The sequence below is a fragment of the Medicago truncatula genome, chromosome 3 (assembly GCF_003473485.1).
Source record: "Medicago truncatula cultivar Jemalong A17 chromosome 3, MtrunA17r5.0-ANR, whole genome shotgun sequence".
NCBI classification, from domain to species: Eukaryota; Viridiplantae; Streptophyta; class Magnoliopsida; order Fabales; family Fabaceae; genus Medicago; species Medicago truncatula.
Window position 1 is genome coordinate 19,076,231 of NC_053044.1, and position 72,089 is coordinate 19,148,319.

At 32.6% G+C, this 72,089-nt stretch overlaps 4 protein-coding genes across 6 annotated transcripts; all 4 read right to left on the reverse strand.

Annotated features, from left to right (window-relative positions):
- Positions 1-10,414: 10,414 nt before the first annotated feature.
- LOC112420135 (zinc finger MYM-type protein 1-like) lies at positions 10,415-12,898 on the reverse strand. The gene has a single exon (XM_039831957.1). It carries the CDS (start codon positions 12,896-12,898, stop codon positions 10,415-10,417), a length of 2,484 nt encoding a protein of 827 aa, XP_039687891.1.
- A 14,219-nt stretch (positions 12,899-27,117) lies between these two features.
- On the reverse strand, positions 27,118-33,439 carry LOC25490575 (TLC domain-containing protein 4-B). The gene is made up of 9 exons (XM_013604181.3): positions 33,259-33,439; positions 31,530-31,736; positions 31,335-31,423; positions 31,098-31,236; positions 28,931-29,005; positions 28,665-28,786; positions 28,510-28,585; positions 28,295-28,354; positions 27,118-27,450 (listed from the first exon to the last, which is right to left on the reverse strand). The coding sequence occupies exons 2-9, from the start codon at positions 31,662-31,664 to the stop codon at positions 27,322-27,324; spliced, it is 825 nt and encodes a 274-aa protein (XP_013459635.1). The 5' UTR covers positions 31,665-31,736; positions 33,259-33,439; the 3' UTR covers positions 27,118-27,321.
- Positions 33,440-43,572: 10,133 nt separating this feature from the next.
- Positions 43,573-50,005, reverse strand: LOC25490579 (uncharacterized). 3 transcript variants are annotated; one of them, XM_039832399.1, is made up of 3 exons: positions 48,540-50,005; positions 45,589-45,717; positions 43,573-43,959 (listed from the first exon to the last, which is right to left on the reverse strand). In XM_039832399.1, the coding sequence occupies exons 1-2, from the start codon at positions 49,648-49,650 to the stop codon at positions 45,695-45,697; spliced, it is 1,134 nt and encodes a 377-aa protein (XP_039688333.1). In that variant the 5' UTR covers positions 49,651-50,005; the 3' UTR covers positions 43,573-43,959; positions 45,589-45,694. The 3 variants fall into 3 exon arrangements, with proteins under 3 accessions (XP_039688333.1, XP_039688334.1, XP_039688335.1); XM_039832400.1 differs by lacking the exon at positions 43,573-43,959 and adding an exon at positions 45,009-45,296; XM_039832401.1 differs by lacking the exon at positions 43,573-43,959 and adding an exon at positions 45,009-45,299.
- A 1,539-nt stretch (positions 50,006-51,544) lies between these two features.
- On the reverse strand, positions 51,545-54,764 carry LOC25490580 (phytoene synthase 2, chloroplastic). Its single transcript, XM_013604186.3, has 5 exons — positions 54,407-54,764; positions 53,593-53,643; positions 53,316-53,488; positions 52,394-52,629; positions 51,545-52,099 (listed from the first exon to the last, which is right to left on the reverse strand). The coding sequence occupies exons 1-5, from the start codon at positions 54,762-54,764 to the stop codon at positions 51,730-51,732; spliced, it is 1,188 nt and encodes a 395-aa protein (XP_013459640.2). The 3' UTR covers positions 51,545-51,729.
- Between the last annotated feature and the right edge of the window lie 17,325 nt (positions 54,765-72,089).

The window sequence follows — 72,089 nt, forward strand, 5'->3', positions numbered from 1 at the left end:
TGTGCCATACATTTCATAGCATTCCATCACCCTCTCCACTCTCCACTTTCTTTAGCTTAGCATTTATTTTTTGCAAATTTTAATTCATTTGGTGATGTAATTTGTTATCAGTGGTTTGTAGCTTGGCAAAGGGGCCATAGAATGTACTTAGGCAATTTTTGTAATATGGACTATGGACACTATGACGCACCGGCACGCACACACTCACCTTAGATGTATGCATAGGATTGTATGGTTAGATGAATGCTTAGGTTTAAACACTTAGATAAAAAATCAACTTTTTTCCAAAACATGCAAATAACACTTGAAAACCTTTTTGAAAATGAAATGGAGTCAAAACTCCTTATTTCCCCCTTTATTTTCTTAAATAAAATTTTCAATAAATCTTAATCCTCCTTGGACTTTATTTTTGCAAAATGACTAATTCCACCTCACACTTTCCAAACCTTATGCCCTTGAGGCCTCTCATCTCCTTTCTTCAAAATCTCTTTTCAAACTTAAAATCAACCAACAAAAACAAAAACTATTTTTTGAGAATGAACTACGATCGGTTTTGATCCCTTAAAAGGGTACGTAGGCAATGAGTCAAAACTCATCCAAGCCGAAATAAAATTAAATTCTACTTCTTCTCACCCCCATTCTTCACTAATCACACCTTCATTTTTTACAAATAGTCTCTAAAAATAAAGCGTAGAAATAACTTAGGAGAGCGGCTCTTATGGAATACCATAAACGCTCCGGGTGCCTAACACCTTCCCGTAGCGAAAACGACCCCCGAATTCGGAAACTCAAGGGTTTTTCTCCTTTTACCCTTCCCAAGAAAAAAGAGAGATATCAACGGTCAAAAGGTTCAAGTCCAATTAATGGCTTGACACCCCAAAACCATGATAACAGTACCACATGCATATAAGTGTCTAAGTTCCATTGTCGCATTTGTCGAGTCAAGGTCGTTGTTGATGAATTATCATCCATGAATTGTTAAGTCGTCGATGAATTATCATCTATGAGTTGTCGAGTTGTCTTCTACCTATATGTTGTTAAAGAAGTACCAACGAATATTATACGATGTTTATGATGTGAATTATATGATGTTGACAAAGATGTTGCTATGTTGTTTAACATATTGGTTATGATATTGTTATGTTGCTATGTTGTTTAAGATGCTGATTATGATATTGTTATGTAGCTATGTTGTTTAACATATTGATTATGATATTGTTATGTTGTCATGTTGTTTAAGATGTTGGTTATGATATTGTTATGTTGCTATGTTGTGTAAGATATTGATTATGATATTGTTAAGTTGTTATGATGTTGTATATAATTGTTACTATTAAGTGATGAATATGTTGATCTATATATGATTAATTATTATTAAGTGAATATTATGTTATGTTATTGATGATGATCGAATGTTGTGATTACTTGATAATTGTTTATCAAAGATGCTATGATGTTTAAGATGATTATGTTTAAGATGTTTATGTTGAAGTTTTATGATGTTGATTATGGTGTTAATATGTGTTGGTTATATTATTATAAAATGATAGAATATGTTGTTGTTGTTATATTATTATAAAATGACGAATATGTTGTTGTTGTTATATTATTATAATATGATGAATATGTTGTTGTTGTTATATTGTTATAAGAAGATGTTTATGTTAGGATGTATATAATTATTATTATTAAGTGATGATTATATTGTGTAGTTTAAGTTATTAGTGATGATGATTACATGACGTTATCTAGGAGTTGTTAAATGTACTTGATGATGGTTATGTTAAGTTGATAAGTTGTCTTCTATTCATGAGATGCTTGGTGGAGAAATGTTATTACAAATTAATGATGTTGTTATGTCTTATATGAATTAGGATTAAGATGTTGTTATGTTGTATATGAATTATGATTAAGATGTTATGTTGAATATGAACTATGACTATGATGTGATGATCTATGTTTTGTTACGATTTGGTTAATATGTGTTATATGATGAATATGAAGTAAATGATAATTAGAAGATGGTTGAACTATTAAGGATTATTACATGAAGAGTTATTATTACTAATAGATGAAGTTATTTATGTTGTTAAATATAATTATTGAATTATATGCTTGATATTATTGTTTTGTGAAATCTCACCCCTTCTGCTTGAAAATGTTGCTCTTCGTATGAGTAACTTGCAGGTATTAATGATTAGTAGGAGTGGTGGCTCAAGTGTCTTTACGTGCTCTGATACGTAACGGGATGGGAACTTTGTTATTGCTTTTTATTCCTTATGTATTGTTTTGAAGATTAATGACTATGTTTTTAGAATGGATTTTTATGAGATAATTATAAAGAGGCCTTAGTGCCAAAGACTGTTTTTAGTTATTGAAGAAATTCCGCTGCGAAGTATTAAAGATTTTGTTATTGAATTTTAAAGGATAAATAGTTATTTATTCAGTTTATGATTTTAAGAAAAGAATGTGACATTCCGTTTATGTGAATACTCTAAATTAATTAAATGAAATTTTTACGTTGGGAAAACGGGGTGTTACAATTTACTCATTCAAACTTGGGATTTTCTAATTTGGTTGAAACTTGAACTTTTGATAATTTCGGATTTTGTCGAAAATGACCTTTGTGAACTAAAAGGGATTACAAGTTGGGTCTACAGTTCATGTGGACTTAGGCTAGACTTGTAAAGTTGGTTTAATGTCTTAATCATATCAAACTTGATTTTTGGGTGGGATTACAGAATATGTGAACTTGGGGTTTTCTCATACGAACTTAGGCTAATCTTTGAACTAATGTTTGATAGTTCGTAAGTGGCTTAAGCTCATGACTACCTGATTGATTTGTGAGTTTTCAAACTTGAATAAGTTACCTTGTTTTGAAAATAACAGTGTTGGCCGTTTCGCCACTTGATACAGACTTTGTCGAAAACGATTCTTTAAAGTCAATTACCTTATCTGATTAAATGAAGATATGTGAGTAATTGTTAAGTGTTGAATTTGATGTTTATCAGAAGGTGTTGTATTTTCCTCCTTTACGTGGATGGTCATAAATTGTGCGAAGTTTTTGAACTATAGGATATAGTTGAAGTTGATTTAATGAATACATGTTGATGAATTGTGATATTTTGGTGATGACTCTTAATTGAATAATGACATTTTGATTGTGTGGACGTAAATACTTGATAATGCAATTGTTGTTGAAGTTGATCAATGTAAATGGAGGTGTACTTACATTGTGTTGGTGTATGTATATGTTGAGTAGTTTGCATTATTGAGTCTTTGCTTGTATGCCCATGCATCATAGTCATATCGAGTCATATGAGAAATGTAAAAGGAGGTGTACTTTTACATAGTTGATTGTAAGAAGAGGTGTACTCTTACATAAGATGTGCGGTTGGCATCTTGTTGTTGTTGATTGGTACCACATGCATATATGTGGCGGAATTAGGCGCATAGCATATTTGACATGAGTCGTAATTGTTGCATGTGAATGATGATTATTGATGATAAGTGTGCTTGATGAGTAATTATTCCTGATATTTGGAATTTTTATGTGAAGGTGTATATTGAATTAAATGCTTATGTTAAGTACTTGTAACTTGATTTAATTCATTTATGTTCAAATTTATTTTATTGATTATGATTGATGTAAAGCTTAACCCCAGTGGTTTTGACCGCCTACCTGTCTGTATGGATGGGTAGACGAAGTGCAGGATTAGTTGTTTTTGATAAGTTGCTTGATGATTGCTTGGATATTGGGAGCTATCTCCGTTGTCGTTTCCTTAGAGTCCTAGGGTAGGCTCTGATCTAGGATGTCTGTCTTATGATTATTCTAGATTGTTTATTTTGGATTTATTTATGTTGTGGAGATTTGCCCATTTGTCGGGATTTGGAGAATTTTTATGATGTTGTATTTTGGTCTCATGGCATGTAGACTTTAGAGATGAATGATCTATATCCGCTGCAGCTGTGAGAATTTTTATATATGCCTGTTGTTTGGATTTTGTTGATGATGTGGCGTCTATTTCCTGAATATTTATATTATTCGCGTGTTTTATTGCTTTAATAGAAATAGGGCGTTACAAGTTGGTATCAGAGCTGTGGTCAGTCTTGTCCGGACTAGTATTCGTTGAATTTCCTGTTTGTACACGAATGGTAATGGATTACCTTCGGTACTTGTTTTGTTGTGTTGTTATTCTTATCTGTTGGTTGGTTTGTGTAGAAGTCAGATGGCTAGTGGCAGAGATGATGTTGCGATTGCACAGGCTTTGGCTGCAATCGCTCAGGTGTTGGCTCAGTCCAACGAGCAGGCGGCGATTGGTCGTTGGAACGAGGGAGAAGCTGAGGAGCGGAGGCTTGATCGCCAATGTTCAAGGGAAGGTTTGACCCGGAGGGAGGTCAGACATGGGTGCAAGGCATGGAGAGGATCTTCCGTGCTATGGTGACTAGTGATGATCAGAAGGTCAGGTTGGCTAACCACATGCTTGCTAAGGAGGCTGAGTATTGGTGGACGAATGCTAAGGGGAGACTCGAGATAGGTGGAGAGGTTGTGACTTGGGCAAGGTTCAAGGTTGAGTTTTTGAGGAAGTACTTTCCAGAGGATTTGAGAACTAGAAAGGAAGTGGAGTTCTTGAACTTGCAGTAAGGGAGCATGTCCGTGGCTGAGTATGCAGCAAAGTTTGAAGAGCTTTCGAGGTTTTTCTCGTACATTAATGTTGAGGATGCGATGGTGTCCAAGTGTGTGAAATTTGAAAGTGGACTTAGGCCGGATATCTATCAGTATATGTGTGTTCAGGAGATTCGAGAGTTTGATACCTTGGTGCATAAGTGTCGTATGTTTGATGCCCCTTCTTGGTGTTTAGGGGTGAGACACTCTACCCCTGGGCGACTAGCCCTTCAAGCGGATCCGCGACGGATGCTAAACTTTCGCTCCGCTTAAAAGCATAAGCCATGGCAACCGCCCTCCTTTGAGGATGTTCTTCCTCGCTGAAGACTTTTGGTCATGCCAATCAATCACAATCTCCAACAAACATGTTTCTTTTTGACAAAAGCGCTCGTTTATTAATCATCACAAAACGAATTTACAATGCACTAAAATTTGTAAGGATGAAAGCACCTCGTTTTATTTTATAAGGACTGAAATCAAAATCTGTTATATTTATAGGGACGAAAAAACTTATTTAACCCTTTATTTTATAAAAAAAATAATAAATACTTTTATTATTATTATACAAGGAATTTGAATAAAAATTTAGTCTTTTTCATCCTGACAAAAACAATTAATATGTTATTATTATCATTAACATCATTATTAATACTTACACCTCACCCAAATATGTATTCTTAAAGCCCATATCTTACCTGACCCAAACCAACCCAAATCAATATTGCCACTATAAAATGCAATGATACAATGCATCTATGCAAACCCTAGTGGCACAATCTCATCTAAGAGGCAAACAAAACCTGTTCTCTCTCAATCTCATGTTATTTTCCCATATTCTCTAAATCATAATTACTTCACCTCTAAAAAATTGTGTTGTCTCGATCTTCATCTCTTAAAAATTCGAGATGGAGCATCTTGACGTTTACTTATAATATGTGTTGAAGCTATCAATCGTATCAGATAAGGTGATGAGTTTAAATATGTCATTTGTATGTAGTTATATTTTTGTTGAGTTTACAATTTTCAATTTTTAACATTATAACTTGACTTCAACTATTGTTTTTTAACATCTTTTATATATGTACTATTAAAAAGGTGGTGATTTTATATATTTGACTTCAATGATTTTTTCAATATAGGATTTGAATTTCAATTTGTCTTGCAAGTAGATCTCTCATCCACATCAATGGAAGCAAACTCTAACACAAAGGTTCTAGTAGTAAGGTAAGGAATGGAGTCTATTTTCTTCGTTCTTTAACCCTTCAGTAAATTTTATATTTTAATTTGTAATTTCTCATCAAAATTTAAACATCTTTTGGTATATCTAATTTATTTTTTGTTCAATCCATTTAAATCGTTATTTAAAGCTGGGTATGTCAAATTTTAGATTGAAAAAAATATAACCAAATTAGGGGAAAATATATATTATCTATTTTGTCATATCATATCACAATTTTTAAGACATAATTGCATATTTACATGAATGTGCTGACGTGACAAAACAATAATTATCTATTAGATATTAATGTAAGATTTGAAATACCTTGCCTTTAAATCCTTTAAAAAATAAGATCCATAAAAATAATTTAATTTTTTTATTAGATGAAACGCACCTTACAAGTGATTAACATAGCATAAAAATATCCTTAAAAAACATAGTAATTTTTTTAAAATCCTTTAAAAAATAAGATCCATAAAAATAATTTAATTTTTTTATTAGATCAAACACACTTTATAAGTGATTAACTTAGCATAAAAATATCCTTATAAAACATAGTAATTTTTTTAAGCATTGACCTATTGGTGGATAGGATTAATATTTTTTCATTTTTAAAAATTTTATTGTTTAAATAGTAATTTTTTTATGCATTGACCTATTGGTGGATAAAATTAATAATTTTTCCATTTCAAAAAATATAATATGTTTTCCTGTTTTATTCTTCCCTTAGTCATCCTCCTATAGCTTCATCATAAGATTCGTGATATTCTCAATCACAATGGTGACATCAAAAACACATTGAATGGGATTAAGAATATCACGAGTCTTATGATGAAGCTATAGAAGGATGAATAAGGGAAGATTAAAATAGGAAAAAATATTACATTTTTTAAAATGGAAAAATTATTAATCTTCTCCACCAATAGGTCAATGCATAAAAGAATAACTATTTAAAGAGTAACTTTTTTAAAAAGGAAAAAATATTAATCCTATCCACCAATAGGTCAATGCTTAAAAAAATTTACTATTTAAATTGTAAATTTTTTAAAAAGGAAGAACTATTAATCTTATCCACTAATAGGAAAAACTATTTAAATATTACTATTTAAATTGTAAAAAATTTAGAAAATTATTAATCTTTTTTAAAAATTGTGATATGATATGGAAAAATGAATAATTATGTTTTTAAATTGTGAAAATATATTAAAAGTGAATCAAGAATAATGGTCATTACCTCTTTTTTTTTCAATGGCAAAATATATTATACATATAAGGGGATTAAATTCCAAGTATTACACCAAAAAGATAAAATTAAAACACCAAAAACCCCCAAAGAAAAACCACTAGCACCCTGAAAATGATGAATCCCCTGACAACAACTCCTCAAAGAACCAACACCGCCAACAGTGATCAATTCGACACCTGATAGTGATTTTGCTTCAAACGTTCAGCTTCGACCACCACTCTAGTTCCAGTATATCGGAGGAGACATCACAATAGCTTAAAAGGACCTAAGTCAGAAACTTGCTCCCGACCTCGAATCAAAAGAGATCGGCCCACAAGACTCACGACATAAGTAAAAAAGGCACCCCTCAACTCACGAACCACCGGAGTAGACACCTAAACCTATCCAAAAACTCGACCCACCAATAACCCGATGTCAAAATCCAAAGACGGGGAAAAGGCGGAATAGTAGCACAAAGCGAACCAGCTCGAACACAAACAAATCAAAACAAGCCAACCAAATCAACCTGCATCACCACCACTTGAATAGACCTGCGCTCACCCCAACCCTCAGCTAGACAACCACAAACCACCACGATCCTTACGACAACGAACGATCCGGGAGTTGCGAAAAAGGAGGACTAATCGTGGAGGACCTGCACCCGCCGGGAACTGAGCATTCAAGAAGGCTTAAGGTGCAAAAAACGACTACTCCGTCAATACGAAACATCTACACACCTAGCTCTTTCGAGCAACAACATCCAAACAACAAAATCGTAGTCCAAGAGCAAGAGGCCTCTAGCGGCAAAGCTCCGAAGGAACAAAACGACAACAACAACAAAACACAGCCTCGAAAACACACAAAAACAGACCCTGACAAGAAAGTGAACCATCAAAAGTTGAGGGAGATCTAGATAGCCTCGACCCTAGACCCTTGATAGAACACAATGTAACACCCTATTTTATTATTTATTTATTTTATTGAGTTTAGATGTCTTTTTATAATTTAGTCGATTTATTTTAATGAGTGATCTTTTGTTATGCTATATGTTGGTATTTATTAGTATAATATATATGTTATTTGATGTAGAAATATATGTTATTTGGTGTAGAAATATTACGTTATTTGGTGTAGAAATATTATATTATTTGGTGTAGAAATATATGTTATTTGGTGGAGAAATATATGTTATTTGGTGTAGAAATATTACGTTATTTGGTGTAGAAATATTACGTTATTTGGTGTAGAAATATATGTTATTTTGTGTAGAAATATTATGTTATTTGGTGTAGAAATATATGTTATTTGGTGTAGAAATATATGTTATCTGGTGTAGAAATATATTTCTTATTTGGTGTAGAAATATATATATATGTTATAGAAATATATTTGTTATTGAGATATATTTGTTATTTGTTATAGAAATATTTTATATTATATATATATATATATATATATATATTAGAATAGAATATTGAGAAAATAAGGATTTATATAAAAGGGGAGAGTTAGAATTAGAAAATAAGGATTACGTGAAACCTGTTTTTTTGGAAATAAGAGAAAATAAGTAGGTTAAGGATTTATATAAAAGGGGAGAGTTAGAATTAGAAAATAAGGATTACGTGAAACCTGTTTTTGGAGAAAACGGAGAAAACCAAGAGAAGAGAGAAGTCAGAGAAGAGAAGAATCTTGTGAGAAGAGGAGTAATCTTGTAGAGTCCAATCATCTAATTTAAGGTAACCAAGAATAGTTGCGATCGTGAGTGGATTCTTTCACGTGTGTCTTAGGTGCTCTGATACGTAACGGGATGGGAATTTTGTTGTTGCTTATTCCTTACGTATTATTTTATGAACTTTTATAAACATGTTGTTGGAATAATTTTATGAGATTTTACATTGAGGCCTATGTGCGAAGGTTGTTTTAAACGTTGAAATAATTTCCGCTGCAATAAGATTTAATTTGATGATTGAGATAATTAGTAATTTTACTATATTCAGATTTGAAAGAAGTGTAGCATCCTGTTTAGTTGTTTTACTCTGATCTATGCAAAAAAAATTCAAGTTGAGAAAACGGGGTGTTACACACAACACCTAAAACACAAAAAAAAAAAAAAAAAAACAAAAACAAAAACAAAAACAAAAAAAAACAAAACACAGACATAACATAAAGAGAACTGAATAGAGAACCACCAAGAGGATGAGGGAGATCTAAATAACCTCTACCCTAGACCCAAGACAAAACACAAATATAGCAAACCATAAAACATAGCAGTGAACCACCAAAGCGTTGAGGGAGACCTTAAACAGTATCGACCCTACTCCCTGACAAAACACAACCGAAATACACAACCAAAACACAACAAACAGCTGGATACAACACAAACAAACAACACTAAAGACGATCCGACAGACACGAACAAGACCAGCAACACAACCACAAAACAAACAAACAGTGGTAGTAAGAATGATGGAAATCCTCCTATCACTTTTTGTAGTAGCAGCAGCAAACCGAGCACCATGAAATTGGTACTAGCTATAAGCTAGAAGCCCAAAAACAATAGAAGGTAACCATAATATATCACCACCACCAACCTTAAGAACCACCACATTCAAAACCACCACCAACCTTAACACCACCACATTCAAATCCACCACCGGCAACGGTGGTGTGGCTTACGCAAGCCACAACCGTGGAAACAAATAGAAAGCTCACAACAAACAGAGACAACATGAGGAAACAAAGGAGTAGTGAGGGAGAAGAGGGTTGAACAGATCTGGAGCAACCCAGCGGCGATGCCGCCTCCCTGTACCACCCCTAACCCTCCGGTGAGGCGGAGGCACCACTACTAAGCACACCTAGACCGCAAAATCAGAAGCAAAGCGTGACACCGGTGACGGATCTGACAAGATCTGGACCCAGAAACCGCCGAAAAGGAAGGGGTGTCACCGGTGGTGCGGAGGTTGAACCTCGTCGCACCACCACTCAAATTCTCTACATCAGGAAAATAAGAGGTTTGGAATAGGGAAGGCTTTTTTGATATCCAATTCAAATCCATAATGGTCATTACCTATTTTTTCAATACGGTAAATTAAAGCGTGTTCATTTAGGCACTCGTTTGATTTTTTTTTTTTGTTGTTGTTTATTTTGAGTGTGGAATGTTTTTGATCTCTACTCAGGACCGTCTTAAACAATTCGTTGACCCCGTTTTAATCTTATAAATTGGCCCCCAGATACAACTTTAAGCTACTTTATGTTCAAATCACTAACATCAAAATACAACTTTAAGCTACTATCATTCTTCTGGCTACTTAAAACGAGCCACTCTTGCAGCATTTTTTGAAGCAAATTCATCAACCAAGTCTTCATATTGTATTTTCTCCAAAATATCATTCTCAATTGCTATCAATGCTAATCCATTAAGTCTTTCTTGTGACATGGTAGATCGCAAGTAAGACTTCAACAACTTCAATTTTGAAAAACTTCTTTCTGCTGAAGCAACTGTCACAGGAATAGTCAATAAAATTCTATATGCAATGATTGTATTAGGAAAACAATCCATGTCAGTCAAGAATCTTAATATATCAACAGGTCCTTTTTTTTCTCCAGGCAACATTTGTCTTAGTAACTGCAACTCCACATATAATGCATTCCCATCAATATCAGATTCCTCATTATGTTTCAACACCTGTTCAAAATGACTACAACAAGACTTCAAAGTTGCATTGTCCAACGATTGTAACTTGTGAGAAGTAAACAAGAAACCAAAAATAGTTTCATACTCTTTGTATTGCTCAAATCTCTTATTAAGAGAAACAACAGCTTGATCAACAAGGCAATTAAAATAATTAATCCTAAAAGCTTCCTCTCCAGATAGCTCAACTGATGGGGTATTCAAATCCTCATCAAAATGTCTCTTTCTTCGAATTATACGTCTTTGAGGAAATGTTGGGTCGATATTCAATTCAATAGCGATTTCCGTAGCATTAGCCAATGCATTATGAAAACCATTATCTCTATATCCCTCAAAAAAATAAATCAACCCCTTTATTTTTTCAAGAGCAACATCAATAAGCATAGCCTTTGATTGTAAAAGCTTGCTAACCGAATTAATTGCCGATAAAATTTCAAACCAAATAATTATAGCCATCAAAAACTCAAAATCACCAAGCTCATTTGTTGCTAAGGACTTAGCTTCAGAACATAATTTAGAATCAGGATCCTTTTCTAATACTTCAAGTAAAGCTTCTCTAAAATCTGACATTTGAGCCCTTATAGCTTTGACACTCTCTACATGACTTTCCCACCGAGTGGATGAGAGTGATTTTGGAGTCAACCCTTTTACATTATCTTTTAGAATTTGCCATCTCTTAATAGAATTGGCAAAAATTGTATAAATGCGTTGAACAACTCCAAAAAAATCTTTAGCTTTGGTACAAGAGTTAGCCATATCACACAATGCCAAATTAAGACTGTGGCAACCACAAGGAGTATAAAAGGCTCTCGAATTAATGTCTAAAAATTTCTTTTGTACACCTTGATGATTTCCTTTCATATTTGACCCATTATCATAACCTTGTCCTCGCACATCAAATATGTCAAGATTAAGATTTTTCAATTCATTTTGTAAAACATCAAAAAGCCCTTGACCAGTTGTATCATTAACATTCAAAAATCCTAAAAAAGATTCCTCAATGCTTACAGAATTTGAAGAAACATCCACATATCTTATTATCAAAGACATTTGCTCTTGGTGACTAACATCAGGCGTACAATCAAGTATCACTGAGAAATACTTTGCTTGTTTGATTCTTCTAATGATTTCAGTTTTAATTCCAGAAGAAAGCAAGAGTATTAACTCGTTTTGGATGTTATGCCCAAGATAATGAAAGTGGAGATCATCATGTGTAATACGTCTAACATGTTCTTGGACAATTGGGTCAAATTCAGCTAACATTTCAATTAAGCCCAAAAAATTACCATTGCTACTTTCGTACAATTTCTCCTTAGAACTACGAAAGGCCAAATTATATTTAGCAAGGAATTTCACTATTGAAATAATTCTTTTCAAAACATTTATCCAATGATCCTTTTCTTTCTGGAGTAGTCTTTGAGATGTTTTATCAACAGTTTGATTCTTCTGCATCCTTTGACGCAACTCATACCAAGTAGTCATGTTCTTAACATGTTCCATGCTTGTCTCATGCTCTCTAAGTCTTTCACTAACATGTGACCAATCACTAAAACCCTCATTTGTTAATTGACCATTACCAACCCATCTTTTATAAACTTTACAACAAAAACAAAATACTCTATCAAGCTCTTTGGAATAAACAAGCCAATCTCTATCACACTTCTCTCCATTTGGTAAAACTCTAGTATACAAATTAGCCGTAAAACGTCTAGAAAGTTTATCTCTAGGACCCTTTACAACGGACAAATCTCTTTTAGGACCATTCATAGCTAATAAGTCAATCATTTTAGAATCAAGAGCATCCCAATTTCTTGGATCAAATATATCAAGGAAATTATTCAAATTAACATCATCAACAATGGGCACATCATCTCTATTTTCCGGATCAACACTTTCATTCTCAATATCTTGAACAGTAACCACATTTTCAAGAACTCCAACATCAACATTATCAACATTTTCATTTTCAATAGGAATTTGTTGCGGTTCTTTTATCAAAAACTTATTAAGAGCTCCTTTTTGAGATTGAATTAACTTTTCAATTCTTTTCTTTCTCTTACGCTTTTCACATCCAGATTCATACTTTTTAGGAGGCATAATAAAAACCTGGAATTTCTCACTGTTTTGTTAGCTTATGATCAGTCAGCAATGCTTCTATCCAAGTTCAATAGCTTGTTGTTCTCCAAAAAAAAACCTGGAATTTCAACTCTCTGCTCATTAGTGTTTTCCAATTCCAATTTCCAAACAAAGATAAAAGTAAACATAATACCTAATAACATTCAAATTCCATGAATTTAACAAAGAAAATTCAATAAAAAATAAAAAGGGTTTTAGTTTTTACCTTTTTGGTGGCGGTGGAAAGAAGGAGAGAAGCGGCGGCGGCGGCGATTGGCTGGAGGAGCAGCGGCGGCGGCGATTGGCTGGAGGAGAAGCGGCGGCGACGATTGGGTGGCGGAGGCAGGTCTGAGGTGAGGAACTGAGGATATGGGTGGGTGTGGTGGTTTATGAGTTTATGAGTTTCTAACTTCTAATTCAACAAAAGGTCTGAGGTGAGGAACTGAGGATAAAGGGTTTACATTTTTAATTAAACAAAAGGAATTAGTTTGAGCAAAAAAATGATTAAAATTAAAATATATTGGGCCCCACGGAAAAGAAGAACTGTAAAGGAAAAAAAATATAAGAAAAATGCCAAGCAGGAGTTGAACCCTTGGCCATGCGATCTTGCACATAACACTCAACCACTGAAGTAGTGTTAACAGTTTGTCAAATTCTCGCTTTCACCTCTATATAATACTTACAATAGGACCTTACATATAAAAAAAATATATGGGCCCCCAAAAATTTGAGGCCCAGTGTGGTCGCCCAGCCCCGACGGGCTATGGGCCGGCCCTGTCTCTACTGTAACTATTGTTGAATTAAATTCATTTGTTTAAATAATAAATTTAAATTTTTACTCAAACAAATTATTGAACTTTAATTTTTTATATTTGGTAATTTCTTTTGTTGTATATTTTATCGTATAATTTTTATAAATTAATTTCAGATAATTATTTTATATGTGTTTAAAATGGAATTACATATACTAGAACATCAAGAAAAGGAAGATACCCTGAAGCATTATCACCTATATTGATTGAGTACTGAGATGTTATATAACAACACGGGGGAACCAGAGTTACAATTTATTAGGTAAACATCAAATTTAAAATAAAAATATTTATTCATATTTAATATTGATGTTTAAATAAATCGAAGAAATCGTATGATTACATACTTTGGTAAAATATACAGAAGTTTGGTATCAATAGATATAATTTTTTTTATTGATAATATTGTTTTTTTCAAATAGGTTTGACAATGATATATATATATATATATACACGGTCGAACCGTGCGACCCTTATGTTTAATATATGTTAAAATAATGTGACTTAGAAAGAGATAAAATAATAATAATAATAAATGCCCAAATTATGTCCGATTGGTGCTAGTCACACCCAAAAAAAACAAGTTACACCCCAGAATGACTAATATACCCCTAAGTTGAACATAAGTAAACTAAATTTACATTAACCTAAATTGAACATAAGTAAACTGAATTTACATTAACCTAGATTGAACATAAGTAAACTTAATTTACATTAACCTAGATTGAGTAAACTGAGTTTACACTAACCTCTTATATACATGTAAACTGAATTTACACTAACTTAGATTGAACGTAAAGTTAACTAAATTTACATTAACCTAGATTGAACATAATAAGTAAACTTAATTTACATTGACATAAGTAAACTAAATTTACATTAACCTAAATTGAACATAAGTAAACTTAATTTACACTAACCTAAATTCAACATATCTCATACCAAAACAAACAATAAACAAATAGAAACTCATTGAAAATGAAATTCATAAAATTCACTAATCTTTATGAATATAATACAAATCAATAACAAAGATGTTGATTCAAATATTGGTTGCACATCTATGGTGATTTGTGGATGAAAGGGAGTAAGGGTTCAGAATGATCATAAAAGATGGATTTTTAAAAATTTACATGAAGAGGACAATTTTGGTATTATTGTAAAAATTTAAATAAATTTGGGTGTAACTAGTTTTTTTTAGGGTGTGACTAGCACCAGTCATTATGTCCAACCAACTTATAGTAGTTCGGCAGTTCCATATTCAACTTTGATTTACCAAAGCATGCAATTAATCATGTACATAAATAAGTAATAATAGTGTATGTGAAGGAAGATAGAGTAAAGATAATACACCTGCAAAGATAAATAGAAAAAAAATGTAAATCAGATATTAGGATTGGGAAGTAGGGTTTGCACACAATTCTCCATTTTATTATATATATATATATATATATTGCTGCTATAAATATAGATATTATTTATTATTCTCGACTTCAAATATATTAATCTAAAATTTGAAGTCAAGATCTACGAACATGGGCAACACATCTTCCAGCATTCGTTATTGAGCGGGGAAGTATCATCATTTGCTAATCTTTTTCTTAATTATGTTTTGTGATTTCTTGCAAGTTCCCATTAGAATCCAATGGGTGTAACACATAGAAAAATAAGAATGATAAATATAAATAAATTATACAACATGATAATTATAAATTAAATTTGAAAATGGGAGTACATATTAGATATGAAATAATAATCACGGAATTAGTTTATATGAATGTAGTGCATGGGACTGTGTTTACCTTAGTAGCTTGAACTAGCTTATTTTATTAAAATCGCATACCATTCTCCGTTGATTTATATTGTTTTTATGTTCTACCGTATTTTAATTTATGGCTCCTTTTTCTAATAGATTAAACTCATTAAATTAACTTTTGCATTTTTTAATTTGGGTACTTTTGTATTCTTTTAACTGATAGATTTCTTATGTTATATATTTTCCAGCTGCAACACTTCCAGGTGAATGAACTGACATTGAGATTTGATAGAGAGACTACGACGAGACAAAATAAAGACTGATAAGGTATGTAGTCAAACTTTAAATAAACATCTTTGTTTATATTTTTTATGTAATTTTCTAGTCTACGAAAAATAGTTGATTATTAATATATTTTTCCTCAAACAATAAGTACGAGATTCATACACAAATTTGATAACTTTTAGCAAGTTAATTACTATTGTTTTAAGAAAAACGCTTTGTAATTGTGTAGAATTATAAACAAATATCATCTATAGTATATACTTTTACTTTCACATGCTTTTTAAAATATAGACTAATCAATACAATTACTAATATATATATATATATATATATATATATATATATATATATATATATATAGGATGGGGATATTTTGACTCCAAGAGTAAGTGTAATATCTTACACCAAATCTTGACCTTTAATTTTAATATTGGTTAATGGCTTAGATTAATTGATATGATAGACTTTAATTCCATTTTCTATTGTAGTTAACACTTATCACTACAAAATAACAAAACAATAAATGTCTTTTAATTGCATGATTTTTTTTTCTTCTACCATTGTTTTTTTTTGTTTCACGCAAAAATATTTTTTTAGGGTTAAATTAAAATCCTTTCCTTGAAATAAAAATTCAACATGATTAATACATGTGTAATAAGTGTTCTTACATTTATACATGTTGTCTTTATTATTTAATTTAAATTAATGATTAAAATAACTAATTTTACTTATGTTCAAATGCAGGTTTATGGCCATGCTTGGATCCACAACATAGTGATTTACAAGGCATTTGAATGGTATAATGTGTGATCAAATATACCCTCTTTACGATGTTGGAATTTTTACGAATTTGTTTTTGAATTTTTAGCTCTTGTTATGTTATGTTGGATTCACATGGTTTTTTTTGGGTTAATTGATAAACAACTTAATTATATGTTTTATATTAATATTTTGGGTATAGTTTATTTCATTTTGTGTCATTATTACTTAGATAGTTATCTATTGGCTAAAACGCACTTTTTGCCCCCTAAGTTTGCAGAAGTTGCAATTTTGGTCTCCTATTAAAAAAAAAAAAGGCAAAAGTGACCCCCCATGTCTATTCCCCTTTTGCAAAACGTCAATTTTGACTCAGTCAACCATATGTGGCATACCGCCTGGCAATTTATTTTATTTTTAATTAGTTTTTAATAAGTAATTCCACGCGTATAATTCGCAAAATAAAAAAAATAAAAAATGGAAAGGATTAGCAAGAGGCACGTGCGAGTAAACAAACAGTTCTAGGGTTTTCTTCCCCCATTTTTCCCCAAATTCTTTTCATCTACCCTTATCTTTCCATAACTCATTTCATCTCATCATAACCCTAAAACACATTCCAAAAGCTTGTCTGGATCATCCATCTCAAGTTTTATACCCAAAATCTCATTTCCTTCTTAAGAAAAATCTTCCACATCCATGGAATCTACTTCTTGGGTTTTCTTCTGTCCAAGCAGTCACCAAAGGAGATTCCACACCACAGTGACAAACCAACCTAGTTTTCTGTTTCAATGTCGACCCATTGAAGCTTGAGGATGAATATTGAGACATTTTCGAAGTTTCTGAAAAAACAAGGTCCGATAATGGAGATGGAGAGAGGGATGAAATAAGAGAAGATGAAGATGAAAGTTTGGATCGGAATTTTCTGGAAAAACAAAGGAGAGGATGATGAAATAAGAGAAGATGGAGATGAAGGTTTGGGTCTGAATCTTCGAAAATGGAGATGAAGGTTTGGAAGAGGAAGATGGAGATTTTTTTTGGAAAGAGAAGATGAAGGTTATTAAAAAAGAGGGAGCAATGACTGTTTGGATCTCGCACGTGCCTCACCTTTTTCTTTCTTATTTTTAGTTTATTTTTTTAATTAATTATACGCCTGAAATTAAAAAAAATACAAAATAAAAATAAATACACAGGTGACGTGCCACATATGGTTGACTGAGTCAAAATTGACGTTTTGCAAAAGGGGGTAGACATGGGGGGTCACTTTTATCATTTTTTTTAATAGGGGGTCAAAATTGCAACTTCTGCAAACTTAGGGGGCAAAAAGTGCGTTTTAGTCTTATCTATTTTCCCTTATTTATATATATGAAAAATTAGAAAAGAGAACTACAAAAAGAAAGAAATATGTTATATTATTTAGATTACAATCCATATAAATACTTATATGTCTATGTGTACTAGTATGTGAATATGTACTTTCTTTTTCAATCAAAACAACTACTACATGGGCAAAATGTCACGTGATTATCTAACATGAGTGGTTGACAACTTGGCATATTACACTACATGAGATAAAGAGGCAGAATGGTATACAAATGGTCAAAGGGCGGTCAATTAAACAAGGAAAAGCTATAGATTTTGTATCTTCCAGAAACAAGTGGCTCTGCACACAATCATGAAAAATGAACAGAAGCTAGCGCAAGAAACAAAAAAGGAAGACGGTGATTGAAAGAAGAAAACCTTACGTTGAAGTACTTTTGGGGGCGGTGAAATTGAATTCATGAGGTCTATATAAAGCATTGCAAATCAACAAGGAAGGGGATACACACTGCAGAGAGGATTGGAATTGAGAGAAGAGAACACGAGAGAGAGTTTGAAGATCTTGAATTAGGGATTGAAGTTGGAGCAAAAATCTGCACTCTATTTTGGGTTATCTCTTACTCTAATTTCATGAATCCTATTTCAATTATAGTGTTTTTGTTCATGGATAGCTAAATCATTTTCTAGGGTTTAGGTGGATCTTGCAAGTTTAGAGACATTGTAATGTTCTAGTTTATTAATTTGAATTTCAGTTTTTATTTCAATTAAGTTTGTTCTATTGATTTTATCACATGATTAGGAATGATCAAACCTTTGCATGTTAACAATCAGTTAATTGATCAGCGATCGTATTGCAGTTAATTGGTGGACCTATAGGACAATTGAGACTAGAATTATTGCATGATCAAACCTTAATTTTAGTCTTCCAATCATTCAACCTTTTCGCGCTTTATGCTTTTCTTGGTTTCAACTCTTTGAATGACCAAACAAAGTGTTAACTTAGGAGAAAGAATATTAATCATGAATGACCAAACGGATTAATAGTTATAGTAAAGGGATTGGTGATTGAATAAAAATAGGAATTTAAATAGAACTAGACATAAAAGAATCCAAACTTGCAAGTGAAACCGCGACCCTAGACTTCTCTCTATTGATTTACATCTCTGTGTTTTTTTTATTCTTTGCCATTACTTTCTTTAGTTACCGAAACCACTCATCTACTTGTTCGTCTAAATAATAAATAATCTTAATTAGTTTAGTACTTGTTAATTAATCCTTGTGGATACGATAATCTTTTATACTACTTCTGCGATAGAGTACACTTGCTGTAATATAGGTCATTTTTTGTTTTCTCCCCTTTAAATTTTTTTTTTTTATTCACCCCACTGTAAAATATTTTTTTTTGGAATACCCCTATAATAGGTCATAAAAAAACGACTTTATTTTTTTTTCAGAATTTTTTCGTTTTTTTATGACCTATTAGGGGGTATTCCAAAAAAAATATATTTTACAGGGGGTAAATCAAAAAAAATGCTCTTTCTCAAATAACATCATCATCTATGTATGTCAGTGACAACAAAAACTAATTATGATGGAGATGATTATTTTAATTTGTCGTTATTTATATAAGAAAATACACAAATTTATTTATTATTTTTATGCAATTATTGTAAATGAATTAGATATAAGAAAAGAATAGGATTGCTTCCTCTATCGTCTTTTTTTTCATGACAGATTAGTACAAAAATGTATGTTTACAAAAAAAGATAAGAAAAGATCAGGATTATAATGAAGAAATCAGGAAAAAAAAAATGTCGTAAAAAAAATAGTAACGGGAGAAAGAATAAATATGCAATTCTTTGAATTTTACAATTGTTTTTTTTAAAAAAAATATATGCAATTTTTTTGGCGTAAAAAAGGTAAAGGAGGAAAAAAAAAATCTTTTAGCGTAAAAAAATATCTGCAATTTTTTTTTTCTTATGCAATATTTTTGAAGGAATAGAATGAGTGAATCTTGAAATTTTTATTTCAAGGAAAAGATTTTAATTTAACCCTAAAAAAATATTTTTGCGTGAAAAAAAAACAATGGAAGAAGAAAAAAAAATCATGCAATTAAAAGACATTTATTGTTTTGTGGTGATAAGTGTTGACTACAATAGAAAATGGAATTAAAGTCTATCATATCAATTAATCTAAGCCATTAACTAATATTAAAATTAAAGGTCAAGATTTGGAGTAAGATATTACACTTACTCTTGGAGTCAAAATATCCCCATCCATATATATATATATAGACACACTAAACAAGAAATTTGAAATTGTCTCTCTTGTAACAATTCTTTTAGCTGAAATGCACCTTTTATTTTTTGTTTCTTACAATAATTTTTTGAAAAACAAAGTTTATCAAATGATGAAATCAAATTAAAAGTATATATATATATATGACAATCTTATATTTGACAATAATATATATTTTCCTTAAAACCCATAATAATGTATGGTGTTTTATTCACAAAGATGGTCAATAATAAGGAGATGGGAGAGATAAGGTGCATGGAAGCCACTTGCCGTCTAGGGTTGTTTTCGAGTTTTTTCCCATTAGTGTTAGCATGCAAGATGTAAATTTCTTCATTTTGTTATTTTTCGTAATTGTTTTTGACTTTTTCCATTTATGCATGCATTTAATAGATTAATAAATCATTTTATTTGATAGCGACCGTTGCTCAAACTTCAAAGAGATACAAACAATCGGCAAGTGAGAAATCTAAGGGAAAGATTTGGTTCCAAAATTGATGGTATTTTTCCTTCTGGGTAGCAATTTTTTCCATGGTCGCATTTTTAATAAATCATATAATAAAAATGCGAGCATGGAATAAATTTCTATGGAGGAGAAAACATACCATCAATTTTAGAACTAGATCTTTCCCTTAGATTTCTCGATTGTTTAGATCTCTTTGAAGTTTTAGCGACAAATAACTGTTAAAGAAAATGATCAATAAATCTATCAAATGCATCAATAGATAGAAGATGTTAAAAACAATTTCGACAAATAACATAATGAAGGAACTCATATCTTACATGCTAAAAATAATGGCAAAATTAGTATTTGAGAAGGTTGAGAGAATACGTCGCGTCGTTGACTAAGAGAGAGTTACTCAGAAACAACTATAGAAGGCGAGTCGCCTTCTCTTGTTAAGTTTATATGGTAGCAGTGAGCTAGTGACTAAATTTTTAAATTGATCTGAAATTCGCCAGACAATTGAGCAAGACGATAGTAGCGGTAGAGCGTATTTATAATGAAGAGAACAACGTTTTTCTTGGTCAAATAGCCTAGTGGAGATAATCTAACAAATTAAATTTGGAGAACTGAACTTACGAGTTTAAAGTCATACCCCCAACATATGTATATAAATTCAACAACATGTATCCATTCTTTTTCTTTAAATGATGAAATATTATTTAGTAATATCTAAAGAACATCTATAGACTAAAATTTTACGGTAATAATATTTCTTATGTGATATCGTAAAAAATATATTTTCAATTTTCTCTCGTAATAAAACAACGTGCATTTTTAAAACAAGACTATGCTATTATCATTAATATAGCATCTCAAGTATGTTATGCTTATCTAAGACCATGGATTAAAAACATTTCAATAACAATTGATGCTAAAATTGGCGTGTTAGTCGGTTTAACAATTTCCTATTTCTTTTCCCCTTTGATCTTTGTTGGTCTAGTTTGATAGTTAATTCTTTTAATTTATTATGGCTTAATACATTATTTGGTCCCTTAACTTATTTTTGGTTTTCAGGTTGGTCCCCTAACTAAAAAGTATCTCAATTTGGTTCCTTAAATCTTCTTCTGTTACCTTTTTGGTCCTCTCCGTTAGTTTTTTAATGTCTAATATTTTTAATATGATTTGAACCATTCGATTGCATGTCTATTGTATACAACAATAAACCACCAACACCAAAAAAAATTCTCATTCTTCATCTTCTTCCTTCCACTCCTTCATTTTCATACAAAATTCATACAATATACAAAAAAAAAATCCAGAAAATATTTAACCAACAAATAAAACCAAGATTAAACATCAATTCATCTCTTCATCTCTCCACTATCTCCTCTATCTCATCGATGGATAATCAGTTAACAAAAACTCAAGAGCTGATTGAAAAAGAAAAAAACCAGAACATGATGATTTAATTTCAATTTCATTATGGGTCTCATAGCCACACAAACCACCACACTAATCTTGACTCACGCATACCATCACCACCACAATCCCTCTTACAACACATCAACATGTCCATAGTCCAAACCTTTGAATTCAAATCTTCACTCACCACTTCTTGAAAAAAATTGAATATGTTTTTTTTTTAAAGCTACAAATTTGAAACTGATTTATTTTATTTTTTGCTTGGTTGACTGATGCGAGGCGGTCGTGCCGGAGCCTGCGGTACCTATATTGTGTTGTTGCTGTTTCTGTAGAGTGATGTACCTTCTAGCCTCTTGTTAGATCAGCTTTGGTTGTTTAGGTGGGTGGGCGCTTGTTTTTTGATGCTTTTTGTTGTTCCTTAGTTTTAGGTTTTGTTTGTTGGGTAGTTTATTGGTATTTTGATGTTAATTTTTGCTGGTTAGTGGTTTGGTGTTGTTTATCCGAGTGCAAGCAGGTTCCTCGCCACTTTTGTATTGTTTCTGTAACGCCCTCTCTAATTATTTGATTATTTTAATGAGTTTAGAATATACTTATATGATTTGTGTGATTTATATGATTTATTTTGATGAGCGATATTTTGTTATGATATATGTTGGTATTTATTAGTATAATATATATGTTATTTGATTTAGAAATATATATATGTTATTTGATTTAGAAATATATATATATGTTATTTGGTTTAAAAATAAATGTTATTTGTTATAGAAATGTATATTATTTGTTATAGAAATATATATGATTTGTTATAGAAATATATATGACCTGTTATAGAAATATATAAATAATTTGTTGTAGAAGTATATGTTATTTAGTGTAGAAATATATATATATATATATATATATATATATATATATATATATATGTTATAGAGATATATATGTTGTTTGTTTATATGATTATATGATTTATTAGGTAGCTTATTATATTGTTTAATAAAATAAGATTTGAAAATAAAATAAAATATTTAGTTAAGGGTTGTTTCGTGAATTTAGAGAGTTTAGTGGTGTAAGTGGAATAAGATAAAATAAGTAGGTTGAGGATTTATATAAATAGGAGATACCTAGTTTAGAAAAAACATAACGTACGACTGTTTTTGGAGAAAAGGGAGAAAAAGCCATAGAAGGGAGAAGACAAAGAGAGAGCTGCGATTTTCACATTCTAAGGTAAGGGTGAGACTAACTTTGCAATTATATTAAGTATGTCAATCAATGGTTAGGTTTAACGGGAAGTAGAATGAGTTTTAGAGAAATCGAAAAGTAGGTTAAAATTGATAGAATTGATGATTAAACGGTGAAAAGTTGTTAGAATGATGTAGAGATTGTCCCTAGACCTTAGATAATGATTATGATGAATTCTGGAATCGAGATTAGGCTTAAAACCATGAGAGTTGATGATTTTTAGGCAAAACAGCACTTCTGCCCGTAGTGACATTCATCGCTCGCCTCCCGAGCTATGATCCTCGCCACGGCGAGTGATGAACTTCATCGCTCACCTCGCGAGCAAACCTTACCCGCCTCGCGAGTTGCACGTTGCAGCTCACCATAGCGAGCAGTTGAACTCGCCTCGCGAGCTTAACTAGAGAGCATGCAAGATTTCGTGATTTTGACTTTTGAGTTGAACCTTAGATGCCTTTGAGTACCTTTAGGTGTCTACTAAAGATTAGAGGATGAATTAGAACAAGATTGAACCTGGAACAACCTTAGTTGGGAATCTGGCTTGTACTCGCCATGGCGAGCAGATGCTCTCACCTCGCGAGCACTTCCAGAACTGAGTGCATTTGAGGATTTTGAGACCTGAGTTGCTTGGATTGATTAGGAGAGGAACCTTAGGTAATAATGAGACCTATTTAAGATGTTAACTGAGAACTGTGAAGCTATTGTGAAATGCTAAGTGATTATAATGTGATATAATGTTTTATGCATTACTTAAGAATTATTTGAATATTCAAGATGTTGTTGAATTGAAATTGATATTATTATGTCATGCTGTTTGTATGCTGCCTATGTTGTTGTTGTTGGTTATGTGAAATATTTATATGCCTTATGTGGAAAATGTATGATGTTTAAGTTGTTGATGCTTCTCATTAATATTGTTATGTTGTGAATTGCTTGTGTCGTTTCTGTTGCTGTTGAATATTGATCAAGTTGCGGGTGTTGTCTAAGTTGTAAGTTGTCGTTCCAAAGTATTCCAAAGTATTGGAGTCTTAAGTTGTTGATGTTGTCTAAGATAATTAAAATGATGATGAACTCCAAATTATTGGATGTATAAGTGATATGATGATTAAAATGTTTTGTTGATAGAGTCCATGCATTAGCATACATTGAGCTTTGTCCTCACCACGATAGGAGCTTTGTCCTCCGCACGATTAGGAGCTTTGTCCTCCGCACGATTAAAGTATATTAATACTATGATGAAGATTGGTACCACATGCATATAAGATGTCTAAGTTGCATTGTCGGATTTGTCGAGTCAAAGTCGTTGTTGATGAATTATCATCCATGAGTTGTTAAGTTGTTGATGAATTATCATCTATGAGTTGTCGAGTTGTCTTCTACTCATGTGTTGTTAAAGAAGTACCTATGAAGATTATATGATGTTTATGATGTGAATTATATGATGTTGACTAAGATGTTGCTATGTTGTTTAAGATATTGATTATGATATTGTTATGTATGATGTTGTATATGATACTGATTATAATGTTATGATGTTGTTTACATGATGTTATTATGATGTTTATGTTGTGATTATTAATTATTATTAAGTGAATATTATGTTATGTTGTTGTTATATTTCTATAAGATGATGAATATGTTGTTGTTATATTATTATAAAATGATGAATATGTTGTTATAAGATGATGTTTATGTTGTGATGTATATAATTATTATTATTAAGTGAAGATTATATTGTATTATATATGATTATTATTATGTTGTATTATATATGATTATTATTATTAAGTGATGATTAAATTGTGTGGTCTAAGTTATTATGAGATGATGATTATATGGTGTTGTTTAATTTATTAGTGATGATGATTACATGATGTTATCTATGAGTTGTTAAATGTACTTGAAGATGGTTATATTAAGTTGATAAGTTGTCTTTTATTAATAAATTGATAATGAGATGTTTGATGAATAATTATTATTATGAAATGATGATGTTACGTATAGTTGCTAAGTTGTCTTCTATTCATGAGTTGCTAATGAGATATTTGGTGGAGAAATGTTATTACGAATTAATGATGTTGTTATGTTGTATATGAATTATGATTAAGATGTTGTTATGTTGTATATGAGCTATGATTATGATGTGATGAGCTATGTTGTTATGATTTGGTTAATATGTGTTATATGATGATGATTATAATGTGATGAATATGAAGTAAATGATAATTAGAAGTTTGTTGAACTATTAAGAATTATTACATGAAGAATTATTATTGCTAATAGATGAAGTTATTTATGTTGTTAAATATAATTATTGAATTATATGTTTGATGTTATTGTTTTGTGAAATCTCACCCCTTCTGCTTGAAAATGTTGCTCTTCGTATGAGTAACTTGCAGGTAATCGAATTTAGCTGTGAAGTGAGTTGATTCTCTCACGTGTGTCTTTAGGTGCTCTGATACGTAACGGGATGAGAACTTTGTTATTGCTTTTATATTCCTTACGTATTGTTTTTGAAGATTTATGACTATGTTTTTAGAGTGGATTTTTATGAGACATTTATGAAGAGGCCTTCGTGCCAAAGACAGTTTTAGTTATTGAATAAATTCTGCTGCGAAGTATTAAAGATTTTGTTATTGAATTTTGAACGATAAATAGTTATTTATTCAGTTTATGATTTTAAGAAAAGAATGTGACATTCCGTTTATGTGAATACTCTGACTATTTTTACGAAATTTTTACGTTGGGAAAACAGGGTGTTACAGTTTCCTTATTCACACCGTTCACATCTGGTGTTGTTATAATAAATTTTCCATTAAAATAAAAACTAATTGAATTCAATTGATTTTCTGAATTTTTTTTTATGATGATGATGAAAAGTGATATGAATATGAAGAATAATATTTAGAAAGAAGGGTGTTGAAAATGATAGATGAAGATCACAATGACGGTTGTGTGGTGATTAAAGAGTAGATTTAATTGTTATTATTTTTTGGGATTTTTTGGATTTTGGGTTTTATTGATGAAGTTATTGTTGAAGATATGAAGAGATGAGGGAAGAAGAAGATGAATGTATTTTATTAGGTGTTAGTGGTTCACAATAAAGTTCAATAGACCCTACATGATTCAACGGTCCTCTTTTAAAGAAAAAATCAAATGGTTAAAATTAAAAAATTTAGTAAGGCATATGGTGGACCACCTTTAAATATGGTTCACCTTAGACATTTGATGTTAAAAACTAACGGAGAGGACCAAAAGAGGTAACAGGAGAAGACATAAGGGACCAAATTGAGACACTTTATAGTTAGGGGAACAAATTGAAAACCAAAAATAAGTTAAGGGACCAAATGATGTATTAAGCCATTTATTATTTATTGAAATTTAATGACACAAAAATCATTGTTATTAACTTTAATGGTATAAAAAGAAAACTACACTATAAAAGGAACAATAAAATCATCAAAATATCTAGCAGCCTAATCAAACATCATCAAAACAAAACTACACTAAAGGAAACTTCATTGATATCTACATTATATGCACTTAAAATTTATTTACTAAACATTCATAAGAATATATATAATTTTTATAATACCATTATCATAGTCAATGACTAAAATATGTTGTACGATTAACTTTCTTCTATTGATGAATTTCATGCTTCTCCATTTTTTTTAGAAGATTACAATCCTCCCCTCCAATGCTTTGTTATACATAATAATATCAACATTTTATGTTTAATTTGTTCATTAGAGAGCTAAGCTCAATCCCTTGCACAATCCTTTTTGATATTAACAACTTTATAGTTTATAATCTACAGTGAACTTTTTATTTTAAATTTTAAAAGAATCAGATCCTTTTTTGATAAGTCCTATAAAGTTCAATGAGTCGTTAAATGCAAAATATGAATTTCTCTACCAACAGGTTTTAATACCTGGTTTTACACGTTCCTAGGATCCAAACAATTCAAAACTATAATTGGATATTGTTACATCTTTCAGTGCAGGTTAGACAAGGTGACATATATAAACAGGGAAACCTATACATATTTTTGTAATAAGAATTACTAAGAAGATTACTATTGCCTCTTTGCCAATGTCTTCCTCAAGCCTCTAACAATCTTTGCGAACCAAACCAGGTTCATGACAGATAGCACCATTGGCACAACAATTATCAATATCTGCCCAATGATGTGCATTTTCTCAACCTGTTGAATGGTCGAACAATATGAGATCCTTAGTTGTTATGCAAGAATAGTGGTATATGTACTCGTGTCTATAGGCACAATACACTAGCATAGTAAAAAAATGATCCTTTCACCTCTACCACCCTTCTGCTTCCCACAGGATGAGAACATAAATTACTGTTTTAGTTGTTAGAGAATGATCTTATATGAAACAAATGGATCCATAATATGAAGATACAAAAACCAAAACTTTTTTCTATTAGATGAGATAAATCACATGGATCAAACGATGATATATTGTCCTATCATAAATTATATGCAATGACATACCATTTACATCTACCATGTGTGCTCACCCTGATTTTGAGTTGTTAAAATACTATACTCGTCTTCGATTAGTCGAATCTAGTAACACAAATTTCTCTCTTCTTGATCCTTCCACAATATACCTCTATGGACACCCTATGACACACTTTTTCATATCAATAAAAATTATGCAATAATATATTTTGTTTATCTGATACCTCTGCATTAATTTCAGATGCTAATATCTTAGCCGTAAAATAAAATTAAGTTCCTGAAATATGAATTTCCTATTTTATTCTTCCCTTAGTCATCCTCCTATAGCTTCATCATAAGACTCGTGATATTCTTAATCTCATTCAATGTGTTTTTGATGTCACCATTGTTCTTATATAAGATTAAGAGTACTCATTGACTAGTCCATCAATGTAAACCAAATAGTCGTGTACTTGGGAGTACAGAAAAATAATTAGGTTATCTAAATTACTTGAGATTAACCCTTACCCCTGTTTATTTATAACAATAAAATTATAATAAAAACTCCTTCATTAGGAATAGTTACCTGATCAAAATGCAGGTACACATGGTAAAACATGTAAACGAACAGAAGTATTCTGGCAACCTGCAAATAGACCATTTCGATAAGCAACAAGTACAATAGGCACATAATTTTAATTATATATATTCCACATGATATGATATCTCAAAATAAGGATACTTCAACAAACATGGCAAGAGCTATACAAATATATTTCAAACTGCAGTGGTTTAACCCACCATCCAAGCAAGGAATATTACAACCCCATTGATAAGATAAGCTTTGGACCTTTTCATACCAGCTACATCGAGATACCTTCACAAAAACAACAAAAACATAAACAAAGAAAAACATTACATGACATTTTAATATTCAACTATAAGAGCAATATTACCATCTCAAATTGATTCCCGGAGTAGTTGCCTCAGAGATCAGGACCATGTATGTGTAAAGCTGCCCTTCCCCGCTCAACATTGAATATGCTACTGCTACTAAAGAAAATAGATGATGAATTACCTGAACCAATGTTAATAAGACAAGTTAAATCTCAACTCCTGTTGGGTTCCTATAAAGTGAAATGTCTTAAATTGAACAAGAGCATTCAACCACATAAGAAAGTTAGCTTAATATATGCAAAAGTTGAGAAGATATTATCCTTACATACTCATATCCACCAAGAGAAGGAAAATACCAAAATATCATCACAAAATCAGCAAGGAAGTAACCAACAGAAACCTGTCACAACAAATATTGAACATAAGATAGGAAAACATCTCCACCAGATAAAATAAAATGCAGGAAGTAACATAATGGGTTGAAATGTAATCAGAACAAAATAGGTTATAACAATTCAAAAATTGATCTGAATCATTAAAAGAAAAACATAGGAAGAATATGAATTATGAAGTTTTATTAGATCTGAAACCGTAAATTCCAATAGGAAAGAAAGGCGGTATGATTTATATTAAATGACATAAACTATAACAGGTCCACCACATCAACAATGGATAATAGAAGCAATAACCAGTGAATATAGCTTCACAAAAAAGATTAGAAGACATTATTTGGCCAAATTCGTCAAATACCAGATGGAAAATATTACTAGATAATTCATGACTACGTACTATGTTCATACAATTTAACAAGATTCTTATATAATTTCATATACGTGGAAGTCTCAATCCAAGTCACATGAAAATTGAGAATATTGATCTATCATTGCAAGTCCTAATCCCAAAAATAAATAAAAATCCAAGGAATCAAACACAACGTCCCTGCCACCATTATACAAATGACATACATAATTAGATTTACATTTATCTGACCAATTCATTTTGTTGAAAAACATTTTGAAATATGGAATATCAAAAAAAAAATTGTGCCGGATCCTTGCTTCAATGATGCAGCAAACATCATTTCATTATCATATCAGATTCCCTTCCTAGCTCATTAAGATAATTTATGTTCTGTCTGAATGTAATTCTTTTGTTTCAACTCTTATCATGTCATTTTGTAGTTTTCGAAAATCTATTCCACCAAGTAATTCATCAAAATGTTAGTATTATTAAATCTCATGCAAAAAAATCATATGGTACTCAACACAAGGATATGCAAATTACATTCAGTCCTCACAAAATAATCTCAATCTCCTAATTTCAGTCATGCAACAAACTTGATTCTCAAACTCCTCATTTTAGAATGACAACCACAAGATACCTTGTTTTTCACATGTCCGATTGCAAATTTATCTTTACACTCGCAATCTATATTTGCATAAAGGTAAGTTAAATTTCATTTTTGTGGGAGATAAAACAGAACTATACCTTATTAGCAGATTTATTTTTAACATGACTAATTTTATAACCTAGAAACCCATGACAAAAAACAAAATATCTTTCGACTTCAATAATAGCGGTGAATTCTAGTGTGAGGGTTCAATTAAGTTCCACACCGATGGAGAAGAGAAAATAAACCGTCAGATTTAATCAATGATTGAGATTCATTAAAAACAAAAGCAACATTTACATGTTATCACACACAATTTTTTTCTCCTATCATCATCACCAAAAACACACAAGTGCAATTTATGCATATAAACATCAAGATTATCAATTTGTCTAACATTTATCATCATCTATAGGAGTTTAAGAGATTTTTAGATATACATTTCACAAAATTTCAAACTTCATAAATTTTTAGATCCATATATGTAACCATCAAACATTGTTTTTTATGTTGATCCAATATTATAAAGTATGTTTATGTAACTCTCAAACATTGTTTTTTTTGTTGATCCAATATTAAAAAGTATGTTCTTATATGTTCATCAAGTGTTGCTGTCCTGATAAAAAATTCTTCGAAACCAATTGGACTCATAAATTTTATTTTCCATAACATGGTAGCAAAAACCTTGACCATCATTATATTAACACTATTGTTATTCTTAAACGTCTTAGTTTTGAAGGATGAATAACCAATATCAAAATCTGATTTAAACTTCTTGTGAATTGCGCTCTCTCTCTCTCTCTCTCTCTCTCTCTCTACCATGAAGAATTATAGGGTCTCTAAATCAAAAACTTCTTAATGGATTTTGTCTCAAGGACAAGATTGAGTGCGAGAATGTGTAGATGGTCTTACTTCTATTTTTAATGAATTTGAAACATTGATTAAATCTGATGGTTTATTTTTCGTGCTTCACTGGTGAGGGACTTGATGGAGTGCTCACCCTATAATCCACCCAATAATAGTTCACCCATACGTTTATCTTGGATACGATATTAGTAGTGGAAGGAACTCAAAAGAATGGAAAAAATGTGACCATTCTTACCCCCAGTGCAAATGTTGACAGTGAAGAGCTTCGAACTGTAATAGGATCGGTAGACTGGTTGTCAGAAAATAAATTTGAGCAAAACACCATGTATAATGACATAGTTGTTATGAAAATTGAATGAATAGTAGACATAGCTCTGCACAAATAATAGAAGTTCATAAATATTTTGCATCATGAGCAGAAAATAAAAAAAAAATAGATACATTTCTATCAATGGGAACAACATCCAGTTACCGGTTATTCCACTCAATACGTTGGATTTTTGATAAGCTGGAATAGGTCTTAAAGGAATTAGTACCAATAAGCTGAGTAAGATCATAGACCTGAAAAACAAGCAATGCAATATGCAAATCAATAAAATAGCAATAATATATTTTAAGTGTCATACATTAAGAAAATAGAATGACAACATACTAAAGTGTAAAATACCAGTTTGCAAGCAAAAATGCCCCCAAAAACAGAAGTATATGGAATAAAAGAATCTGCTAGTAAATAATCCTTTACGAACAAATTAGCTTGATTCTGGTAAGATTCGAGCGACATCATTTCTTTAGATTCCAACATTGCCGCACTACCCCTTGGTTGAGAATTCTCTTATAGACTGCGTGTTCTATTTTTCTTTCCACCTAAAGTCACCTAGAATGTAAACAAATAGTGTTTGAAGAAATTATATTAAAAAATTGAAACCCAAAAGTATGAATCACAACATCGTTTACCTTCGAAAATAATATAAGTCACGGATAACATTAACCTTTATAGAAGTTGTTTGTCAACAACTCTATGTCTATAGTATAGCAGAGAGACTAACCATGCAATTAAATTTTTCTTAGATGAAACCGAAGTGTTTCTAAAGAGGAAATAAGATATGCAAACAAAATTTATGATAAGTTTTGTTTTTCTTATAATCGAAAAACAATACAGAATGTCACACACCTAATTACTATCAAAAGAGCTCTCTAGCATCTCTATATAAGTGTTGTTAAATGGATGTCCTGACGTCGCCATGGTGTAATGGCAGGGAGGACTAATGGACATCCGTCAGAGGAAATTTGTGAAGGAATGTTCGTCATAGGCCGCAATGGCATGTTTATATGGCGAATTTTTGGCCTTCCGATAACAACATTGCTATATATCTACTTTAACAGAAAATTTTAAGAGAGAAACCACCCAAAAATCATGAAATTGAATCCATGTAAATGGTGTTATCCAAAACCAACCATAAAAGCATAAGGAACTTCACATAGAATAGCTTTTAAATCAAAAATTTCATAACATATTTCTCCTCAATCCTACGAAATTCATGTTCCAATTGTCAAATGTAGCAACATCTCAAAAACAAACTAAAAACAATAACACAGATCATCCAACCAAAAGAAGCAACATAGAATCATTAATATCATTGAGACAAAGAACCACTCATCTTGAGATGCTTCAATCTCGAAACAGTGATAAACAGTTGCAATTAATATGGATAATAGTTAATTATTTAAAATTAATCATCATCCATTACAACCCTAAATAACTATGCTCAGAAAAGAATCAGGTTTAGTTTTGGGTCTGAATTTATACCATTTATCAAGTTCCATTCACCATTCATTTCATGAGATAGATACAAGTGATAAATTAGTGGGACCTATTTTAATAAGTGGACCACACTAATCTTACACTTATGTCTATCTCTTTCATAAATTGACAGTAAATGAAAGATAAATAAACAGAGCAAATTTTTCCACTCCACACCGAAGGAAAAATAATAAATACATGAGTAAGTAAATATAAAAATGTAGTATAAATAAAGGATGACAAAAAAGTCATCTTCATTTAATAATGAAATCTCAGAAAATTTTGCAACAAAATTCAAAACACCAACATCATCTAATGATTGAATTAAATCTCTAAATATTCTAATAAACAGAATTTGAGACATCATTAAAAACTACATAAACTTTTGCTGCAACTAATAACAACACTGACATCATTCATGACGCAATTATAATAGGACTACCCAAATCTTCCAATTCATCATTTCCCTTCTCACAAACAAAACCATTTTTATAAATTTCAATAATAAAAATAATAAAAAAAACAATTATTTTTTCATTTTCATATAAAACTTCAAATTAAAATATGCGAAAGAGAAAGGAGAAAAACATTATACCCAGAAAAATGAAAATGTGATGTGGGATTTCGCGCTACGGAGGAGTAACCATCCAATTCTACGTCTTTTTGAGAAGAATTCAGTAACAGATTTGATTGAGAATTTGAGAAAAACCCAGAAAGATGAAGATCGTGAAAAGATTGTAATAACAGAATTTTGTTACGTAATAGCAAAGTGCTAACCGCTAATTCTATTTCCCATGTTTTTTTCCTTCAAATGTGATAGAATAATACTTATATTTTTATTATTATTTTTAGTTTTTTTTAAGGAATTATTATTATTTACTTATTTACTATGACATCACAGTGACTATTGGGAAATTCTAACTTGAACACAACCCCAAATTAATTTCATTTGGGCACACATTCGCACATGAAAAAAAATTAAAAGATAATGGATTTAAATGATGTGACTAAATATTTTTTATTTTTATTTTACATTTGTGTGTGTTATCAAATAAATTTGATTTGAGTTTGTGCCTATGTAAGAATTAATCCTAATTATTATACTAATATTAGCCAAAAAAAAAACTATATATGTACCTATACTCTATGAAATCTAGAAACTATACACATGAAAACATATTCGTATGATACATATTGGATAATGATACTCCACAAATGTTTATGAATACAAATAATGTTGATAATGCTTTCTGTGCAGCCATGACAGCCATAGATATTGCAGTTGACAAAGGTTGGAGAAATCTTTGGTTAGAAGTAGATTCCAAAGTGGTTATGCTTGCTTTCTCCTCCTCTTTTGTAGTTCCTTGGTGCATAAGTAATAGATGGGCTAACTGTTTGTATAAAACCAGGCTGATGAATTTCATTGTTAGTCACATATATAGGGAGGGAAACATTTGTGCAAACTTCATTGCTAGCATTGGCTTAACTATCACTGACACAATGTGTTGTTTTGGAATTTAAAATTACGACAAAGCTTTGAAACTATTACCGAGGTGAGTCACGACCAGGTCGATTTCTTTAAGACGTTTCGCGGCACTACCTAAATTGTGTGCAAGGTAGACTAGCAACCGCGCCGTCTCCAGGATAAAACAGCCCAGATTCTATCTGTACGATTAAAGGCTGCACTGCCAGAAATCGCTCGAGAATAACACCTCAATATGGTTTCGAAAAACCACTCTAATATGGTACGTAGACCACTCGAGAAACCAAAGAAGGAGGAAGAAAAGAACGGTTCGTCAACACAAACCGAGGGAGATGAGAAGGGGAGAAAACCAGAGAAGAGGATTCGATTCTCAGTTTTGGAGTGAAGAATGCAAATCCCGAGCTCTCTATTTATAGAGGGGATTTCACCTCGTTTTCTCTGCCGACCGGTTCGCGACCCGCCAACGTTAGCCCACGACCCAGCAACGGTAACCCACGACTCGGAAACGTGGAGCTGAAGCTTGCGCGTGTGGAAAACGTGTGAGACTTGGTCTCCGTGTGCGGGAATCTCGGAGCAAAAAAATAAAATATTATTTTTCCATTTTTCTGAGCACCAAAAAAATATATTTCTTTAAAGCCCAAGCCCAAGGGCACACCCTTGGAAGTGATATCCCACATATATAAACAGGCGTCGTCGCGCGCGTGTGTCTTATATATAATTTTTGGCAAGCGCTCACTCCGTTCACAAAAGTGTGTACCCCAAGGGGACACCCTTGGAAGTGATATCCCACATATATAAACACTACTAGAGTGTGTGATCTACCCAATGTGGGACATAAAATTTTCAATTCACACTTTACACTATTTCTCCATCCTTGTGTTTACATTCCAAAGGCTCCACAAACCAACTAGTATAATCCAAGTTTTTTCCATTATATACTAGTGTTCTAACAATCGCCCACTTGAATTCAAAATTGGTTTCGATAGTTACGTTTTAGACGTTTCTTAAAGATTGCTAGTAAACAAAGGTGTCGCCAGCAACCTGAACCTTTGCATAGTGAGTAGTATTCCGATTAACAAGAGTTCCTTACAGCATTGAACTCTATCTCAGACATAGGACCCACACACAACCTTTTCTTATGTGTTTTCTAAAAGCCCGTGCGTTAATGGCCTTGCACGTCTATCCCAGTTTTAAGGAATGCTCTAGGAATTCTGCCTCGAAATTCCATAAGAACCGGCCTCAGTTCTACATACGTATAGGTGAGTCTATCAGAAGTACTCCTGTAGCTATGTACTTCACTCCATAAGGAGTATAGATCTCATTAAGAGTTTCTATTATCTCAACCTTCGGTCACTGCAGGATCATGCGTTCTCGTAGCATGTTCTACCACTTGTGACTTGTTATTACCCATTGAACCTAGTTCTTGGGATCTCCAGTCATTTAGGCCGGGTTTCCATCACTTATGATCAATAGGCACTAGTCCCATCCTAATGGATGTATTTGCGACTTTCTCTCTGTTTAGTCCTTTCGTCAAAGGATCAGCTAAGTTTTCATTTGTTCGTACGAAATCTACTCTTACCGTTCCGTTCGAAAGATATTCTCATATCGTGCTGTGTTTTCGTCTTATCTGTCGTCTCTTACCATTGTAATAACGATTCTCAATCTTTGCGATAGCCGCGGTACTATCACAATGAATTAACACAGCTGGTCTCCCATAAAGGGATTTCAGATAGCAAGCATCTTAGCCAACTTGCTTCTTCACTAGCAACAGCTAGTGCTATCAACTCAGATTCCATTGTGGACTGAGCCAGAATGGTCTGTTTCTTGGATTTCCAGGAAACAACTCCTCCAGCAATGCTAAATATATAGCCACTGGTCGCTTTGGAATCATCTGATAAGGTGTTCCAATCTGCGTCACTGTATCCTTCAAGCACTGCAGGATATCTCTGATAAAGCAGTCCTAGAGTCATGGTCATCTCATGCATGTTTAATTTTTGTCATTTTATTTTATTGTTATTATTTTTAGTGTGTATTTAGGAATTTGATGTAATATAATCATGCATTTTATTTTTCTTGCTATTTACATTTTTTGTTTGAGACTTTAGCATGTATCTAGGTCCCTTGTAAATATCCGTAAATGAGAATATGCACCGACACATGCACCGACACTTCACATTTATTTCTTGTTACATTACGCCGTTACGTTAGTTTTCATAGTTAGTTAGAAAAATCATATTCCAAAAAACAAATCAAATATACAAAACTTCAAAAATATTTTTCTTAATAAACCTTGGTTAGTAACCCAAGTGTTTTTTTTCCTTTTATTTTCTTAATCAAATGCTTAATTGAATTAATATTCATATTAGTCTTGATTTTCTTGTAATTAAAATTTGACCAACCTCACCTTATTTTCTCTCATGCCTTGAGGCCTCTTATCTCTTCTTAAAACCATTTTCAAAAAAAATATTAAAATCAACCTAACCCACTAAATAAATTTTTGAGGTGAGCTACAATGGTTTTGATCCCTTTTCTTTAAGGGTATGTAGGCATAGGATTTTTATCCTTCCAAATCAAATAAAAAAAACAAAAACATACTTCTTCTCCCTCCATTATTTCACTTAGATTTTTAGGTAATAATTTTCAAATAAGCAAATCAATTTAGCACAAGATAAATTAGGTAAGAGGTTCCTACGGAGTACCGTAGACGCTTAGGGTGCTAACACCTTCCCTTCGCGTAACCAACCCCCGAATCCAAAGTCTCGATAAGGGTTTTTACTCATTTTTTCCCTTCCCACGAATAAAAATCGAGAGTTCAAAGATTGACGATTCAAATCAATTAATGGTTTGATATCCGAAAATCACGAGCACAACTGCCAGTGATGCTCGCATATTCAGTTTGTCTAACACTCTCTCCAGTGTTCTTAAATAGCTTCACACTTGGGTCACAAGTTGTGCTCGCAGGTTTACAATCGAAGTAATTATATTTCCTTAAGATCTTCTCAACGTAGTGAGATTGATTCAAGGAAATTCCATTATCAGTTCTAGTAATCTTGATTCCAAGAATTACGTCTGCTTCTCCTAGGTCTTTCATATCAAAGTTGTGGCACAACAATGATTTCACATCTTTAATGGCATTGAGGTTTGAACCAAATATGAGTAAGTCGTCTACGTATAGACATATGATCGTGCAAGTGTTATTTTCGTACTTGAAATAAATACACTTGTCGCTTTCATTCACCTTATACTCATTCTCAATCATTAGATTGTCGAATTTCTCATGCCATTGTTTCGGTGCTTGTTTTAGACCATTCAAAGATTTGTCTAACTTACAAACTTTGTTCTCTTGTCCATGGATTACGAAACCTTCAGGTTGGTCCATGTAGATTTCTTCTTCTAATTCACCGTTTAAAAAAGCAGTTTTTACATCCATTTGGTGTACTATCAAATTGTGGATGGCCGCCAAAGAGATTAGTACCCTAATGGACGTGATTCTAGTTACAGGTGAATATGTGTCAAAGAAATCTACATTTTCTCTTTGTCTAAAACCTTTGGCTACAAGGCGTGCCTTGTATTTATCGATTGACCCATCAGGTTTTAGTTTCTTTTTCAGAATCGACTTACAACCTAGAGTCTTGCATCTAGGAGGCAAGTCAGTTAGGTGCCAGGTTTCGTTGGACATTAGAGAATCTATTTCATCATTTATAGCTTCTTGCCATAAATCAGCGTCAATTGAAGACAGAGCTTCCTTGATGCTTGATGGATCCTCCTCTAGTGTATATGCCACATATTCGGAGCCATAATCTTTAGCAATTCTTGCTCTCTTACCTCTACGAGGTTCTATAACATCTCTTTCGATGTTTTCATTGCTTGTTCTGATTTCAGAAGGTTGATCAAGAGCTGAGTTATCGATGCCCCCACTATTTCCCCCACTGTCTCCTGACTTAAAGGGAAATTTATTTTCATAGAAGTCAGAATCATTTGATTCTATGATCATTTTAGATTTCAGGTCGTAAAACCTATAGGCTTTACTATTTAAGGCATACCCAATGAATACACATTCATAGGCTCTACTTGCTAGTTTGACTCTTTTGGGGTCTGGTTTTCTTACATAGGCTAGGCTTCCCCATGTTCTAAAATAAGACAAGTTTGGTTGTCTTTTCTTCAAAATTTCATATGGAGAAATCTTGTTCTTTGTTTTGGGTACTCTGTTTAGCACATAGCAAACAGTCAATAAAATTTCTCCCCACCAATGAGGCGCTGCTCCGGAATTAAGCATTGTTGCAACTACTAATTCGGTAAACGTTCTATTTTTTCTTTCCGCTTTACCGTTCATTTCAAGAGAATAAGGAGCAGTTGTTTCATGAATAATTTCGAGTTCTTTATAATACTCATTGAATATATGTGATCCATATTCAGTACCTCTATCACTTCTAAAACGCTTGATTCTAATATTGAATTGATTTTCAATTTCTTTTACATACTATTTAAACATTTCAAGCACTTCATTTTTATTTCTCATTAAATACACATGTGTGTAATCCGAGCAGTCATCTATAAAAGTGATGAAATATCTTTTTCCATTTCTAGTCAAGTTTCCATTTAATTCGCATAAATCAGAATGAATTAAATCAAAAGGTTCTGTTACTCTGGTTACTGATTTATGTGATTCTTTATTTATTTTCGGTTGACTACAAAATTGACATTTTTCAAAATCGTTTAAAGATATTTTAGGAATTAATCCTAAACCGCTCATATTTGAAATAATTCTTTTGTTAACGTGACAAAGTCTAGAATGCCAAATATTAAAATCATGCAACATATAAGCAGAAGAAGAAATTTTATTAATATCAATGTTCAACTTAAACATGCCATCAGTGGCGTACCCTTTCCCAACAAAAATACCATTCTTAGTGATGGTGTACAAATCAGCCCCAATGCTTTGAACAAACCCTGCCTTATTCATAAGAAAACCTGAAACTAAATTCTTCCTAATTTTAGGAGTGTGCAGCACATCCTTCAGTATCAGAGTCTTTCCAGAGGTGGACTTCAGCTCTATATCTCCGATTCCAGCAACATCAGTGGAGTGGGAGTCTCCCAGCAACACCTTCTGATCATCACAAGCAATATATGTTTTGAACATATCTCTGTCATAGCAGACATGGCGAGAAGCACCAGTGTCCACCCACCAGCCATCAGAACCTACAATCATATTAATCTCCGTAATCATAGCCACGTAGGGCTCATCAGGTGCAGCAGCAGTAGCCATGTGAGCCTGTGCTGGTCGGTTGGTTCTGTTTCTGCACTTGCGTGCCATATGACATGGCTGCCCACAATTGTAACAATTGAAAGGTAGAGCAGCATCATTCTTGGGTGGCTGTTGAATCTGGGGTCTTGGATTGTTCCCAGTCTTATTCCTGTTGGAATTCTTATTCATAGGGCGGTTCTGTTTCTTAAATGGTTTGCCAGCAGGCTTCAGAACAGCACCTACAAATTTCTTTTTAGTGTTGTTGTTTGACATAGCAAACACCTCTTCATTCTGGTCCTGCTTTCTCTCTTCTTCTTCAATACGAAGGTGAGTAATCAGACTTTCAAGAGAGAACTCCTTAGTTTTGTGTCTAAGAAGACTCTTGAAGTCCTTCCAAGCAGGAGGCAGCTTATCAATAATCACAGCTATTTGAAATTGTTTGGGAATTTCCATCCCTTCAGCTATGTTCTCGTGAGCAATCTGTTGCAGCTCATGTGATTGTGCCTCGACGGACTTATCATCACTCATTTTAAAATTCAGGTAGCGGCTTACTGCGTATTTCTTAACACCAGCCTCTTCCGTGTCATATTTCTTCTGTAGTACCTCCCATAAATGTTTGGCAGTATCACAGAGTCTATAATAATCATACAGAGGGTCTGTGAGTCTATTAAGAATATAATTCTTATAGAGGTAGTCATTTTCCTTCCATAGAGCAATATCTATGGCTAGCTGTTTATCAAGCTCAGCTTTCTCGGCAGTAGTAGAGTCTGCTGCTGTCTTACCGTTGTTATTCGCTCCAGCAGGAGTCGAACTCGTAGGTGCTACAGGCATAGCGTCCTTCAAAACGTAGGCAACCTTTTTAGTAGTTAAGAAAAACAGCATCTTTTGCTGCCAACGTTTGAAGTGGCTTCCCGTAAACAAAAACGGTTTGTTAAAATCATCAGCTGAAACCGCGGTAATTTTTTCAGAACTCATCGTATCGTATTCGAAACGTCTTAAAAATGTTGTTTTGGAATTTAAAATTACGACAGAGCTTTGAAACTATTACCGGGGTGAGTCACGACCAGGTCGCTTTCTTTAAGACGTTTCGCGGCACTACCTAAATTGTGTGCAAGGTAGACTAGCAACCGCGCCGTCTCCAGGATAAAACAGCCCAGATTCTATCTGTACGATTAAAGGCTGCACTGCCAGAAATCGCTCGAGAATAACACCTCAATATGGTTTCGAAAAACCACTCTAATATGGTACGTAGACCACTCGAGAAACCAAAGAAGGAGGAAGAAAAGAACGGTTCGTCAACACAAACCGAGGGAGATGAGAAGGGGAGAAAACCAGAGAAGAGGATTCGATTCTCAGTTTTGGAGTGAAGAATGTAAATCCCGAGCTCTCTATTTATAGAGGGGATTTCACCTCGTTTTCTCCGCTGACCCGGTTCGCGACCCGCCAACGTTAGCCCACGACCCAGCAACGGTAACCCACGACGCGGAAACGTGGAGCTGAAGCTTGCGAGTGTGGAAAACGTGTGAGATTATATAATTTTTAGCAAGCGCTCACTCCGTTCACAAAAGTGTGTACCCCAAGGGCACACCCTTGGAAGTGATATCCCACATATATAAACACTACTAGAGTGTGTGATCTACCCAATGTGGGACATAAAATTTTCAATTCACACTTTACACTAGTTTCTCCATCCTTGTGTTTACATTCCAAAGGCTCCACAAACCAACTAGTATAATCGAAGTTTTTTCCATTATATACTAGTGTTCCAACACAATGTGGTGGGATAATGTTCCTTTTGGGATTGGGCATGATTTGATTAGAAACAAGTTAGGTCTTCCTAACTATAGATTTGTTAACTTTTAAGGATTGGCTTTGGTTTGGTCCTCCAATCTATTTTCTTTTGTTCTCTTTCTATTTTAATATAATATTTTGGTGATGCTTTGCATCACTTGTTTAAAAAAGAAAAAAAACGTTCTCTCTAACACTCATTATTTTATTAGATTAATCACCATCAGTCATAAATTATAGAAATAGAACTCACATAAAATGGTGGAATATATTTTAATTTCATCGATAAAAGAATGATTATTAAAAAAAATTACTTTTAGTCTTTCTCCTACCAATGAAGTATCAAATTTTTTTTTTTATTTATAAAAAAATATTCTATCGAATACAAAGAAATATTTATAAAATACTAGAAAATATAAAGGTAAAAAATGTGAGATTTTCTACGGAGATTTTTCAAGTATTTTATTTTATTTTTAGTCAAAACCAGGTAGAAACAAGATGCCTCTACCCCAAGTATATACCATCAAAAAAAGATTGTTAAAAAAAAAAGAGAAGGGGGACCAAACCAAAACCTTCTCAGGGGTGATTAAACCTAAAAAAAAAAGTATTTTGTATGTATATCTTGCATCAAAATTGATGTGTGTCTATCTTTTTGACTATTGTCTATCTCGAACCATGTAATCAAAGCATTTCTATCTTGAACTATTAATGTATTTATGAATTGATCGATTGCTTTAGTATCCAAATGTTGAAAATAACAATTGAGCAAAGGCAGTTGGTTTCAATTAGTTTAAACATACAACAAATTTGACAAAAATCACTCTTCTCACAACAAAAACTGCTCAGTTGTAATCGAACTTCTCAAAATGACAGTGTGACTTACATCACGTAGACATTATAGCGTGACTTAAGTCACATTGGATTACAACCTACATAACTTAAGTCACGTTCGATACATCCAGCGTGAGTTAAGTCATGTGACGTCCCTTTATAGAATAGACATCACCTTATCTCTTCATTCTTCCTCATTTCTCATCCTAAATCTCTAAAAACTCTCTCAAATCATCCAAACTCCAATTTCTTTAAGTTCAAATCAATCAACACTCCAATAACAAGTAAGTTTTCATAATCAAACACCATTAACATTTTATTTTTATATGTTAGATTTTTCCTCTTAAATTATAAATTTTTTAGTTTTAGGGTTTGTTTAAATTTTTTATTTTTATTTTTTTTGCAAGAAATGATACGATGTTTACATGTAAATGACTTATGTTGTTTGAATGTTTAGATGTTTGCATGTTTATGTTGTAGTTTTGAGTTTTAGGGTTTATGTATAATTTACACTTCAGGTGTTTGATGAAATGTTTGAATGAGTTTTTCATTGATTATTTAATTTCTTATGATGTGATGTAGATCTGAAACAATAGACAATTTGTCCAGAGCTCAAGTCTTCAACAGTGGAAACCCTTATTTGTTCAAGGTCGAGACGATGATACGTTAAAAGATCTAGAGGATCAACACAATGAAATCAACCAAGGACTTAACCCCAGGAGACACAAGGAGGGTGGAAGACGTTTTGTATGGACGTCCCGGGTTATTGCAGTCCGACAAGATAATGCTCACAGACGACGACTGCGTGAGGAGCATGTCTCCGTATTTCGTCAGCACCGCATGTTCCCGATGATTGAGATGGTTGCAACGTTGTTGAGGTCGCCTGAAGATATTCTCAAGAGTTTGATTCTTCCACAAGATTATGTATAGGTAGCATAATTATTATGTAGTGTCTTTATTTTGTTGGAATTTAAGTTTAATTAATGGAAGTTTGATGAGAAAGTTGGTATTAAAGTGTCTTATACTTAGGGTAAAGGTTTGCACGGCTATTTGAAAACTCAAAAGAATAAAGAGAACACGGCACATGTATTCTAAAAATCAACTTTATAGGTTTCACATTGAATTCCTTCATATAGGATGAGTGTGACGAACGAGAATGCAATTCTAAGATGTTGTTTTGTGCTTGATCATGCTCCTTTGTCAATTGAAACTTGTTAGTTGGCAGTGCAGTAGGATTAAGCTCAAAAGAATATATTGGAATGCATTCATGTTTGTCGTTACTCATCTTATATGAGCAAATTCGATGTGATAACCTATAAAGTTGATTTTGTAGAATACATGTGTTGTGTTCTTTTCATACTTTTGAGTTTTCAAATAGCCTTGAAATTTTTTACACCAAGTATAAGACACTTTAATACCAACATTTTAAGCAAACTTGCAAGAATTTAATTTAAATCCAACATCGTTATGATACCACATATTTAGGAAGAAAGTAATGTAACGTAACGTTGATGAAATAAAATCTAAATAAAATCGTGTATTTTTGGAATTTATTACGCATACTTGTGCAATTTTATTCAAATTTATTGAAAGTGCCAAAATGTATACCAAACGTACCAAAATGCGCAACAAATCTAAAAACATAAACTAACATCCAAAAGATATGACATTATTACAGGCCATTACTTTTAATCATCTCCCTCATCACTTAAGTCAATTGGGTTGTCCTCGACAGTTCCTAGAGCACCTACTTTTGGTTGTGGACCAAAATAACATGTTCTTTCACTCCTTCCCATCTTGTTGAAATTGTACATTAACACATTTGCATTGCTTTCTTTTCTTTTTTCCGGATCCTTCGCATTCGATGTCGTACCATGTCACGGTGGTTTTTGCTTTCTTCTTCTCATCCTCCTTTCTCAATTGAGCATCACCCTGTTTCTCATACATATCTATACCATGCAAAAAAAATAAATGGTCAAACCCAGGGGCGGACCTGACCTCACAAAATCAGTGAGGCACAATTTGTTGTAGGTATACATCGATGGCGGAGTCAGGAATAATTTTTCTAGGGGACAATTTCTTTAGTGTAGATATAATGGTATATACTTCTCACAATAACTATTCATAAAAATGTTGTAGATATAATGGTATAGTATATACTACTGGTTTTTACGTTTGTGCATTTTTTTTATGGTATTTTTAGTTAAAATAATGGCTTAATTGCACCTTTTCCCCCTATTTTTTGCTAATTGTGCGATTTTGCACCCCCTGTTTTTTTTGAGCGATTTTGCACCCCATCTTTTGCCAATTGTATTTTGTTCAAAATCATCATTAAAAGAGGGGAAGGAGGGGCAAAAGATGGGGTGCAAAATTGCTCAAAAAAAAGAGGGGGTGCAAAATCGCACAATTGGCAAAAAGATAGGGTGCAAAAGTGCCATTAAACACAAGAAGTTCCATCTACCCAGAAATGGGGCTAAAAGATGGGGTGCAAAATCATTAAAAAAAAAAAGGGGTGCAAAATCGCACAATTAGTAAAATATAGGGGAAAAGTGCAATTAAGCTTAAAATAATATAGTTGAAAAGCTAAAATGGGCAAAACAAGAATCAAACCCATATTCCCCACCTGAATAGAGCACGACTTTACCATTGGATTACACCATAAACATGTGATTGATTTATATAATATAACATTTAGCTAAAAAAAAATTAAAATAATTAATTGGGCCTAGACTGGTGTGGCACTTGCCACACCGGGCCTAGTCCAGGTCCGCCCCTGGAAACCTACTCTAGTCCTAAAAATTCTACCGCAATTTAACAATTACTAGAGTGTAACATTCAATCATTAACAATTTATCCAACAATTTCAACTTTCTCTTTTTTCATGATTAATACTAATGCTTTCAATTAGCTAAATTTATCATGCTTTTCTTTGCCTTTAATCCTACTTTTAATGGCCTACATATTAGATATATTTTCCAGATCAATGAGAGAGTTTTGCTTAAATTGTACGACTCAACTTTCGAGTATAAAATATGCAAAGTTAGCACCTGAGTTCTTGTTCTTTCACAGCATAACTTTCGAGTATAAAATATGCAACACCAAAAATAATTGTGACAAGAAGGTATTTGGTTGCTGTCCGTGTGAACCTTTTGGTGTGGATTCTCTCTGGTGTGAGCAAATCTTATCTTATCTTAATAATACAAATGCAAGGAAAATATGCATATCAACCCTAGCAAAACCCTAGATTATTTTGGGTCTCGATTTCATAACCTTGTGAAATTTGCACCTGCTTAATCAGATAACATGTACTAGTTAGGGTTGAAACAAATCTATAAAATGGCCACGATGAATGGTTTTCAGAGACAAGTTTTTTGGATACGATTGTGAGTGAGCAAGTAAATGAAGAGCTTGAATTAAATATTAGAGATCAATAATATTACACCCTAAAGGAAGACAAAGGGATGATTTTCGAGTGTCTCAATTGGGAAAATATAAATTAGTCTAGAATTTTCAATGAATGTGGCACTAGAAAAAGATTATGCATATGATTGATGATAATTTATGCAGTAGAAAAGTACCATTGTTATCCACAAGTCTTAGCTCAGCTGGTAAAATGCCGAAATTGTTAAGCCGGATGCCATGACTGAGGTTCGAACTCCGCTACCTCCACTTGTGTGTGTGAATTTATAATGGCTTTGCCATTTCGTCTATTTACCCAAAAAAAAAAAAAAAATATCATTGTTAGTAGATTGGCAATGCTTCTAAATATACATTTAAATATGTCAATTTGAAACTGTACTAATGTTGAAAGATTGCCCAAAATTTGAAATCTGTTATGGCATGTACTGCTAATTTTAAGTGTGAACTGCAGTATGTGTACAACCTCTTAATCTCATGACTGCCACAACGTGGATACTATCTCTAAATCTCATGGCTGTTACAGCATGATTATCTTTTGATTTGTTTTTGTTGCTACAGTATACTGCATAAACTGTAGCACCCACATCATTCACCAAGAAGTTCATTGATTTCATTATCTTTTTTTTCTGAGATCATCATACACTCGGGCTGTTTTTGGAAAGCCGAAAGACAGATATGTCTCGACCAGCCCCGCTTCTCAAAAATCCTAAATTTTGATTCACAATTTCTTTGTCTACACTTGCAATTACTTGAAGTGCCAAAACAAAATTTGATTTCGAAGGATAAAATTTCAACGTCACTGGTCTTTCAGCTGTCAGATAAAATTTCCTCTTCAACTTGAGTGGTACTTTCGTATCACATATCTGTTCAATGCCACCGTACTGCCAGTTTTAATAAATTGTAAGAAAAAGTTGTAAGAACAGCAGCAAGTCACTCTGAATGTTCGTTCATCCCTAGGAAAATACCTCTTTCACACATATGTCTGCATCTCTTGAGGCATCACAAAGCATATCAAACTAAGATTGTTTTACTCTTGATCCTGCCATTGCATTTTTCTACGAACTACTTTTTTTTTTTAAAGGCAAAATATAATATATAATAGATAAAATAGATGGGGACTAATCTCTAAGTACAAAAACAGATATAAGTCAAAAACAACAACAATGCACCAGACGTGCCTAGGAGAAAGAAAAAAAAAACAGTCGACAACAAAACCCAAAGGAGCACAAAAACATCTCAAGAAAAACCTCCCTCCAACAGGACCGAGGAGAGAGAAACAGCCAATCCAAGCCAAACAAGGACAGCCACCCACCCTCGTCCACTCCAAAAAGAAGCCTCACACCCACAACACCACACACCCTAACGATACCAGCTAAGGACAGGTTGCGTGTCCCACTCGTATAAAGAGCAGAGGCTAACCGAGCTCTTCGCAATGAACCATTTCCAAGAGGAGAACTTGACACGATCCACAATCAACTCGCCCTCCAGCAAAGATAATATCGGGAGTTCCAGACAGTCCACATAACAGCAAGTCAGACTAGCAAAAGACCAACACCTACTTTCTTACTAGACCCCAACCCAGTAAACCCCTCAAAATGACCTAAAATAGATGAGTGTGGCACATGATCCCACTCCAACCACCTAGCTATGTCGTACTAAAAAGGGAGGATGGCCCTGCAGGAAAATAATAGGAGCTCAGCTGACTCCTCCAACGCCCCACAAAACACACTCAGTACAACCCGGATCCTGTAAAACTCTTCTCCTAAACAGATTTTGGCGGGTAGGAAGCCTATCCTAGAGCAGTTTCCACGCAAAGGTTGCCACCTTGAGTGGAGCCCTAGACTTCCACACCCGTGCGAGTGCTGCAACCAAACACTGATGGTTTGGGCTCCTCTCAGACAAGTCTCTAGAAAGATGCACATACGCAGACTTCACAGAAAAGCCTCCACTAGTATCCCACTTCCAAACCCAGGAGTCAGATATAATGCACTCAGCCATTTAGAATGACAGCAGACAGATGTGACGAACTCAATATTTTACACCATAATGTTTTTAGGTAAAAGTTGTTACAGTGCAAAGGAATCATTGTAGAGGAAAGACAATGGAGTTGACCATCATTGGACTTAAACCAAACTGGGGTATCAGTCAGTAGCTAGCTGGAATAGAGGGAAGAACTAACCTCAACATAGCAGGTGTACAAATGCACCAAAGCTAGAGCATATACTAATAAAATTAAAGCCTATCAAAGAAATATTAAAATGCACTATAAAATTCTCTATCTCTCTGCACTGCAAAAAAAAGTGAACTAAGAAAGATGACCTTGGTAGTGTTACCATTGATGGTGGCATCATCATCCATTGTGGCCAACCTTCAAATCAATTTCATTTGTGTTTCTTCTAATGTACTATTATTTTTTACATATATCTTACAACTTGAAATGTCAAAGCAAACAGAAAAAATGAAAAGGCACTGCCATGATTAGGTGAAATTTTTGTACAAAAATTGGCAATATTAAAGGACTAAGACAGACCTAAAATAATAGGAATGAAAGGGTGAAGTTGAATCAAAATTACAGCATTGGAAGAATCCCGGGAAGTGGCGAGTAGTGAGAAGGAGTCACCAATGTGAGGAGAAAGAATTGATCATGAATTATTTGAGCGAAGTAGATGTCAGCGATATGAAATGGTTAATCCATCTTTGTTTGCATCAAACATAAATTTCTCCAAATAAATACATCTAAAATAGCTCATGACAAAGTGTTACCAGTTTCCAGAAGATCATCAAGTACCATATATATCATAATTACAACTTAGATATAAAATACATAGATAATCTTCATAAAAGATGGATTAAAGGGCTATTGTATGTTAAAGAATAAGAAAAGGAAAAAAAAAAACTGCTACAAATTAACTAATCCAATTGGCAAGATGACAATCTAACTAATAAAAATTGAGTATATAAAGAAGTTCGAATTCGATTGAAACAAATCAAACAGAGATGTAGATTTGAAGATACAGTAAGCGGTGTAACAAATAATATACTAATGATTCAAGGCTAAAAACCAGTAAAGGCACTTATGCAAATCAAGATAATCAATCTGAATTCTGACCTTTATATGCATCCAATAACAATGGTAAATCTTTCCGAAATGGGGTCACATATCGCCCCAAAAATGTTTTCTCAGTTATGCAAATAAAGGTACTTATGCGCAAACCACTCTTTATCAAACCCGTTGACTTCAAAATCTTAATAACTGTACATCTAGGAATAAGTGTCTTCTCCAAGTTACGGAACAGAACAGCAGGGCTTCCTACAATGTCTTGTGGTGGAAGACCCACATCGTTCATCAAGAAGTTCATTGTTTTCATAATCTTTTTTTCTGACAACATCATACAATGAGGCTGTTTTTGGAAAGCTAAAAGACACATATCTCTCGACCAACCCCACCTCTCAAAAATCTTGATTTTTGATTCCCAATTCTCTTTGTTCATCTTTGCAATTACTTGAACTGCCAAAACAAAATAAGACATCAAAGGATCAAACCCCATTTCTTTGACTGAATTAACAGCCTTAACAAATCTAGAATGCCTGGCGAATGCTACATTGGGAAAATTGGATACCAGTAGAGAAATGGAACCTTGAAGCACACCAAGCTTCCTCAAAACCTCAATATTCTGAACTGCATCATTTACAATCCAAGCATTGTGTGTGCCCCATGTTCCACGCTTCAAAGTTGAAACTACCTCTTTATCATTGCGAACGAAACTTCTAATGACCTCATAGCGAGGGATAATGGATTTCTCCAAGCTTGAAGTCAAAAAGTAAGTGTTCCTAATTAGTATTTTGGGGAGATCAGTGTTTGAAACCCCAATGGAACGCAAAAAATCGAGTTTAGGCAAAAGGGTCTTTTCGATTTTGCATAAAAGTACAAAAGGGTGTTTCTTTACATAGATACATAATTGGGAATCAGAAAAACCATAGTTCCTTAGAAGTTGAATAACAGCATTTGGGGCATTAGGGTTTTTGGGTTTCAACCTGTTTAAGAGTTTAAGGGCTGTTTCAGGGGACAACTCACATGAATTAACAAGGTTTGACACTGTAAAGGTGTCACCTTTATGATGCTTTTCAACAGAGAAAGAACTAGAAAAAACATTGCGAAATAGAACACTAAATTGAAGGGTTCTATGATGGGTTAATCTAGCAATAAGAAAATGGTACATTGGTAAATGGTAATGAATGAATGAATTACTCACCAAGTTGTTTCAGGTTGCAGGATTATGCTCTATTCCATGGAATGTTCAGAGTTCAATCAAACTTCAAAATGAATGAATGTGTTTCGGTTCAGTGGGTGTTATCATAGAGTCTCTAGAATGAGATTCCTTCATTGCTGCAAAACGACGGCGTTTTCCCTCAATTTATTTACCCAAAACAAATCCCTAATCCTTATTTATCATAGCTCAAAGCAATTGCTTTTCAGTTTGTAGATTCGAATTTGTTTGGATTGGTTGAATATGATGGAGTGGAATGAAATGGGGGTGGTATAGTATTATGTTCCATTGTTTGGAAGACGAATGTTATTTAAACGCTTTCTTCAACACTCATTCTTAGATGAAATTAATGTAGACTCTCAACTTTGAAGTCTTAAATGATATTATGACTCACAACTTTTGTCTCACATTGATAGATTACTTTTTTATTATGTAATATATTTGTCGCAAATTGTATGTCGCTTTACAATACCAATGAAAAATTAATGTTACTTTTCATATTATATCCTTAACTATTTATTACTCTCTCTTCTTTCAATTCCTTCATTTATCTTTCCCATATCATTTATTGAGGACAATTTTGTAAAACAACTCATAATATCTCTTTTCCACACAATATTAATTACATTTCTTAATATGTGTGAAATGCCCAAAACGTCATACAATTTGGGACGGAGGGAGTAGTACCTAATAGGTATTCAACCACTTCAATGAAGATCTCTAACAAAATGTGTGAATGGATTATTTAAGAGTCTATCGAATGGATTATTAGGATGATTCTCACTCTAAGGCAACTCAAATAATGATTAGGATGATTCTCAGGTTAAGGCAACTCAAATAATGATTCTCGAATGGATTATTATAGGGTCCCACTAATAACTCCAAAGCAACTCAAATAATGATTATTTTATTTAAAAGTGATGTGGGGTCTACTTAAGAATGGAGGTCTTAAGTGAGATCATGGGTCTTAAGAGACCCCTAACTTTTTTCTCACATTGGGGATACCTATTAGGTACCGGGTTTTAAATGGTAAAGACCCTACCAATGTGGATGGTCTGAACCACCCTTTTTAGTGGACCCATTTCCAATGTGTGAGATATACATTGATTTAAGCCATTAAGAAAATGAATGTTAGAGAGAGTGTTGCTAATGAAAGATGTTGAATTATCTTATTATCATTGTTCTCTTAGTTACATTGAAGAAATTCTATAATTTTTAGCAGTCAAATTCGATTTCACAAAGTTTTTCAAACTACTTTTTCCGTGCAAAGTTTTTTAAGTGGAGGATCTATTTAGCCCCTCTAGATTCGTATTGTATTCATCATATCGACCAACAGATAGCAAAAACCACAACTTGGTTGTATCAATTGTAACGTCAATGTGTCTTTCTCCGACCAGCTGAATAGGACAAGTATTGGAAAGTGTTTATAGGATGAATATGACACTTTTGTGTTGGCGAAGACTATTTGTACCAGCCCCATGTGTACTGTGGTTATAAGAGAAGCTTTTGGATTATTTTACGCATTGCAATGACTAAGTGATATGCAATTTGACAACGTTGATTTTGTGTAAGACTTCAAAGTGACAGTAGATACTTTTTACAACAACCTTGTCGATGTTACGAAATTTGACATGTGTCTAAATCTTGTAAACATCTTTTAGTTACTCATTTTACAAATTCCCAGTTTAAGTTTACTAAAAGACAAACAAATATGATAGTTCATACCCTTGCCGGGGTTGCTATATCATCAGCTCGTTAATACTCTTATTATTAATGAAATATTATAAGCATCTTTCATTAAAAAAATCTCCAACACTTTCCTTCCTCTAAAATAACACTTTCCGTATCTCAGAAATAGACAATAGACAATGAATGAATTCCTCTTCAATATTACTAAACTTGAGGTTGAGATGTATACAATTATTAAACTAAAAAAAATATACATGATATTTTTACCATTCTGATTTCTAGGATACTAAATTTTCAAGATCATACCAAACTATTCAATGCTTTTGTAGCTCAATCTCATGTTCATCTTGTAGTCATTTTGGCCAACTTTTGTGGGCCAAAAGTTGCTATTCCAAAAGCAACAGGAAGTGATAAGAGCTTTTTAGCCTTTCCTACATAAGCCCGTTTAGTGAAGTTATTGTAGTCATTAGCTTCAATAGAATCTAATATCTGCCTATACAACAGCAAAGATGCCCAAACAGGCCATCTACTAGCTGAACTGAGCTCTGAAACTCCCTTCTCTGCTTCATCAAAAAACATTCTTGCTCTCTTTATTTGACCCTTCATGAAATTACGCCACTTGTCCGTTACTCGGCCTCTAAAAATGTCATCATCTGATAGGCCAGCTTGTGCCAATTCATCTTGTGGAAGGTAAACTCTTCCTCTTCTAGCACTATAAGACCATCATGGAAACAAGAAGTAATTAGATTAAAAAGAAAAACACTTTTGTGAGTTTTGAAGAAAACATGGGTGCCATTATCCATAATAAACAGGGTTAAATATGTTTTTGATCCCTATAAATATATCAACTTTTCGTTTTAGTCTCTCTGATTGTAACCACATGTCTAGCATAAGTGCTTGGTATGGAAAGTGTGGAAGAGCTGTAAACACTACCGAGTTCGATTTCGAATTAATGATAAGAAATAAAATAGAAATAATTGTTGTATTGTATTTCAAAGAAACTTACTCTTCTCCAACGTCTCTAAGTATGTTGGTAAGTTGATTAGCAATGCCAAGTGCCAATGCAGCATTGTAGATGCTTTCAGTTGAAGCTTTTGATTGTGGTTCTATGCCCATTACAGGAACACTCATAAGGCCCACAGTCCCAGCAACATAGTAGCAATATAGGTATAGTTCATCAAAGTTATTGTATCTTGATTTTCTCAGGTCCAGCCTCATCCCTTCAATCATGTCTTTAAATGGCTAATCAAACACACATTTCAATGTAAATAAGATCAGTTTTTTTTTTTTTTGTCTTAAAATTAAGTACCCTCTACTTGTAAGATGAAAGCTTTCACATATAAACGTATTTTCCGGTCTTATTTATTACTTTATAAGACTCCTTACACTCCATCACTTGAAATCTAAAATGTAACCTGCGAGGGGGTGCGAGCCCCATCGATCTTTAAATAGACTCTGATACCATCTTAATTATAAGACTCCTTACACTATCACATCCAACACTTGAAATCTGAAATGTAACCTGCGAGGGGGTGCGAGCCCCATCGATCTTTAGATAGACTCTGATACCATCTTAAAAATTTCCATTTGGCCTAACTCGGCCAAAAAATCTGACTTGTAAGTTTATGGTCGTCTCCCACTTATGACATGTTTTAAAGACTAAAGACATATCTAATCTATTGCGAGACTTTAACATCACTCATAGTCATTCAATTATGTTGACATTCACCACCCTTATGTGTGTGTCATACAAGCAAACTTTAGAGAGATGAAATCAATTTTACCTAATTTTTTGCAAACATATTCCTCATTGACTAGTTTGAGTTCTTTTGTACAAATTTTTATTATTCAACTAGTAATTTAATTCCAATTTGAAGGTAGAAAGGTTAAATTTCACACTCAATTTTGGGCATGTGATTGTAACCTACCTGTATATCAACAGGGTACTTTGTGACTGTATCTGAAAGTGCAGCATCATACATATCATAAGGACGTCCTTCAAAAACATCAGTTAATCTTTGTTCCCATCTGTCCAAAGCCTTTGGTGTGATGTGTGAAGCATTAGGACCATCCACTAACTCATCTGTTCTTCTGCACCACACTGTAATAATACATAAAGAGTGGTCAGTTTCTACCGAGGACCACCACAATCCACAACGGAGAAGCCTTTGTTACAGAAATTTTAAAGTTGCTAATTAGGCATACCGTAAATGGCCCATATGGCTTTTCTTCTCTCTTGAGTCATCAATTGTGTGCCTGAGATTTGAAGATTTGATCAATTAAGGACGAATAAAGGATAGTTACTAAAAATTTGATCAAATGATTTCTAACATTACCCACACTGCCATATTGCCAGTTTGAATTGACGGCCAGTTTGACATAATCACGCGTGTGACCGCGTTTTTGACAAAAGCTTACACTTTAGAGCTTCAACAAAACACGGTGTTACTGAGATCAAGTCAAACTCACCCTAATTCCGTTATGTAACATATTCGCAAAACATGATGATTACAATAGTTAATGATCTCGATCATCAATGAAGATCAAATAGTTGAACTTTAGAATTATAATTTTGTCAAAGTCACGATGTAAGTTGTTTAATCTATATCGAACTACTTATATGCATGATTGTAGTGTCGCTATGATATTCTTTAGGTAGGAAACGTGAAACCACATTTCGGTACAAAGTTAAGACATCATAGACTATTTTTGGTCTTAACCCTCCAGTTCGTAGAAGAGATGGACCAAGCTAATTCATAGTTCGGTCAGAAAGTTGGTATAGTCTGACCGATGATTGTTCCAGTTAAGATTTGAACTCGAATTCTCAAACGATTGATGAGCAAAAAGTGAACAAAAAGATCCCTATATTATCTAAATTGAATATTCCATTAGAATCAATGACTAAAGTTTCTTTGCAAGCAACTAAAATACAATGAACTAAATAAATGTCCAAAAAAATATTCATTAAATAATATACAATATGAATGAGAAATGCAAAAGAGAGAAAGAAAGGTTGTACCTAAGTAAAATGTCTTGGCATACTCAGCACATACATCACCACATCTATCATAAGCAGAACTCAAAAGTTCCCCATTGGTGAAATCACCTTCAATAGGCTTATCATCCAAATTCAAACCTCTCTTTTTAATATCTTTTCTTTGTTCCTTCACTAAAGCTGCTTGCTTCAACACCACTTCATACACTCTCTCCTCTGAGGATCTTGTAGGTTCAACAACTGCACTTGAAAAACAAGCAAAGCTAATTCCAGAACAATGTCTAAACCTCCTTTGAGTTCTCACATCTCTTCCTCCAAGACCCATTAAGGAAATGGCATTCTCTTTGAGTCCACAATTCACCCAAAGAAGAACACCAGACATCTTAGGAACAGAACAAGAACAATTTGCTTCTTTTTTCTTTTAGTGCACTCTAGAAAGAAAGAAAAAAAGATATAGAAGCTGAAAAATGAGTAGCTGAAAAAACTGTACTTTTTTGTGAGGCAATTAAATGGTTTAGGAAATATTATTCTCAATTTGAGGATATATAGAGAAAAACATGAATGGTAGGCTTGTGTAAAAGTACATCATTTTGAGGAATATGCTATCACATGTAAACCTTAGCTGACCCTTGCAAATGTATGGTCAGTGGTGTTGTAATCCTGAACTTCAAAAACTTGTTTGTCTTTATTGTAAGCCAAACTCTCTCTCTCACCACTTTTTAGTGGTCCAATATTTTGTTTTTTTTTTGGTTGATGTTGTACACATAGTGGTTATGTGTATTTGCTTTTAGCCAAGTTTTTTTTTTGAAACAAAGCTTCTAGCCAAGTTGTAAACTCTGATTTGTGTATCTGCTTACTCATATATGGGTATATGCCAATTCTCGGCCTATTCTGATATGTGTATCTGCCTTCTCCACATGTTTATATTTAAGGTTTATTGTTCAAGTTGCCCCCTATAATTTCATAATTATGATATGTGTATTTGCCTAATTATATTTAGGGCTAATTACGATCCGTTTGGATTAACTTATTTTAGAGTTTATATAAAATAGATTATGCAAATAAATAAGATTTTATGTAATATTTATAAGTTTGTTAGGGTATTTTGTTAAAAAAAAAAAACAACTTATGAAGATATAATTTTCGTTAGTGAGGCTTATACATTAAAATAAAAACTTTTTTATTTACATAGTTGTTTTTCATAAGCTCAATCCACACGGGGTCAAGTTGTAAACTTTGATATGTTATAATTATGATTATGATATGTGTATCTGCCTAATTATATTTAGGGTTCATTAGCTTAAGTTGTAAACTCTTATAAGTGTGTATGTTTAATTATGAATTTTTGTTTTTTATAATTATGATTTTTTTAGAAATTTATAATTAACTAGTTTGTCGTTTAAAAACTTGAAAATTTCGTATAGTTTTTTAAGATGTTCTAAACGTGCCTACAAAATTTGGGAATGAAATTTGACATGTGAGTATATGCCTATTCGAAATAAAATTGTAATTTTGCATGTTTTGGTTGAAGATTCAAAATAAATCGAGGTGTTTTCGAAATGCTATGATATTTACAGATCCTTTCTATGTATTTTTTATAGAGGTCTCTGCAAAACAATCATCTCAAAATTCAACTTCTAGGGGCGTTTGTTTCAAGTCATATCTGGAGATTCCTGGAATATGATAGTAGAAAATATATATTCATATGTTTGTTTCAAATTTTTAAAATTGTATTTATGGGAAAAAAAATTGGGAGGAATAAAATTCTCATGAAGGTGGGAATATATTCCTATGTTTGTTACAAAATTCTAATTTTATGTGTAAGGTCTTATTTTAACGTCTTAAACATGCATGGAAAAATTCATGAAAGAATAGAGTAGGTAAATAAAGAAATTTGTGGCTCTCTTTGGGGTCAACAAGATTTTGATTTCAAAGCTTTAGAAGGGAGAGAAGGAGGATTAGTGAAGATTTGAGATAAACAATCATTAGTAGTTTCAAATGTATTGTTGGGAAGTCACTTTATTGACGTGGAAGCTGTTTGAATAAATGTCGGGGTGGAAGTGTTGATTGTTAACATATATGTTCCTTGTGATAGTAAGGAAAAGAAGTTTATGGAGGGAAATGGTGGATTTATCATAAGATAGAAGAGACTTCAATTCCATCCGATATAAAAATGAATGTAACGGAGTTGTTGGAGTAATATGAGGCATGACAAGCAGGTATTTGTAACATTCTAAACTCCATGCGGAATAATCCAAAACATACATAACTTTGTTTCCATAAAAATTTGCAAGGGAAGACAATTAACATATATAAAATCTCATCACCAAGTAATAATCCTCAAATATCAAGAGTAATAAATCTCAACATGTCATGTGTCATTCCACATAAGTACATCACCATGATACAATTATCCTCATCATATAATTAAAACAAGTCATCAAAAGGTATCAAAATACATGGTCATAAGACCGACACTCCTACATCAGAGCCTATCTAGACTCTAAGCGAAAACAAATAAAACGAGCAAGCATCCAAGCCAGACATCAAGCACCAAAGAAAAGCAATCACCTCAATCCTGCAAATCACATACGTCATTCAAAGAAATGACACGGTGGTCAACCGAACGACCACTAGGGGTTAAATTATATTCCACAAATAATATATAATCAAGTGAAAGTAAAGAAACATATTCATTTTCAAATGATCAATAAACAATTAATTAAATCATTCACAATGAATTCCACATCAACATTAATCATCAAACATTCAAGCATAATAAAACAACATGTACAAATTCACCCTGTACACATGTTCACAACATTCACCAAATTTCACCAATGCACATAATCACGAATTCACATAGTGAATTATGACACATTTCACCAATTATCAAATGCATGCAATGTTCTAGACTCTTCTAGATGCATGTGGTACTAATTGGATTATGGAGATAATCTTACCGCATTGAATCCACTAACGTAATAAACACCACCAATCAGAAACAATGTAACAAACACCATCAATTACATTCTTCAAAACACCTCAACATGACTATGAATGCATGGACTTAAAGTAAAGACTCGACAATGCACAAGTCACCAAACTATATTATACAATTTACACATCATATATATCTTCACAAATTAACATAATAAGCACCTCCAATTATGTTTTTCACCAACATTTGCATTATCAAGTATTTACATCCATACAATCAACAAGTCATAATTCAATAAGAGTCATCATCGAATCATCAAGTTAAAAACCACCTAAGGAATCATCATCATAATCCTCATCAACAATTACTACCTCAAAGAAACAATAACGTTTCACAATCATATTTTGCATAAAAGACGGAAAACTAACCACATCATGACAATCATCATATTAAACACCCAACTATCATTGATTCATTCTTACTATATCGTACTATTGTGATTACAAAGCCATTCCGGCTTATGAACATTGATTACGAGATGTCTCTTCAACACTTTTTGTGATGAGATGGGCTTCGCAAATGCGGGGTTCATACATGACTCTTGGGATCAAGGTCTAAAGCCGATTGACTATCAACCCGCCGTCTTTTGGGAACGTATCATCGGTCTTAGGCAATTTAATACACGTTCCAACAAAGCTAGTAACATTCACAACCCTGTGCTTAGGTACCTTCAAAGGGTTATGGCTTGCACCATTTGAGGTAGGACTGAATTGGGGAACACTAGGACATACGAGCTCTTCATGTTATGGGCTATGCTTAACAACCACCCCTGTTAACACTTGCTTTTACTTGCTTGATTACCTTTCCTATGTAGGTAAAAGGTCTGATGGTAAGGTCGGTGGCATCATAACATATATAGCTAGGCAATTGGGAGTGGGTGAGGACCAAGGGATAAACAAGATTGAGGGAAACAATAGGCTTAACATAGAGACCCTTATCTCTATGAACTTCATTAAGCATCGTCCACCCATGACCTATACACTCAAACTCAATGTGCCTGTTTTGATTATACTTCCTAACCCATCTCGGACTAACACCGAGGTGGAAGAAAAATTTCTATATGTTGGTGAAGGTTCACAGGTACATGAAGAGAACAATGCTTGAGAAGAGGAAGGTGCACACTTGCACCATGATGAGGAGCACCATGACCATGATGCCGGAAGAAATAATGAAATGAAAGATGGGCATGGATACACACCTAGGTTGAGAGGATAAGCAACGAGCAACAAAGGCAAGGTGTTGAATTATCCGGGCTACGAAATGATGTCCTTAGGGGCAACCGCATCTCCGAAGATAATAACCAAATGCTTCGAATTATGATGCAACACTTCCACCTCCAAGGTCCTCCTTATGGACCTCAATGATAATGTGAGCTTTCCTCTTACTCTCTTCCCTTATCTCTTCTCTCTTTCTACTCCTACTCCTCCTTCTTCTTCTACTTCTTCTTTTCTTTTATTTTTATTGTTTTGAATCATTGAGGACAATGCTTTTCCTAAGTGTGGGGGGAGCCTAATAAAGTTTCTTTAGTCATAGTGTTCCAAACTCCCTTGAACTTTATTCTTTTGTTTTGTTTAATTGCGAAAGACATGATTAAGTAGCTTGTTTTTATTGAAAATTATGACATAAATTTTTGTTGTATCCTCTAAATTGGTTGTTTCTTGTACATGAAAGTGAACTCTTGTGTTTTAAGTTTTCTTGATATACCCACATCTTGTTTTATTGTGAATAATTCTCCAATGAGAAAAGCACAAGTTGCATCCCTTAAGCAAGTGTATGAATAGGTATTTTAAGAAAGCACGTTCTAATTTTAGTGGTACGTTAACCTTTAAAAGTCTTTAGAGTAAAAGTAGTATAAGTTTGTGTGGGAAATAAATAGATAAATCAAAGTGGGGCGGAAGCAAATTTAATTGTAAAAGAGACATCACTAGATCAGGAGGAAAGGATACCCCCTCGCTAACTTCCTACGAGAAGGTGATGTTTCTCTATCAACTAAAAGTAGCTTCCACAAATCCTTCTAAAAGAAGGAAAGAATTAATTGCACAATTAGGAGGCATCATTGGCACATGGAGGAAAGGATACCCCCTCGCTGACTTCCTACGTAAAAATGATGTCTTTTAACTTATAAATTTGCAGCACTACTTAGGGTGATCATGGAATCTAGGAGGAAAGGATGCCCCCTCGCAGACTTCCTATGAGAAAATGGTATCCCCTAAGCAATCTGCAGCCCCCAAGGCACCTAAAGTTGTCAAATAAATCTAGATAATTACCATCTCTCTTATATGAAATGAAGAAAAGATTTTTCTCGGTTGGTTTAGTGCTAGGATTAGAACCGGTTTCCTCATAATATCTATCTTATACAGTAGCAAGAAAAGGGTTGGACTACACACACTCACTTTAAACTTGATTGTTGGGTTGAATAAAGATTTCAAGAATTGCTTGAGTTTGTGATTAGTGTGTGCTTGAAATAAAAGCCTTTGAGGAGATATAAGTTTTAATTGAATTGTCACATGATAATCTTGTTTTATGCTACCATGTTGATGCCTTTTGCTTAAGGACAAGCAAAGATTCAAGTGTGGGGGAGTTTGATGACTCATTAATTATCTATTTTTAGTATAATATTTAGTTTCATTTTAATTATATTTAAGTTTATTTTACTTTAATATTATTTTCTTTTCTAACTATTTTACTTCAATTGCATATTATTATATTTCAGGAATGAATGTTTGATAGATTGAGTCTTGGAGCAAAAGAAAGAGGTCTAAGAGCTTATTCGGGACGAAAATACGAAATATGGGACAAAAATATGTCACTCCGCAAGTCAGAGAGGTGGCACGGCCCGCGCTCCCACTGGCACGGCCGTGCCAAGCTTCAGAGTTCTCTTTTATTGCTTTTGCTTCGGAAACAAGCTACCTATTTTGACCAAAAAGTTTGTGGTTTCTTGTAGAACATTCTATTGAATAGTTGCTTAGGTTTTAAGTCGATATAAGACTATAAATAGAGTAGCTAGCTATCAATAACATTCATCTTTTATTCTTGGAATTCAATAAGTGACAATTGTCTTTCTTAATAAAAGTTCTTTTCTTTTCCTTTACTTTCTTGTTATTTACTTTTATGCTTTTCTCCTTCTTCTCCATGTCTACGATGAACATGAGTGAGTAGACTTCTCTTGTCTTGGGATTATTGGATAAGTCTAATGACGTAATCCTAATCAAACCAAGCTATTAACCCTAATCTTATGTAACCCTAATCTCTAATCTAAATTCACCGTTTTAACATGAATTAACCATTATCAAACTGTGGAAACGAAAGTGGATGGTTTGATAATTGTTAATCCATCATCTCAAATATCAATTCATAAAACGAAAGTGGAGCTTTGATATTCGAACAAGTGAATTTAGACAAGTGTTGCAAAGGCAGCGAAATAGTCTTTGCAATCTTTGAGACATATAAGTTTCGATCTTCAAGGGAACTAATAGTAATCAAGTCAGCGAAATAGGATTGGTTGCTAGAGGAACCAAAATCTAATAGTAACCAAGTCAGCGAAATAGGCTTGGTTGCTAGAGGAACATAAGAGAAACTGTCTTTAGAAGTTAGGTCTAACATAAGGTTCCAGGTTTAATAGTTTGGTTTGTGAAGGATTTGTCACCATGACGGACCAATCATCCCAAGGCTCTTTTTATTATATTATCTTTCAACCGTTTGAAAACCCCAACTTTGCAATTTGATTCTCTTCTAATCATCAACAAAAGTTAATTGAATTAAACAACTCCCTATCGAAACGATATTCTTTTATTACTACTTCGATAGAACCGTGCACTTGCGGTTTTATCCCATCAGTGTCCTTGATCATTTTGTAATTAGGTGTGATTATAGTGAAATCCATTGGAAGTGCAAGTGGACTGGACTATTCATGGAAGTATAATATTTTTGTGTGTAGGATATATATATATATATATATATATATATATATATATATATATATATATATATATATATATATATATCTCCGGCTCTTTATCTTTGCGTTCATAATCTAATTCATTGTATTCAGAATCTTTATGACTCAAATTCTGATCACACTATTAAAACCAAATAAAAAGAAAACCGCGAAAAGCTGACATAATTCAACCCCTCTTCTTGTGTGTTTTTCTCTCCTTCATATGACACTGTAGATATGCACATCTAAGTATCAAATGGTTAAACATTCTTGTGAAAAAGGATAACTTAAAGTGGTTGCCAGTACTATAATAAATTGAAGAAAAGTGCTCAAATTGTGTTAGTGGGGAAAAAAAATCAAGATGATAATTCAAATATGACACTTGAAGGGGCACAAAGAAAATATAAATATTTCCTTTAGATATTTGTGGAACTATTAATCAACCATCAAATGAAGAAACATGTACTTTATTACTTTCACAGATGATTTTAGTAGGGAAAACATGGATATATCTTTTACATGAAAAGTCCTATGCATTTGGTGTACTCATAAGGTTCAAAGATCTTGTTCAAAAAGAATCAAGATGTCAAACTCAGTGTCGCATAACTAACAGTGGTGGCGAATTCACTTATATTGTCTTTAATGAATTTTGAACTTGCATGGTTTAAAAGACCACTTAAACTTCATGGTAGAATGGAATCTCAAAATGAAAGAAGAAAACAATGAAGAACATGGTGAGAAGCATGTTCTCTAGTAGAGATGTACCAAAGAGTTTCTGGTATGAAGCAAGTTTGTGGCCTATTCATGTATTGAATAAATGTTTCTCTATTTTTCAAAGATACGACATCTGAGGAAACTTGGAGTGATTTGAAGTCTATTGTCTATTAGTTTAGAGTCTTTGTGTTCATTTTGGGATTATAAATTAAAGAGAAAAGCTTGATGCAAAAGGTGTCAAATGTGTTCATTTTGGGAATATAAATTAATATAAAGGTTACAAGGTTCTTGATCCCTCACAAAATAAAGTAATAATCGATCTAGATGGCATATTTGAAGAATCAAAAGGATGAAATTGAGATGAAAATCAAAAGGGAATACTAGTGCAAGTTTACAAAAGTTATGTGAAGAACAACAATGATAAAAAAGGAGATTGTGAGATTCACACTATCATTCGTGATTCAAATACTGAGGAAACTTATAAGAATGCTAAGTTTGGATCTAGCAATGAATAATCTGTTAACGACCCTTATTTTCTTATTGCAAGAGACGTCTTATTGAACATGTAATTTCACTCATATACCTAATCCAAATGTGATGATACAAATCTTTTATAGCAAAATACCAAGGATTTGAATTTGAGTATGAGTTTGGGTGGGTAACAACGTTTTTTAGTTATGTTTTTAAAAATGGGCATGTACCAATACTAGAACTCTTGGAGAGTTCTCGGGTTTGAGTTTCGTCAGCTTTCTAGAAGAATGATAACTATAAAAAATTATTGTATTTTGTAACGCCTTATTTCTATTAAAGCGATAATACACGCGACGAATAATATAAATATTCAAGAAATAGACGCTACGTCTTCAACAAATTTCAAACAACATGCATATATAAATTTTGCTCAACAGTCGCAGCGGATATAAATCATACATCTCCAAATATACATGTCATAAAATCAATATATATCAATATATAAAATCTCTAAATCCCGACATATGGGCCAAAACTCAACAACATAAATCCAACATAATCAATCTCGAATAATCATAAAGACAAACATCCTAGATCAGAGCCTACTCTAAGACTGATAACGGACCCGCTATCCAAGCACTCACCGAAACAAGCAAACTACTCATGCACTTCGTCTACCCATTCATACAAACAGGTAGGTGGTCAAAACCACTAGGGGTAAGCTTCACATCAATCATAATCAACATTAACAAACATAAGCATTCAAGGATTTCATGCATAACACATATACATACTCATCCTTCCTAGAATACTAACATCACATGATTATTATCCCCTATTACATACATATCATGCTATCAGAATTCTAACATAACATATCAAGCATATTCAATCTATAGTCAAGTCATTGACATAACCTCATCATTTATCAACATTAATCAATGAAAGGATTACTCACCTTATTCTTCATCTAGCATACATAACTCAACAAGTACAAATCATCATTTCAAATTTATAAGCAAGTAATCATCATTATCAAAAGAATCACCCAATTATATATATACATATACAATTCTCACCTCATTACTATTATCATAATAATTATTATCAAATAGATTCACCAAGTGTACAAGCACAACCATCAACAAAATCCACCCATGTACATATACACCAATTCACACAATCACAACATTCACAAAATTTCACGAATAAAAAAATTCACCAAGTCACATATTCAATTATGACACGACTCATCAACTATTCGAATGCATGCAATGTTCAAGACTCTTCTAGATGCATGTGGTACCAATCACCAACAACAAAGGTCGTCACCTAATGATGCAACAAAAACATCATATGTAAGATTCACCACTTCTTACAATTCAACGAAGTAAAAGTTCACCACTCTTTTACAACACATATATGACTTGATATGACTATGATGCATGGACATACAAGCAAAGACTCGACAATGCAAAATCACCTCATATATATATTCAACAACACAATGTAAGAGATCACTTCCATTTACATTGTTCAACTTCAACAACAATTGCATTATCAAGTATATTTACGTCCACACAATCAAAAAGTCACAATTCAAATAAGAGTCATCACCACATTATTTAGCATATATGTATTGACCAGCAATTCACCATCACTTGACATATATGCAATCACCAACAACATTCACAATTCAATTAACATATATGTATTCACCAACAACATCACAATAAATCAACATATATGTATTCACTAACATCAACTTCTTCACATAATTCAATAACAACATAAGATTTCTCACATTTCAAGTAAAGGAGAAAATACATCATACCATGATATGATCACATTCAACATTCAACAATTCATTCACACATCTTCATATATTTATATCAAACTATCCGCAAAAGATTTTCCAAGTATTTGATCTTAAAGATTATTTTCGACAAAGTTCGTCTCACATTATCACTTTTCCAAAATATTTCCACTTTCAAAACAGAAAAAGTTAAAACTCATTAAGACCTCTCACAACTAATTTTAAAAGTCATAAAATCATGAACGTAGGCCACTTGCAATCCAAAGTTTCACTTAAGTTCATTTGAGAAAAGTCCTAAGTTCGTTTATGCCACCATATTACCAAAATCAAGTTCCAAATACACCATGGCTTTGCACCAACCATGCATACTTCTTCTAAGTCCATTAGAACTGTAGACCAAGCATGAAATCATCTTTATTCACAAAAAGTCCCTTTTCCGATTATTTCCGAAAATCGAAACGACATAAATTCAAGTTTCAAACCAATTGGAAAATCCAAGTTTTGACCAAGTAAAATATGTTCCAGCAAAAATATGAATAAAAATAGAAAAATAACACATCCTTTTAAACTCAAACATCTCAAGTTAAATCGCCAAAACATAGCTTATTTCACGTAATCACTTAAAACGACATTTTAGCTCAAAAACCCATTTTCTCCGATTCAATTCCACCCAAAACATTTCTCAAACATTCACATTCCCAAATCCATAAATACATACTTAACCACTCTAAAGAATTCATTAAACCCAATATTAATTTTGAGAAAGTTTCACGGTTCATAGAGAAAGTTGTGCTGAAATTTCATAAAAATTCACTATGACCTATGTGTAGTAATTTGACTATAACTAATGTTCTAAAAATCATTTTGGAGTCAAACCAACGCCATTGGAAAGGTAACATCCATACCTACAACTTTTGTGTTTACATCTAAGACCAATTCTGTACCGATCAATAGAAGAGTTCATTTGAAATTCGGGGGCAGAGATGAAAAAGTAAAAAAAAAAAACTTAACTCATTCAAATTTCACATTCATTCAAAATCATCACAATCAACAACAACAACTCAACTTATAATTCATACCCAAGCCATGGAATGATCTTAACAACAACCAAGATTAATCATCATGAATTCAACCACAAATCAACAACAACATGTCATAATTCATCATTCGTGCATAATTCATCAAGTATCCATATATATACAGCATGAACATGCAATTTCATCGTCAATAATTCAATTATCAACAAATTAACATACCCAAACATATCACTACAACTAGAGCACGAATTTCAACAATTAAGTTCATAATAATCACTTATCTCAATTAAGCAATTATGCATAGAATTAGGGAAGAAGCTACAACTAGAGATTATGATTGAAATCTAACCCCCTTACCTCAATAAGCAATAATCCTAGCCAAATCTTTAGCTCCTGTAAATTTTGTGAAATGAATGTGAAACCCTATTTTCTCTAATGACTAGAGTTTCTATAGGCTATACATAATTGGGCTTAACCCTCCTAATGTCTTAATGGGCTCACAACACTTAATAATCAATTCAAAATGCTTCTATCCACTTAAAGGTAAAAATAATAAATAGTTATCAGCTCTTAACTAATTACCACAACCCACTAGCAACTTAGTAAAGATAATGGTTCCCACTTAAAACACTAAAAATAATTTTCACAATGAAATTACTAATTTACCCCATGCTCACAAAATGACCAAAATACCCCTGAATCCAAAATGATTAAAATACCTTTCTAACACCAAATCCCTCAACAAAAAAAAAACACACACACATAGGCAAATAATCACACACAAGCATATATAAACACTTATAATAAAAAATAAAAATAAATTTAACGAAAATCGGGCTGTTACATATTTTATCTTTGAGATTTAAGGTTTTTTTCTTTGTCATGTACCGAGACACTACTCATGGTTCAATATTTTATAGATCAAACTTAAATCTTTTTTGTTCATTTAATTCGCATATTACTCAAGGAATTAAACTACATAGTCTCGCAGAATATATATGTTTCACATTGGAAAAGTTACATAAACGTATATATAATCCATCATTTTTTTAATGACACAAAAAAACACTATATAGTCAATCTGATACTTAAAATAAAAGTATATCTCTAACTCGCTTATTTTTCTAATGTTTAATTAAATAAAAAACCGTAAAGTGAAACCATTATAAAAATAAATAAAATCTCTATTTTGTGATCGTCGATAGCAATCAACCACCAAATACCACCACAACTGTTACGGCAGAGATATAATAAGTTCTCCAAACTCTAACATCCAATCTACCCACCTCATCACTAGCATCATTTGACACTTCTTCACGGAACTCCGTTGGTAAAATGACAGCTTTTTTAAACGCATCTAATCATGATATGTATGTTGGAGAAAACTATCTGACCTTAGGTTCTCCTCTTCTCTTGGTTTCTCCATTTTTATCCAAAAACAGGTTTCACGTGAAAAAACTATCTGACCTTAGTTTCTCCTATTTATTTCTTCAACCCTCTTTATCTTATTTCCACTTATTCCACTAAACTCTTCTAAATTCCAAAACAGCCCCCTCAACTTAATATTATTTTATTTTCAAATCTTATTCTATTAAATAAAAAAAATAAAGCCACTTAATAAATCAACAACACACCACATAATCATTTAAATCACATAAATCATATAAATAGTCTCTAAAACCAATAAAATAATCAAATAATTAAATAGGGCGTTACAATATTCATACTTACCTTTTTATTATCCCAATTATATCCTTAAACAATTTTTTCTATAATGAAGATCGTTGTTGGTTTCATTAAAAATAATTAGATATTTTTTTTATATTATTGGTGTCATTGAAATAAATATTCACGATTATTTTGGTCTGTTATAACTTTTTTTTAGGGATGGTTTGTTATAACTTGAAAGCAACAACATTTATATTTTTAGTTTTAACCCAAATCAAAATTTCATACAAAAAACACTGTTAATAAATTTTTAAACGTTAGCGCAATAAAAAAACGGAAAGACAGGCACATGAGTGGCCGTCTTTTTACTAGTAGATATAAAGAAAATAACATATTTTGACTCTATATCCAATTTTTTTCCTCTATACATTAAAAAGTGTAACGAAGTAGATGAATATATATATATATATATATATAAACAAATTTTTCTAAAATAAATATTATTGTTGATGTCATTAAAAAATATAAGAATTTAGATAATAATATATTTTTTTGTTATATTGTTGGTGTCATTGAAATAGATAACCATGATTAGTTGGATTTGTTATAATTTAAAAGAAAAAAACATTTATATTTTTATTTTTAATCAAAATTTTATATAAATAACGTTGTTCATAACTTTCAATCGTTAACACAATAAAAAGAGCGAAAAGACGGACACGTAATAGTAAATAAAATAATTTAAATGAAGGATAAAATATGTATTTTCCTTAAAAAAAGTATTTATAGATACATTTGACTGATATAAATGTATATACTAATATTTATAGACTTTTTTTAAGAATATTTATAGACATTTTTACTAAGAAAATAAATAAATTAATAATATTTATAGACATTTTTTAAGGAAAATTTACAGACATTTTTACTAAGACAATAAATAAATTAATAATATTTATAGACATTTTTTTTTAAGGAATATTTACCGGGATTGATGGAACTCTTCTAGCACTTCCCTCGGAAATATTCTCCGAGGTTCCTCTTCGGCCGTTCTCTGGGCGCTCGAGTCGGTCGTTCTGTTGTTGAAGCAAGTTTACCAGGTTCGCCAGTAGCTCTTTCGTCTCGGATGACGGTGAAATCTGAGGGAACGGTATTGAAGGAGCATCGTTATCCCTTTGAGGAGATGTAGGGAGGATCGTTGATTTGAAGGCGGTCGCGGTGGCGTCAAGGATAGCATCGTCTTCCTCCGGATTCACTATTTTGTGAATCGAGGTTGTTCGATTTCGGAGAACTTGAGGCGTCGAACGCGGTGTCTGATAGGTGGAGGGATGTATCGTGACGGTTCTTCTGCGAACTTTGGCCATGACTTCGAAGGTAGGAGCAGTAACTATCAACTGTTGCGGTGGAGGAACGTGTAATCCAAAAATGGGTACGACGCAGATGCGCGTAACAAAAAACGGTTACAGCGGAAGATCGTTAGACCGAGGCGGCTTAGCGAACGATTCCCTCCTTCTAGCGCCAAATGATCTGTCCGATGAGAACGGTTGAGTCGCAGCGGTTGTAGAGAATGCTCCGATGATCGGTAACAGCTTCCGGTGCGGCGGCGAAGCGTCTTCTTCGGTGGAATGAAAGTTGCTTGTAGGCACGTTAGCACTCCGACAATCAAGTCAATAATGGAACTGAGAGAGAAAGTCTAAGAAGTGTTGTGTACCTTGAGGGTGAAGCATGTTCACCCTTATATAGACGCACTCGTGGCGTAACCATTTTCGGGTTATGCGGCGTATGATTAGGAGCGGGGAAGGACACATGTAGTGTGATCCCGGCAAGGAGGCGTGCTTTGGTGTGGCACGGTGCAGGTGAGTTGGCATGCTTCTTTTGGTGCGTAGCCTGAAGGCGACGTATTATTGTACATGTGTAGTCGTGTGAGTGGTCTAGAACAGTTCATAATTTTCAAACGTTAACGCAATAAAATGAGCCGAAAGAGTGTCCGTCTTTTTGCTAATAATAAATAAAATAGTTTAAATGAAGGGTAAAATAGGTAATGAAGAATTCAGTCTAAACTCATGTATTTTAATCCTATTTTCTTCATATACGGTATAGATAATTTTTTCCAGAGATACAATAGAAGTAGTTATAAATATTAAACAATAAAATGTTTTAGATTTTTTTAAGAAATTTATTTTTTTATATATTTATTTTTTTGTTATTTATAAATATTTGACTGATATAAATTTATATGCTAATATTTATAGACATTTTTTTTTGAAGGAATATTATTTATAGACATTTTTTTTTGAAGGAATATTATTTATAGACATTTTTTTTAAGGAATATTTACATACATTTTTACTAAGACAATGAATTCAGTCAAAATGCATGAATATAAAAACATCAACAAATACATATAATTTTTTTTTAATATATATATTTTGACTCATATATATAAATAATTACATAAAGATAGAAAATTCTATTATAAAAGATAGCTTTCGTATTCTTGATTTCAAAGAACTTTTTTTCAAAATTTGAAGTTTCGTTTCTCTTGTGAGTACCTATGGCAGCAAATCCAAAATCGAATGATAAGATTTTTGTAGGAAAGGTAGAAATTGTGTGTAATTGTTACATTATTTTCAACAATGCACTATTCTTCTTATTCTCACACATATCTTAGTTTTTAACGTTTCATCCTGTCATTTCCACCCTTTAAATTTTGTTTTAATATATGTGATTATTTTTCATAAATTAAACATCATATATTCATATGATTTTCGTTCAATTCTAGTATACAGTTCTATATAAATCATGTAAGATCATTTTTCCGTGATAAGTTAGATAAAACAGTATATTGGTGTTTGTTTTTCCGTTTTTTTTTTATTGTGTTAATATTTGTAAATTATGAACGATATTTTTATTTTATTTTCGTTTTCATTTTTTTTTATAAGAAAATTTTTCTTTTCATTTGAAGTACATATATAAATGCATATGAATTTTAAGTTATAACAAACCGATCATGTTTATCTTTTTTAATCACACCAACAATATCAGACAAACCCAAGTGGGTTAGATATATGTACAAGTTAAACTTTCTTATAACAATTTTCTTGAATAATTAGATATCCGTCAAAAAATATAATTAGATAAATTAAATCCCAAATAGATTTCTTATTTGATAGAATGAATTAAATTAATGTTTTGTAGACATGCATTGGTTAAATAATGTTCGTTGCTTGTGTTATATTTTTAATGCAGAAAGGAAGAGTAGTTCATGCTAATCCAATTTCATGGATATCTCCAGAGGATAATAGTGATTATGATGGTAGTGATGATAACAATGATGCTGCCATTATCACTACTCCAACAAAGAGGGTAAATTTGATTTCATTACAAATTTTAATATTCCTCCACTCAAATATTTTCTAACTTCAATTTTGTTTTTATTTTTATCGATATATTTATATGGGCTTAGATTGTAAGTCCATCAACTTCATCTGCAAGAAACCCTAGACGCCCTTTTCCAGCTGAATGGAAGGATAGGTGGGAAATTGAAGAGAGACCACGAACCAATGGAATTAGGAGTGATAAGGTTTGTATTAGAATTAGACATTAATAAAATGTAAACTTTTGATCACAAAATAATCAACGTGATAGTTTTTTTATATAAATTTTTTATTAGATGCAAGAATATGAGGTTTGAATGAGGTGACTTTTGAAATTCTACTTCATTGTAAAACTAAATAAGCCTATAATATAATTTTTCCTTTTACAATAAATATATTATACTTTTTTTTTAGAAAATCCCATTTAAATTATATTTCTTTTTACGGTAAAATAAGCATACACATTCATGAATATAATTTAAGAATTAAATTAAATATTTTGGATTATTAATTTTTTGTCAATTTCTTTTGGTCTTATTCTTTTGATAACTTACTTTATCCAAAAATTTCAATTTCAACAAGTTTTACCGGTATAATTATTGCTAGAGGAATAGCTTGCGTTTAAAATAATAAAATTTTTCTTTTTTGCATAAATATTAATTTTTTATTGAATTGTAGTAGTCTCTACCATAACACCATTTGGATATATTCCGAACTATTGTTATAGTAACATTTTGAACATGTACTCATCTTATATTATTTTTTTTATTAACAAGATCAAAATTTAATTAAATAATTGTTGTGTTGTAGTTTTATCATCATAAGACGGACGGGTTTACTTGTCGATCTTTGAAAGATGTTGAAAAATACGAGAAAGATGGAACAATGCCAGAGCCTAAGAGAAAAAGAGAAAGCAAAGGAAAAGATGAAAAAGAAGTTGATGTGAGTACACTTTTTTTTGAATAAATAAAGTCTCAACTCTTATACTTGTATATTATGTTTAACACTGTTTTAAGATGCAATATTAAAAAGTTTAGGACATATTAGCCAGTTTAATTGATTTTTAATTATTATTAGCAATGTGGTTTAAAGTGTTGGTTCTACGAGTTTTAGTACTATATATGCTTGCTAATCATGATTGGATAAATATAATTTGTAATATTAAAAATATAACATGATATTTTTTTTTTTTAAAGAATATAACATGATATTTGAAGTAATAACATACATCATACTTTCTCTCTCTCTCTAGATTTGTTTGTAGATGAGAGTTTTTTTAATAAGCCTCGTAATTTCATTGAGGGCAAAAACATCTCATTTCACATTTATTTGTCTTTTTTATAAATGTTAGATATACTTTTTTTTTTTCAAGTAGTCGGAGCTGACACGTTTGAAATGCGGAGAAGTGGTGTGTTCGAGGTTTGAACCTCGGCACCTACATATATTATACATTGTCTTTAGCAACTGAAGTAGACTATTTTTTACACTCATTTTTCTATTGAGTAAAATTTATGTGGATCTCACCATTTTACGTGGGTTCATTTTCAAAATATACTATATTATCCACATTGATTTTATCCAATAAAAATGTGGTTTTTGTTTTTGAGAGCCCAATAAAAAGGTGGTTGTTAGTGAATGTGTTAAAAAGAGAGTCTTTAACCGGACTCTTATTGTTATTATTATTAT

Coding starts and splice junctions, on each gene's coding strand:
- LOC112420135 (XM_039831957.1), bottom strand. CDS start 12,898: ATGCCTCCTAAAAAGTATGAATCTGGATGTGAAAAGCGTAAGAGAAAG.
- LOC25490575 (XM_013604181.3), bottom strand. CDS start 31,664: ATGTTGGAATCTAAAGAAATGATGTCGCTCGAATCTTACCAGAATCAA. Junction 31,237..31,334: donor CGTATTGAGTGGAATAACCG/GTAACTGGATGT, acceptor TTATTTGTGCAG/AGCTATGTCTACTATTCATT. Junction 28,787..28,930: donor CTCTTGGTGGATATGAGTAT/GTAAGGATAATA, acceptor ACATTGGTTCAG/GTAATTCATCATCTATTTTC.
- LOC25490580 (XM_013604186.3), bottom strand. CDS start 54,764: ATGTCTGGTGTTCTTCTTTGGGTGAATTGTGGACTCAAAGAGAATGCC. Junction 53,644..54,406: donor TGCCAAGACATTTTACTTAG/GTACAACCTTTC, acceptor TTCAAATCTCAG/GCACACAATTGATGACTCAA. Junction 52,630..53,315: donor AGTACCCTGTTGATATACAG/GTAGGTTACAAT, acceptor GTGTTTGATTAG/CCATTTAAAGACATGATTGA.
- LOC25490579 (XM_039832399.1), bottom strand. CDS start 49,650: ATGTACCATTTTCTTATTGCTAGATTAACCCATCATAGAACCCTTCAA. Junction 45,718..48,539: donor GTTATTGGATGCATATAAAG/GTCAGAATTCAG, acceptor TTGGGTAAATAG/ACGAAATGGCAAAGCCATTA.